This window comes from Pseudophryne corroboree, chromosome 3 (genome assembly GCF_028390025.1).
Source record: "Pseudophryne corroboree isolate aPseCor3 chromosome 3, aPseCor3.hap2, whole genome shotgun sequence".
Classification (NCBI taxonomy): domain Eukaryota; kingdom Metazoa; phylum Chordata; class Amphibia; order Anura; family Myobatrachidae; genus Pseudophryne; species Pseudophryne corroboree.
Window position 1 is genome coordinate 394,079,188 of NC_086446.1, and position 72,089 is coordinate 394,151,276.

The window sequence follows — 72,089 nt, forward strand, 5'->3', positions numbered from 1 at the left end:
GAGGCAGTCTCCAAACCAAAAGTATGAAAACGATAAAACTTTGTGAAAGTATGAACTGACGACCAGGTCGCTGCTCTGCACAGTTGCTCAACAGATGCACCACCGCGAACAGCCCAAGAGGCTCCAACAGCTCTAGTCGAATGAGCCCTAATTGAGTCAGGAACCGAAACATGAGAAGACAGGTAAGCCTGTTTTATGGCCGAAGTTATCCAACGGGCCACAGTATTTTTGGAGGCCGGCCAACCTCGTTTTGGAGCATCAATCAAAACCAGTAAGTTATCCGTGCGACGGAATGACTCTGTGCGAGACAAATAGATACGTAAGGCTCGAACCACATCCAGGAGAGCCAAATGAGAGTCCTCCCCAGGAGAAGATGTCGGAGTAAAGGCAGGAAGTACAATGTCCTGATTTAAATGGAATGCTGAAACAACCTTTGGAAGGAAAGAAGGTTTAGTCCGTAGAACCACCCGGTTCTCATGAAACACTAACAAGGGGGGTCTGCAAGAAAAGGCCGCCAACTCAGACACTCGTCTAGCTGAGGCAATAGCCAACAGAAAAACAACTTTCTGTGTCAGATAACGGAGTTCAACTGATTCTAAAGGTTCAAATGGAGAGGTCTGAAGAGCCGTAAGGACCAAGTTTAAATCCCAGGGAGGAACCGGAGGGACAAAAGGTGGTTGAATCCGAAGTACTCCCTGCAGGAATGTTTGAACCTCTGGAATATTTGCTAGTTTCTTCTGAAAAAGAACCGATAAAGCTGAAACCTGACCCTTTAGTGAAGAAAGCTTTAGGCCCTTGTCGAGACCCTCCTGAAGGAAAGAGTAGGCGAGGTAGTCTAAACAAATGCGGAGTCAGTCTCCGTTTTTCGCACCATGCAATGTAAATACGCCATATTCTATGGTAAATGCCTGAGGTCACCGGTTTCCTAGCTCGAATCATCATCTGGACAACCGATCGAGAAAGACCTTTTTCCTTCAAAATCTTGGATTCAAGAGCCAAGCCGTCAAAGCCATCCGATGTAAATCTGGGTGGCGACAAGGTCCTTGAAGAAGCAGATCTGGTCGCAGAGGTAGACGAAAGGGATCTCTGACTACCATACTGCGCAGAAGAGTGTACCACTGTCGACGCGGCCAATCTGGAGTCACTAGAATCACTGCGAGACCCTCTCGCCGAATGCGTTGGAGTAGACGCGGGATCAGTGGGATTGGCGGAAACACATATCCCAGTTGAAACTGCCATGGGGCAGTAAGAGCATCGATCAGGATTGCCTGTGGATCCTGAGTCCTTGCGCCGTAGTGAGGAAGTTTCGCGTTGAGGCGAGACGCCATCAGGTCTATGTCTGGCATTCCCCATCGATCCACTAGAGAGAGAAACACTTCCTGATGAAGTTCCCATTCTCCCGGATGAATCGTGTGACGACTCAAAAAGTCTGCTTCCCAGTTTTCGACTCCTGGAATGTGGATCGCGGAGATCACCGGAACCCAGCGTTCCGCCCACGCGAGGATCTGAGCGACCTCTCTCATTGCGGACCAGCTGCGAGTTCCTCCCTGTTTGTTGATGTAAGCCACTGCGGTGGCATTGTCGGACTGCACACGAACTGGTTGACCCTGCACCATGGTTTGAATGCGAAGGAGTGCATACCGAATCGCCCTTAGTTCCAGAATGTTGATTTGCAATTTTGACTCTTGGTTGCTCCAGCGTCCCTGGAAGTGATGAGTCTGGAACACTGCCCCCCAACCACTGAGGCTTGCGTCCGTGGTGACCATCATCCAAGACCAGATTGTGAACGGTGCACCCTTTTTCAAATTGTGACTGTGAAGCCACCAGTGAAGAGACTGACGAGTCTTTATCGACAAGCGGATCAACTGCAATTCGAGACGTGGTTCCGTCCGAGTCCAACAGTTGAGAATCTGCGTTTGAAGAAGACGGGCATGAAATCTGGCATATGGAACTGCCTCGAAGGAGGATACCATTTTGCCCAACACCTGCATACATCTGAGGACCGACACTACTGGTAAGTGTAACAGGGTTCGGATTTTCGACTGCAGATCCTGAATCTTGTCCGCAGGAAGAAACACCTTCTGGCTGTTGGTGTCGAATAAAAGTCCCAGAAAAATCATCTTCTGAGAAGGGAGTAGAGATGACTTTGGAAAGTTGATTATCCACCCGAACGACTGTAGAGTCTCCATCGTTAGCTGCAGGTTCTGAGTGAGAATCTACGCTGACGGTGCCTTGACCAACAGGTCGTCCAAATATGGAGTGATGTTGACCCTTTGGCAACGAAGAACTGCGACTACATGGCCTAAGACCTTTGTAAAAACCCGGGGAGCCGTAGAAAGACCAAAGGGAAGAGCTTGAAACTGAAAATGCTCCGGCCCGACTGCAAATCTCAGCAGAGACTGATGTCCTATCCAAATCGGGACATGTAAGTAGGCGTCTTTTATGTCTATTGAAGCCAAATATTCCCCTGGCTCCATAGCGGCGATAATTGAGCGAATGGATTCCATCTTGAATTTTTGGGTTGAGAGATACGGGTTGAGAGCCTTCAGATTCAGAATGGGCCGAAACGAACCATCCGGCTTGTCCACAAGAAAAAGACCTGAGTAAAAACCCCGCCCCCTTTGATGAGAGGGAACCGGAATGATTACTCCATTTTGTAAGAGGGTTGTGATTGCCTGAAGAAGAGCTTGCCGTCTGGAGGGATCGTCTGGGAGAGGTGTTATGAATAGTCGGGTTGGGACCGTCTCTTCGAAATCCAACATATATCCTCTGGAAATGACCCCCATTACCCACCGATCCGGTTTCGATAGGAGCCACACTTCCCTGAACTGAAGTAACCGGGCCCCAACCTTCATTGATCCCTCCAGGGGACCTGAGACGTCATGCCTCAGGTTTGTCGGCAGGCTTACTGGCCGGTCTGCGAATAGCCTGAGATCCTCTTCCTCTGAAAGAGCCCCTTCTTGGGAATCTGGAGGAAGCACGAAAGGATTGGAAGCTACCTCTGCCCTGCGTACGAAAGGACCGAAACCTTGTAGGTTTTGGTTTGTGAGGTGCAGATGGAAGGAAAGGGCTCTTTCCTCCAGTAGTATCTGAAATAATCTTCTTTAACTCTGATCCAAAAAGGAACTCACCTTCAAAAGGCACAGCCGTCAATGTTTGCTTTGAGTCAGAATCAGCATTCCAAACTCTAAGCCACAAAGAGCGTCTTGCGGATACTGTCAAGGCTGAAACCCGGGTCTGTAGCGCAACCGAATCCAACAAGGCTTCACCCACATAAGTGAGCGCCTCCGAAATCTGTTCCGCTACGTGAATGGCTTCCGACGGATCATCCGACTGCATTCCCGATACCACCTGTGCAAGCCATTCATCCACGGCCTTAAGTACCCAGGCACTCGCCAGTACTGGACGGAGAGAAACACCTGATAAAGAAAACATAGACTTTAGTAATGCTTCAATCTTTCTATCGGTAGCGTCTTTTAAGGTCAGACTGTACCGACGGAATAACCGTAGCTTTTGCTAGATGTGAAATAGGAGCATCTACCTTAGGGGCCGTCTCCCAAAATTTCGTATCTTCCTCTGTAAAAGGATATAGAAATCTTAACTTTTTAGGCGCCTGAAAACGAGAATCCGGTTTAAGCCAGGGTTCTTTTAAAATATCCGCAAAGTGAGAATAAGAAGGGAAGGCCGTAACCTGTCTCTTTTGTCGTTTGAAGAAGGGGGAAGGAGTTTCCTCTACCACCGTGTCCTGAATATTAAGAGTCTGACGAATGGCTTCTATTAACAATCTAACACCTGAACTAGTAGAAGGTTCCTCATCTTCCCAAGCCGAAACTTCATCCCATTCAGGATCTACCTCCCCCTCCTCCAACGGAGATGCCAGGGTGTCCGCCTCCTCACCTGGAAACGCTATAGCGGGTAACGGCTGCGATCGCTTAGTAGCAGTCGAACTGCTGGCAGCATTTACAAACTTATTCAAAGATTGAGTTAAATCAGTGAGGCACTTTCCCATATTTTGGGCCCATAAAGGCTCCACCTGAGTCCGAGCAGATTCAGTCTCCCTAGATTGACGCAAATCTGAAATGGCGTCCACCATGTTTTTAACCCATGGGGGCATCGGCTGATCTGCGGAACCTCCCTGCTGATCTGTCACTGATGCACCAGAGCATGAAGCACATAAGGTACCTGCGTCAGAACTACCTTTAGCCAGCTTTGAGCCACACTGAGAGCAGGAAAAATAAACTACCGAGGCCGTTTTTCCCTTTGTAGGTCTGTCCGGTTTACTAGTCACTTTTTCCATTCTGAAGTTATACACTAAAATAAAAGCACCCTAAACTTTCTGACTAATGAGCTGTGTTAACAATCTACATTAAGGATAGAGTGGGACCTGAATCCAGGACAACTGAGTGCAAGTCAGAGGCTCTCCTTATTAGGTTAATCCCTAGGTGGATTCCAATATGCCTGTAATCCCCCCCTTGATCAGCCCCCTCTATACTTGCGGTTATGCTGTCAAAATTCTCCCCCTGGCAGGCTCCGTGTGTGAAGCGCACAGCGTCCCCCTGTCTCCGTGAAGCAGAAGATGGCGGCAGGCAGATTGGCGCGGGCAGAGCAGGGCGGGAAGCCGTCCCTGCACTGCTGACGTAACCCCGCGCTGAAACCGGAAGTTCGGGCCGCCGCGCGCCGCTACCCACAGCGTCCGCGGCGGCTTCTAGCTGGTCCCGGGAGGTCAGAAGACTCTCCCGGACCAGTCTGCTATCTGTCCCCACAACCCTCCAGGTCTCTCACTGCGGGTGTAGGGGAGAAATCTCCGGCGCCGCTCCCGCTGGCGGCCGGGGAGGGGGGGTGGGGGGGTGTTATGAAATAAATAGGGACAGCCCAATACTGTCGGTGACAGATTGTGGCTGTCCGGTACCTTTCTTCTGTCGCTCTTTAGTGTACAAAGGCCCCAGTGACCCAGGTATGGTGGCCTTTCTAGACAGCATCCTCGAGTGGAATATTAGGCCACTCCATCAATACCTGTCACCCGTAAACAGGGACTAGGCATCCTGTAAATAACAAAAAAAAATAAAAAAAATAGGAGAAATAAAAACGGTGTCTGTACTCCACAGGCACAAAATAAAAACTGAATATGGCTGAGCAGGAAGGAGATGGGAGGGGTTAGAGGGGGGAGGAGTCAGCTTTAGATAGATTCTGTGCCAAACTCCACTACCACACACCTCTAACCCACAAGTAACGGCGCAGCGTCCCCCAGATGGAGGACAGAGAAATAGACTTCCTCAGCAGAGACGATCTCTATCCAGGAGATGGGGGTCTTCATCAAGAAGTTTTCGCAGAAGTGACAAGTCTTTGGGGAATTCCTCAATTAGACATGATGGCGTCTCGCCTCAAAAAGAAACTTCAAGGATATTGTTCCAGGTCAAGGGACACTAGCAGTGGACGCCCTCGTGATACCATGGATGTTTCAGTCGGTCTATGTGTTCCCTCCACTTTCACTCTTTCCGAAGGTGATAAGCATAAGAAGAACAAAGGTTCAGGCGTTCCTCTTTGTTCCTGTCTAGCCAAGGAGGGCTTGGTATCCAGATCTTCAAGACTTACTCATAGAAGATCCCTGGCCTCTTCCTCTACGAGAGGACCTGTTACAGCAAGGACCGGGCGTGTATCAAGACTTACCGCTGCTGCGTTTGACGGCATGGCGGTTGAACGCCATATCCTAGCCCGAAAGGGTATTTCCGGTGAAGACATTCCCACATTGCTTCAGGCTAGGAAAGGAGTAACGGCGAAGCTTTACCACCGTATTTGGAGGAAGTATGTGTCTTGGTGTGAATCCAAGTAGGCTCCTACGGAAGAATTTCAGCTGGGTCATTTTCTCCATTTTTTGCAAGCAAAGGTGGATGCAGGTCTAAAGTTAGGCTCCATTAAAGTGCAGATTTCGGCCTTATCAATTTTCTTTCAAAAAGAATTAGCCGCGTTTCCAGAAGTTCAGACTTTCGTTAAAGGAGGGCTGCACATCCAACCTCCATTTGTGCCCCCAGTGGCACCATGGGACCTTAACGTGGTGTTGCAGTTTCTTATGTCACACTGGTTGGAACCTTTACGAGAGGTTGAGTTAACATTTCTCACTTGGAAAGTTGTCATGCTATTGGCCTTGGCGTCTGCAAGGCGGGTGTTGGAATTGGCGGCTTTGTCTCACAAGAGCCCCTATTTGATCTTCCAGATGGATAGAATTGAGAACTCGGCAACAATTTCTGCCAAAAGTGGTTTCCGCGTTTCACAGGAACCAGCCTATTGTGGTACCTGTGGCTACTTAAGCCTTGGCTGATTCTAAGTCTCTCAATGTAGTCAGAGCTTTGAATATTTGTGTCGCCAGAACGGCTCGGATTGGAGAAACAGAGGCTCTGTTTATCCTATATGCTCCCAACAAAATTGGGGCCCCTGCTTCTAAGCAGACTGTTACACACTGGATCTGTGATACGATTCGGCATGCTCTTTCTACGGCTGGATTGCCGTTACCGAAGTCGGTGAAGGCCTATTCTACCAGGAAGGTGGGCTCTTCTTGGGCGGATGCCCGAGGAGTCTCGGCGGTTCAACTTTGCCGAGCAGCTACTTGGTCGGGTTCAAACACTTTTGCTAAGTTCTACAAGTTTGATACCTGGCTGATGAGGACCTCATGTTTGCTCAATCGGTGCTGCAGAGTCGTCCGCACTCTCCCGCCCGGTCTGGAGCTTTGTTATAAACCCCATGGTCCTTTTGGAGTCCCCAGCATCCTCTAGGACGTATGAGAAAATAGGATTTTAATACCTACCGGTAAATCCTTTTCTATTAGTCTGTAGAGGATGCTGGGCGCCCGTCCCAGTGCGTACTGTATCTGCAGTTATTGGTTATACTCATGTGGTGTTTCTTTTCAGTCAGTCTGTTGCTGACGTTATTCCTGCCATGGCAGGCAGTATGTTATTATTGGTCGTGTTTACACACAGGTTGTGTTACATTTTCGGTCAGCATATTGCTGTATATTTTTTCATGCCGTCGGCTGGTGTTCTATTGAATGCCACGTTCTGCGGCATGTTCGAGGTGTGAGCTGGTATGACACTCACCGTGTTTAAACATTAAATTCTTTCCTCGAAATGTCCGTCTCCCTGGGCACAGTTCTCTAACTGAAGTCTGGAGGAGGGGCATAGAGGGAGGAGCCAGTTCACACCCATTCAAAGTCTTTGTGTGCCCATGTCTCCTGCGGATCCTGTCTATACCCCATGGTCCTTTTGGAGTCCCCAGCATCCTCTACGGACTAAGACAAAAGGATTTACCGGTAGGTATTTAAATCCTATTTATTAACCCATGGAGGTCTGGATTTGGAGTCACACTCAAAATTAAAGTGGAAAAACACACTACAGGCTGATCCAACTTTGATGTAATGTCCTTAAAACAAGTCAAAATGAGGCTCAGTAGTGTGTGTGGCCTCCACGTGCCTGTATGACCTCCCTACAACGCCTGGGCATGCTCCTGATGAGGTGGCGGATGGTCTCCTGAGGGATCTCCTCCCAGACCTGGACTAAAGCATCCGCCAACTCCTGGACAGTCTGTGGTGCAACGTGGCGTTGGTGGATGGAGCGAGACATGATGTCCCAGATGTGCTCAATTGGATTCAGGTCTGGGGAATGGGCGGGCCAGTCCATAGCATCAATGCCTTCGTCTTGCAGGAACTGCTGACACACTCCAGCCACATGAGGTCTAGCATTGTCTTGCATTAGGAGGAACCCAGGGCCAACCGCACCAGCATATGGTCTCACAAGGGGTCTGAGGATTTCATCTCGGTACCTAATGGCAGTCAGGCTACCTCTGGTGAGCACATGGAGGGCTGTGCGGCCCCCCAAAGAAATGCCACCCCACACCATTACTGACCCACTGCCAAACCGGTCATGCTGGAGGATGTTGCAGGCAGCAGAATGTTCTCCTTGGCGTCTCCAGACTCTGTCACGTCTGTCACATGTGCTCAGTGAGAACCTGCTTTCATCTGTGAAGAGCACAGGGCGCCAGTGGCGAATTTGACAATCTTGGTGTTCTCTGGCAAATGCCAAACGTCCTGCACGGTGCTGGGCTGTAAGCACAACCCCCACCTGTGGACATCGTGCCCTCATACCACCCTCATGGAGTCTGTTTCTGACCATTTGAGTAGACACATGCACATTTGTGGCTTGCTGGAGGTCAGTTTGCAGGGCTCTGGCAGTGCTCCTCCTGTTCCTCCTTGCACAAAGGCGGAGGTAGCGGACCTGCTGCTGTGTTGTTGCCCTCCTACGGCCTCCTCCACGTCTCCTGATGTACTGGCCTGTCTCCTGGTAGCGCCTCCATGCTCTGGACACTACGCTGACAGACACAGCAAACCTTCTTGCCACAGCTCGCACTGATGTGTCATCCTGGATGAGCTGCACTACCTGAGCCACTTGTGTGGGTTGTAGACTCCATCTCATGCTACCACTAGAGTGAAAGCACCGCCAGCTTTCAAAAGTGACCAAAACATCAGCCAGAAAGCATAGGAGCTGAGAAGTGGTCTGTGGTCACCACCTGCAGAACAACTCCTGTCTTGCTAATTGCCTATAATTTCCACCTGTTGTCTATTCCATTTGCACAACAGCATGTGAAATTGATTGTCAATCAGTGTTGCTTCCTAAGTTGACAGTTTGATTTCACAGACGTGTGATTGACTTGGAGTTACATTGTGTTGTTTAAGTGTTCCCTTTATTTTTTTGAGCAGTGATATATATATATATATTTTATTTATTATGTCCTGACATATATTTATACACATATAAATAATTCTTTTTTTTTTTTTTTTATTAGACGCACACACAAACACCCATGACATCAACTCAGACTTCAAAACTAGCAGCATTTTATTTTCCATGAAACAAATTATTTTCACATCTACATAAATATAAACTTTTTATACAGAAAAATAAAATCAAAATATAGTGTCAGAAACAATTTTTCATATACATACATTGCACCAGAGGGGGATTTCACCTTACTATGTATACACCATATATGAACTTCTCAGATCATTAGAATCAGTGATTACACATGAACATTTGGAGGTATAATAAAACAGTGCAAGCAGAATAATTGTGCTGTAACCCATACCAGCCAGGGAATAGCAGTCATTGCTCGGAAAACATTATACAGACAAAAGGCAGTATATATCTGGGTGCTATGGGTTACAGTACATTATTACCCTCTGCACCAGGTTATTAAAGTATCCCAGGAATGAAGAGATTTGTTTGTCTACCTGTATATGGGTACACTATTTCAACAATCTGTTTAAAAAAAATAAAATACAAAAAAAAAAGGAAGTGTTCCATTCCAGCATTTCATGTAACATATCAGAATCTACACATGCAGCATAGATTACACTAATTGAATCTGGTAAAGTGATTAGAGGGATTTGAGATGCAGTCTGCTTTAAATCACCCAACCAGGCCTGGTGATGAGTTCCTACACCTTTTCCACAGACACAAACTGTAATAAAAAAAACAGTTTAGAGGGAAAAAAATAAATAAAAAATAGTGGTTGTAACAGCTGGGGCAAAGCTTCCAAATTCAGTAACAGAGTCCAAGATCGCCGGAAGGTCTCGGACGTTTTTTTAAAGGGGCAGTTACAAGGCAAAATCATGCCTTGTACATGATTGCCCCTTTAATAAAATGTCCGAGATCGCCCGGCATCCCGCACATCCGGCGGTCTCGGACTCCATTACATCCTGCCCCTGATATCAGGAATACAAGGTTTAAATTACATTATTTTATAGCAGTGCCGGCTCCACTCACTTGTGTTCAGCTCTACGGAGCATTGTGCCAATTAAAAAAAAAAAAAAATCTACAACAATAAAATTTTACACTTAGATTTAGGGTTCAGAAGTTTTACACTAACACCTCCCCCATCAACAATACTTTTAACACAACTGCTACACAACAGTAGTGTTTAAGGGCTCTACTGTTTAGCAAACAGAGCACAACCAGACGTCTACTATACAAGACAAGGGGTTTCTACACCGCACTTGTAAAACTGTAAACAATCAACCCAAACCTTCTGCATAGAAAACCTTGTAACACCTTGTATGTCAGCATTGTTTTGCATTTCAGCATTCCGATATAAAGTCTATTGCTGTATACACACAGTGCGATATTTCTTTGATTTTGACTATATAGTGCATTTCGCACCGTGTGTATAGTCCTTGCGATGCCGATGCGCGGTCACACGGGAACGGCATCACAAGGAAAAATAGACTGTGTAGGCAGGTCAACATTGACTATACGGCGTCGAATAGTCAATGTCGTGCTGTACGGCGCATCATGCCGTGTGTACACAGCCTAAAGATGATATCATCTTATAATAAACAGCTAATATTACAATAACAAATACAGACTATATTGAATCAGTTATATAGCTACTTTTCTGTAAAACATTCATGATTACATCTGACCACACATATGTACACTAAAAGATGTACATACATTATTTACTTTAAATTGTGATTTCCTCCCTGGTTTGGGAGATCCCGGAAGTCACATACATGACCAAGAAATATAATATGCGCCTGGTCCATGAACATGTTCTTTAGTAGTAGGTGTGTCAGTAAACAGTATATGGGATTCATTAAACTTTGGATATACATGTATATTTCTTTGGTCAAGTTTATTTATAATTGTTATAACATTGGCATTTAGAGAAAAAAAAAAAGTATTACTAGTCTCTCCTTGGATCACAGTGTATTAATAGTGACGTGTTTAAAAAGTCACAAGTGGATTCTAAATATATATTTGTATTGTATAGAGATCTCTATAAGACAAGTTTAGAGCACAGAAACCCTCGAGGTCATTCAGATCTGATCGCTGCTGTGCGTTTTCGTGCGCATGCACCGCAATGCGCAGGCGCGTCGGACAGCTACAACGGGCATCTGCGGTCAGTGACGGGATGGTGTGAAGGATCCATTCACACGGGCATTCACAAGGTTATTGAGGTGGCAACTGACCATTTTCAGGGAGTGTCCGGAAAAACGCAGGCGGGCTGAAGCGTTTTCAGGGAGGGTGTCTGACATCAGCTCTGGCCCCAATCAGCAGGATTCAATCGCACTGGAAGAGTAAGTCCTGGGCTGCAGAGAGACTGCACAAGCAGCTCAGCTACACATGCAATCGCACAGCTAAATGACACTCCCCCTGTAGACGGTGACCATCTGATCGCAGGACAGCAAAAAACGCAGCCCAGCAATCAGATCTGAATTAGGCCCCTTGTCCTGCACTATGATCCCCAATCATAGTGGATCAGTTGTCTGTAGATGAAATTGTGCCCGTTGGCATCATCCTCTGAATATTTATTACCGCTAAGAATATTCATACATAAGTATGGCTACATTTGATATTTCCAGAGGCCAGTGCACATGTAATGGGGAGGTTTATGCTCATATAGACTTATCTATGGAAACCTAATGACTGAACACACCAACTCCCAATTCATCTAAATGATCTGTGCTGTAGAAGATAATGTAAATACAGACCTTTATTTACACATCAAAGCAAAACATTGTCACCAGAACTACTTTACTAATTACACAAGACCAATGTGTCATTTTCATAAGATGCGCCTATATTGATAGACAATATGCCTGCCCAGAGGGGTAGTGACTTTTAAGTGCAACATTTACAGTACAGTATCAGTGTATATAATGGCAGTATTGTGAACTGTGAAAATATTCTCCAATCGTTATTTATATATTCAAAAATACATATTATACGCTTTCATATAAATAGTCAATTGTAGAAGCTATTAAACATGTCATTGTCCTGATAAGATTTCAGGAGGACTTCTAATTGTGCTTGGTACCCCAGAAAAAGGAGTTCCCCTCAATGCTGTGGTACTTCTTGAATCTAGGTGACCCAACTCTCACCGTTAAGTAGATTTCAGGAGACAAAAGAATGTGTTGAACAAGCAATTATGTAGTACAGTCATTCAGTTCTTACAGTGAAATGTACAAATGGGACTTAAGGTTTTCCGTTGCCTCAAAAAGCATCCTTAATGTTCTTAAGCTGCCGCACAGCAAGGTCTACAGGGAGGTTGAACTTTAGATTGCTGAGTCGACTAAGAATATTCAGGGCACTTTCAAAGCCGCTGCTTGCCATATAACTCCAGGGCTGATAATGTGATTGAATTAACACCCCTGACTTGCAGATGAGGTTAAGCCAGGAGACTAGACGTTGTTCATTCAATGCCATGCAGACTAACGCCTTGAACTCAGAGTCTGCACCACGCTTGAAAGGGTCATGTTCTGTTAAAACGGTATTAATGGCGGAGAGGAGGCTCTGCTTTGGGGTTACTTTACGGCCCCCTGAGACAGGAAGGGAGAAGGATTGCGAGAGCTTACGGGCAGGAGACTCTACAAAGGCTTTTCCATTTTTCTCATTGTAGTACTTGACAAACAGTTCCCAGGGATGCATAGAAGGAGGCGAGGTGGTGAAAACTGGGATGAGGCAGGCAATGGGTGCTAGAACCAAACTCATTCCTTGAGATGTAGCATAGAGGCCATGTGACAAGAGATCTCTTATAGCAACAGCCAGCTCTCTCCTGACAGCCACAGTCAGGTCATCTTTTCCTCCCAATACAATCTCCTGCATATTGGCATAGCTGATCACGTGATCTGCAGGCTGCTGCCGCAGTGCCAGCTGTCTCACCTTCTCCACAGTGGTCTCCAATTTTTTAATCAGTGGAGTGAAGTCTCTGTTGCTTTCATCCTGCTTCCAGAGGTTTTGTGGCATATTACCTACACCACAACCAAACTGGCTCGCAGCAAAAATCTGCAGGACAGCCAGGGCCCGACGTAACAAATGCAGCCCAGTCTCCCGCATCTGCTTTGCCTGCTCTGGATTCACTGTTTAGAGAGAATAGAGAGTATTTACATGGGAAAATCCTCTGTTCAAGCTAACTCAAATTACTGAAATCTATGAAAAGGGGTTACATAACTTGGGACTGGCAAATACGTGTATGTAAAAGCTGTATTTGGAATAATGCTCAATAACTTGAGCCTTCAAATATGAACATGTTGCGTGACAACTATTCCATGTGTTGGTCTATAAAGCAAAATATGAAATGTTCTTACTGATAAATCTCTTAATGCTCCAGCAATATCCTCCTGGTCTATACTAGCTCAACTGTGCATGACTTTAGTCATTAGCTCTGCTGGAAACATGATGTATTCTTATATAGGATCTCCTCATCTTCAGCTCTCTATCTGTACAAAGGTGCATTGGTGAGCGTGAAACTACTTTTGTCTCTGCAAACTCTATAAAAGGAGTTCTGGAGCACTAATATTTTAGGCATTTCTACATGCTCAATTTACATCAATACAATAAGACCAATCAAAGGGCTTACCATTAGTCCTTGCACTTGGGCCAGACTTTGGGTCATAACCTGCAGCTCCTCCGCTTAGACTCTCCACTGGGCTGCCAATTTCATCTACAGGAAAGAATAAGTAAACAACACCATAAGTAGGGTTCTAAGCAAATTTAGAAATAAGAGCATAAAGAGGAATTGCATGTTTCAGCTGGTAGTCAGCTGAGAAAGTGTACAGTAGACTGAAAATAAGTGTTTAAAGATACAGTTTAGGTTTTTAGAATGGCATGTGCCCTAGTTTTGGAGGTATCATGCTCAGAGGTGTTATGACTAATAGCCAAAATGCTCGATGGTAGTCAGGTAACAACTATAACCAGCCATCTGCCTTTTCTGCAAGTAATGACTGAGATCTTGCTGTCCATCTCCAGTGATCCATAAAGCATCACAAATGCTGTGTTTTACATCAGCTCCTTATTTGCTGTTGAAATAGTGATAATAATTTGCCATGGGTCATAGTTCTATTTCCATTTAGTGCAACAGTGAAACACTGTGTGACATTAGCTTCAGCTGTACATGCAGGTACAGACACACTTTCTAATTCCATCACTATAAATGCACTAAGCAGTAGCATTTCTGTTATTTCTCTATCGTCCTAGTGGATGCTGGGGTTCCTGAAAGGACCATGGGGAATAGCGGCTCCGCAGGAGACAGGGCACAAAAGTAAAGCTTTCCGATCAGGTGGTGTGCACTGGCTCCTCCCCCTATGACCCTCCTCCAAGCCAGTTAGATTTTTGTGCCCGGCCGAGAAGGGTGCAATCTAGGTGGCTCTCCTAAAGAGCTGCTTAGAAAAGTTTAGCTTAGGTTTTTTATTTTACAGTGAGTCCTGCTGGCAACAGGATCACTGCAACGAGGGACTTAGGGGAGAAGAAGTGAACTCACCTGCGTGCAGGATGGATTGGCTTCTTGGCTACTGGACATCAGCTCCAGAGGGACGATCACAGGTACAGCCTGGATGGTCACCGGAGCCTTGCCGCCGGCCCCCTTGCAGATGCTGAAGTAAGAAGAGGTCCAGAATCGGCGGCAGAAGACTCCTCAGTCTTCTAAAGGTAGCGCACAGCACTGCAGCTGTGCGCCATTTTCCTCTCAGCACACTTCACACGGCAGTCACTGAGGGTGCAGGGCGCTGGGAGCGGGGCGCCTTGGGAGGCAAATGAATACCTATTTTGGCTAAAAATACCTCACATATAGCCTCCGGAGGCTATATGGAGATATTTAACCCCTGCCAGAATCCGTTAAGAGCGGGAGACGAGGCCGCCGAAAAAGGGGCGGGGCCTATCTCCTCAGCACACAGCGCCATTTTCCCTCACAGAAAGGCTGGAGGGAAGGCTCCCAGGCTCTCCCCTGCACTGCACTACAGAAACAGGGTTAAAACAGAGAGGGGGGGCACTAATTTGGCGTTAGAAATATATAAAAAAGATGCTATAAGGGAAAACACTTATATAAGGTTGTCCCTATATAATTATAGCGTTTTTGGTGTGTGCTGGCAAACTCTCCCTCTGTCTCTCCAAAGGGCTAGTGGGTCCTGTCCTCTATCAGAGCATTCCCTGTGTGTGTGCTGTGTGTCGGTACGTGTGTGTCGACATGTAGGAGGACGATGTTGGTGAGGAGGCGGAGCAATTGCCTGTAATGGTGATGTCACTCTCTAGGGAGTCGACACCGGAATGGATGGCTTATTTAGGGAATTACGTGATAATGTCAACACGCTGCAAGGTCGGTTGACGACATGAGACGGCCGACAAACAATTAGTACCGGTCCAGACGTCTCAAAAACACCGTCAGGGGTTTTAAAACGCCCGTTTACTTTAGTCGGTCGACACAGACACAGACAGGGACACTGAATCCAGTGTCGACGGTGAATAAACAAACGTATTCCTTATTAGGGCCACACGTTAAAGGCAATGAAGGAGGTGTTACATATTTCTGATACTACAAGTACCACAAAAGAGGGTATTATGTGGGATGTGAAAAAACTACCATAGTTTTTCCTGAATCAGATAAATTAAATAAAGTGTGTGATGATGCGTGGGTTCCCCCCGATAGAAAATTATGGGCGGTATACCCTTTCCCGCCAGAAGTTAGGGCGCGTTGGGAAACACCCCTTAGGGTGGATAAGGCGCTCACACGCTTATCAAAACAAGTGGCGGTACCGTCTATAGATAGGGCCGTCCTCAAGGTCCAGCTGACAGGAGGTTGGAAAATATCATAAAAAGTATATACACACATACTGGTGTTATACTGCGACCAGCGATCGCCTCAGCCTGGATGTGCAGAGCTGGGGTGGCTTGGTCGGATTCCCTGACTAAAAATATTGATACCCTTGACAGGGACAGTATTTTATTGACTATAGAGCATTTAAAGGATGCATTTCTATATATGCGAGATGCACAGAGGGATATTTGCACTCTGGCATCAAGAGTAAATGCGATGTCCATAACTGCCAGAAGATGTTATGGACACGACAGTGGTCAGGTGATGCAGATTCCAAACGGCACAAAGGTGTATTGCCGTATAAAGGAAGAGGAGTTATTTGGGGTCGGTCCATCGGACCTGGTGGCCACGGCAACTGCTGGAAAATCCACCGTTTTTACCCTAAGTCACATCTCTGCAGAAAAAGACACCGTCTTTTCAGCCTCAGTCCTTTCGTCCCTATAAGATCATATCTGCCCAGGGATAGAGGAAAGGGAAGAAGACTGCAGCAGGCAGCCCATTCCCAGGAACAGAAGCGTTCCACCGCTTCTGACAAGTTCTCAGCATGGCGCTGAGACCGTACAGGACCCCTGGATCCTACAAGTAGTATCCCAGGGGTACAGATTGGAATGTCGAGAAGTTTCCCCTTCGCAGGCTCCTGAAGTCTGCTTTACCAAGGTCTCCCTCCGACAAGGAGGCAGTATGGGAAAAAATTCACAAGCTGTATTCCCAGCAGGTGATAATTAAATTACCCCTCCTACTACAAGAAAAGGGGTATTATTCCACACTATATTGTGGTACTGAAGCCAGAAGGCTAGGTGAGACTTATTCTAAAAAAAAAAAAATTTTTTTTGAACACTTACAAAGGTTCAAATCAAGATGGAGTCGCTCAGAGCAGTGATAACGAACCAGGAAGAAGGGGACTATATAGTGTCCCGGGACATCAGGGATCCTTACCTCTATGTCCCAAATTTGCCCTTCTCACTAAGGGTACCTCAGGTTCGTGGTGCAGAACTGTCACTATCAGTTTCAGACGCTGCCGTTTGGATTGTCCACGGCACCCCGGGTCTTTACCAAGGTAATGGCCGAAATGATGATTCTTCTTCGAAGAAAAGGCGTCTTAATTATCCCTTACTTGGACGATCTCCTGATAAGGGCATAGTCCAGGGAACAGTTGGGAGGTCGGAGTAGCACTATCTAGGATACTGCTACAACAGCACGGGTGGATTCTAAATATTCCAAAATCGCAGCTGATCCCGACGACACGTCTGCTGTGCCTAGGGATGATTCTGGACACAGTCCAGAAAAAGGTGTTTCTCCCGGAAGAGAAAGCCAGGGAGTTATCCGAGCTAGTCAGGAACCTCCTAAAAACAGTGCATCATTGCACAAGGGTCCTGGTAAAAATGGTGGCTTCCTACGAAGCAATTCCATTCGGCAGATTTCACGCAAGAACTTTTCAGTGGGATCTGCTGGACAAATGGTCCGGATCGCATCTTCAGATGCATCAGCGGATAACCCTATATCCAAGGACAAGGGTGTCTCTCCTGTGGTGGTTATAGAGTGCTCATCTTCTAGAGGGCCGCAGATTCGGCATTCAGGATTGGATGCTGGTGACCACGGAGCCCAGCCCGAGAGGCTGGGGAGCAGTCACACAAGGAAAAAATTTCCAGGGAGTGTGATCAAGTCTGGAGACTTTTCTCCACATAAATATACTGGAGCTAAGGGTAAATTTATAATGCTCTAAGCTTAGCAAGACCTCTGCTTCAAGGTCAGCCGGTATTGATCCAGTGGGAAAAACATCACGGCAGTCGCCCACGTAAACAGACAGGGCGACACAAGAAGCAGGAGGGCAATGGCAAAAACTGCAAGGACTTTTCGCTGGGCGGAAATTCATGTGATAGCACTGTCAGCAGTGTTTCATCCCGGGAATGGAAACTGGGAAGCAGACTTCCTCAGCAGGCACGACCTCCACCCGGGAGAGTGGAAACTTCATCGGGAAGTTTTTTCCACATGATTGTAAACCGTTGGGAAATACCAAAGGTGGACATGATGGCGTCCCGTCTGAACAAAAAACGGGACAGGTATTGCGCCAGGTCAAGAGACCCTCAGGCAATAGCTGTGGACGTTCTGGTAACACCGTGGGTGTACCAGTCGGTGTATGTGTTCCCTCCTCTGCTTCTCATACCTAAGGTGCTGAGAATTATAAGACGTAGAGGAGTAAGAACTATACTCATGGCTCCGGATTGGCCAAGAAGGACTTGGTACCCGGAACTTCAAGAGATGCTTACAGAGGTCTTATGGCCTCTGCCGCTAAGAAGGGACTTGCTTCAGCAAGTACCATGTCTGTTCCAAGACTTACCGCAGCTGCGTTTGTCGGCATGGCGGTGGAAAGCCGGATCCTAAGGGAAAAAGGCATTCCGGAAGAGGTCATTCCTACCCTGGTCAAAGCCAGAAAGGAGGTGACCGCACAACATTATCACCACATGTGGCGAAAATATGTTGCGTGGTGTGAGGCCAGGAAGGCCCCACAAAGAAATTTCAACTCGGTCGTTTCCTGCATTTCCTGCAAACAGGAGTGTCTATGGGCCTCAAATTGGGGTCCATTAAGGTTAAAATTTCGGCCCTGTCGATTTTCTTCCAGAAAGAATTGGCTTCAGTTCCTGAAGTCCAGAAGTTTGTCAAGGGAGTATTGCATATACAACCCCCTTTTGTGCCTCCAGTGGCACTGTGGGATCTCAACGTAGTTCTGGGATTCCTCAAATCACATTGGTTTAAAACCAGTCAAATCTGTGGATTTGAAGCATCTCACATGAAAAGTGACCATGCTCTTGGCCCTGGCCTGGACCAGGCGAGTGTCAAATTGGTGGTTTTTTCTCAAAAAAGCCCATATCTGTTTGTCCATTCGGACAGGGCAGAGCTGCGGACTCGTCCCCAGTTCTCTCCCTAAGGTGGTGTCAGTGTTTCACCTGAACCAGCTTATTGTGGTGCCTTGCACCTACTAGGGACTTGGAGGACTCCAAGTTGCTAGATGTTGTCAGGGCCCTGAAAATATGTTCCAGGACGGCTGGAGTCAGGAAAACTGACTTGCTGTTATCCTGTATGCACCCAACAAACTGGGTGCTCTTGCTTCTAAGCAGACTATTGCTAGTTGGATGTGTAATACAATTCAGCTTGCACATTCTGTGGCAGGCCTGCCACAGCCAAAATATGTAAATGCCCATTCCACAAGGAAGGTGGGCTCATCTTGGGCGGCTGCCCGAGGGGTCTCGGCTTTACAACTTTGCCGAGCAGCTACTTGGTCAGGGGCAAACACGTTTGCTAAATTCTACAAATTTGATACCCTGGCTAAGGAGGACCTGGAGTTCTCTCATTCGGTGCTGCAGAGTCATCCGCACTCTCCCGCCCGTTTGGGAGCTTTGGTATAATCCCCATGGTCCTTTCAGGAACCCCAGCATCCACTAGGACGATAGAGAAAATAAGAATTTACTTACCGATAATTCTATTTCTCGGAGTCCGTAGTGGATGCTGGGCGCCCATCCCAAGTGCGGATTATCTGCAATACTTGTACATAGTTACAAAAATCGGGTTATTATTGTTGTGAGCCATCTTTTCAGAGGCTCCGCTGTTATCATACTGTTAACTGGGTTTAGATCACAAGTTGTACGGTGTGATTGGTGTGGCTGGTATGAGTCTTACCCGGGATTCAAAATTCCTCCCTTATTGTGTACGCTCGTCCGGGCACAGTACCTAACTGGCTTGGAGGAGGGTCATAGGGGGAGGAGCCAGTGCACACCACCTGATCGGAAAGCTTTACTTTTGTGCCCTGTCTCCTGCGGAGCCGCTATTCCCCATGGTCCTTTCAGGAACCCCAGCATCCACTACGGACTCCGAGAAATAGAATTATCGGTAAGTAAATTCTTATTTTCTTCATACTGTGATTGCTCTCCCGTGTTATACTATAGCCAGTCATTTGCAGGAGAGAAGACAAACTGTCATTCTACTTGTGTGAATAAACCTAAAAGCACCAGATATCTTTTAAAGTTGAACCTGATTAAATATAATGCAACACCTTAAATAAATGCACACTTTAACACAAATATGGTCAGCTCTGTAGTGCTACACATCAAAGTACCACACAGAGATATATCAAACATGACTGCTCCTACAAGGCCATATACATGACTAACTCTTATGCTGTACTAGGTATAGGCTTACAAGTGCATTTTAAATGTAATACTCCCCACATCTGATGTCACAAACAAACAGTATGACATCAAAATCACTGCTATTAGATACACCATTAGCAAAATAAAGGGGGGGCGGGGGGAGAGAGAGAGAGACACTCATCCAACACACACACACACACACACACACACAAAATCTCTCTCTCTCTCTGGTAAATTAACCTAAGATGGGAGTTCTGTTTAAGATAACCCATAGCAACCAATCAGATTTCAGGTATTATATTCTAGAAGGTGCTAGATAAATGAGAAGTAGAATTTGATTGGTATGCTATGGGCAACATCCCATCTTAAATAGAACTCCCATCTTAGTAAATGTACCCCTTTCTCTCTTTAAACAGCACATTCAGGAAAACAGCCAATTATTATTCCATGGCCAACAAGTACGAGTTTTGTAATGTTCATGTGGCACAGAATTTATGATGCCCATTGTCATGACTAGTGGAACAGATCTTGCAATGGCTGTGCGGTGGGGTGAGGCAGAGCCTTTCCTGTCATACGTTTGTGCCAGAGTTTTGACTAAATAAAGTATATGAAAAATACAAAGAACTTGTTTGAAATATTTTCTTTGTATTATTCTAATCATTTTTATAGCCAAAACTCTGGAGTAAGAAGTTTATGGCAGCTATATTTTCAGTCCTCGACATTTCATACCACACCCATCTGGTCATTTCTATTTGTACATTCATACTGCAGCTCCACTAGAACAAATTCAGGAATTAATTAGATAAATAAAGATTACCTAAGAATTTAAGAACATTACAAAAGAGTTTATTATGGGTTTTATGGAGATTTTATGGAGATTTTAAAGGTAACTGCTTTTTGTAAGGTATGTATGTTTTTTCCTCTGTTAAGTACTATTCTGCAACTACATGTTTCATCAGGACCTGGCTCAAAGGGCCAGCTTTAGGCTTAAAGTTTTGCAAATGCCAGCATGACAAGTTGTCATGGTTGGTCAAGGCATGCTAATACTTGTAGTTCCACAATAGTATTTAACCTAATTTTCACTTTATGATTACCCTGGCTCACTCTGCAAGCCTGATTCCCCTCAGCATTTCAGCCTCATCCTCATCCTCATCAGGCTAGCACTGGTTTCACATTATGAGATGGGATGAAACTCTGTGTGGGCATGATGGTGCTAGTGGAAATATAGGGGGTCATTCTGACCCGATCGCACGCTGCAGTTTATTGCAGCGGTGCAATCGGGTCAGTACTGCGCCGCAGTGCGCCGGCGCATACCAGACGGCCGAAGGCCGTCGTTGCCTAGTGCTCGCCTCTGCCTGATTGACAGGCAGAGGCGGTCACTGGGTGGGAGGGGGCTGGACGGCGGCGTTAAGCCGCCATTTAGGGGGCGCGGTCCAGCCAACACAGGCGCGGCCGGACCATTGTCGTCACACGCAGCCGCTGCGACCCGGGCAGCAAAGCGGTTCTCCCGGCCAGCCGCAGAAGCTGTGCTGGCCGGGAGGTACCCCTGAAGTGCAAAAGCATCGCCGTTGTGTAATACCTTTGCACTTCTGCAGGGGGGGGGGGGGGGAGCAGCACCGACACGCAGGGCGGACTAGCCCCGTGCTGGGCGTCCCCGTGCATGTCTGAGTGCCTGATCGTAGCTGTGCGAAATTTAGCACAGCTAAGATCAACTCGGAATGACCCCCACAGTCTTACTAAAATCAGTGTTGTTTTCCAATTTTATAGGGGGTAGGGCAGACTTCATAGCTATAGCACTAGTGCTGATTAATCCTTTAGGAGGGAACATTTAACGCTTTCACTGCTTAGAGTTTTCTCACCCTTGTGCCGAGGTAATTTTTTCACATTTGCACTCGTCACATTCTAACATCTATAGCAAATGTTGGGGGGGGGGGGGGGGGGGTTCAGAAGACTTGTATTTTCAGATAAAACTATTTGTCTTATTCCTCATTTTAAACACATCCAGTGACCAAAATGGACAAAAATAATAAATATTGTTTTTAGTAAAACTTCAAGAAAGGGAACCAAGAGCAAACATGATTTTTTCGTCTTATATGCACAATAAAGAAATCTTGTATCACCAATAAACCACCTTTACAAAAAGAGTAAAAAGCAGGACGCTATGTGTCAATGTTGCCCCCCCCAAAAAAAAAAAAAAAAAAAAAACAACAACAAAAAAACTGCACTATCATTGAAAATGCATTTTTTTCACACATTTTGGCTGATGGTTTAAATGCTTTCTATGTGTAGGAACAATATGGTAGCCCAACAAGGCATACTATTTTAAAAACTAGACAACCTACCACATTTTTATTTGGCAAAAAGATGGAGGAGATATGAACTTTAGATCAACCCCCGTCTGTGGAAAATTTTATTGTGTGTACCGTTTCAGTTATTGTCTGGTGATCACTACAAAGGGGGCACACTGTTTGAGGAGACTGCTCTCTTTCAAGACATGGTTCCCCCATGTGTGTGCGGGACAGTATGGGGGAGCTGGGGCAGAATATGTCCTTCCCCCATCATGGAAAACTGATTTTTTTCTGTGGTGGTAGGCAATACTGTCTTGTGATCACCAGACAATGAGGGGTATTCAATTAAATGCCGTTAATTCGACACGGTATTCAATTACGGGCATTTTCGCTCTGTTTTTAAACCATTTTCGCCCATGCCGCTTTAATGTATTTTTTTGTCGAATCGGCATGGGCGAATATTGCGTTAAGAATGGGCGAACACACCAATGAATTCGCCAAGACACGTGTATCAGCAGCAAATTCGCCGAGACATGTGGTTTTCGCCAGTGCTGGATTTTTTGACCAGTCGAAAAAATGGCACAGGCATTGAATAGGTCAAATGTAAATTCGACCTGGTCGAAAAAAACTGCACTAATTGAATACCCCTAATAGCTGTTAAGGGGGCAATATAAATTGAAAGAGGGGAATCTTATTTTCTGTAGTGCTGGGTAATATTGTCTGGCGATTACCAGACAATGGCAAATAGTTGGCCACATAATTTGAAAGAACTGACTCCCCTCTTTTAAAAAATATGTGCAGACAATGTTGCCAGTTTCATTTTAAAGGTGAAAGGGCGTCTTTTCATAGCACAGCTTAACAATGTCCTGTGAACACAGGTACTAAGGGAACCCTTCATTTGAAAGATTTGGAACCCTTTCTAAAAATAAGATTTTACTCACCGGTAAATCTATCTCGTAGTCCGTAGTGGATGCTGGGGACTCCGTAAGGACCATGGGGAATAGACCATGGGGAATAGACGGGCTCCGCAGGAGACTGGCACTCTATAAGAAAGATTTAGTACTATCTGGTGTGCACTGGCTCCTCCCTCTATGCCCCTCCTCCAGACCTCAGTTAGGATACTGTGCCCGGAAGAGCCGACACAATAAGGAAGGATTTTGAATCCCGGGTAAGACTCATACCAGCCACACCAATCACACCGTATAACTCGTGATATTATACCCAGTTAACAGTATGAAATATAACTGAGCCTCTCAACAGATGGCTCAACAATAACCCTTTAGTTAGGCAATAACTATATACAAGTATTGCAGACAATCCGCACTTGGGATGGGCGCCCAGCATCCACTACGGACTACGAGAAATAGATTTACCGGTGAGTAAAATCTTATTTTCTCTGACGTCCTAGTGGATGCTGGGGACTCCGTAAGGACCATGGGGATTATACCAAAGCTCCCAAACGGGCGGGAGAGTGCGGATGACTCTGCAGCACCGAATGAGAGAACTCAAGGTCCTCCTCAGCCAGGGTATCAAATTTGTAGAATTTAGCAAACGTGTTCGCCCCTGACCAAGTTGCAGCTCGGCAAAGTTGTAAAGCCGAGACCCCTCGGGCAGCCGCCCAAGATGAGCCCACCTTCCTCGTGGAATGGGCTTTTACTGATTTAGGATGCGGCAATCCAGCCGCAGAATGCGCCAGCTGAATTGTGCTACAAATCCAGCGAGCAATAGTCTGCTTAGAAGCAGGAGCACCTATTTTGTTGGGTGCATACAGGATAAAAAGCGAGTCAGTTTTCCTGACTCCAGCCGTCCTGGAAACATAAATTTTCAAGGCCCCTGACTACGTCCAGTAACTTGGAATCCTCCAAGTCCCTAGTAGCCGCAGGCACCACAATAGGTTGGTTCAAGTGAAAAGCGGATACCACCTTAGGGAGAAACTGGGGACGAGTCCTCAATTCTGCCCTATCCATATGGAAAATCAGATAAGGGCTTTTACATGACAAAGCCGCCAATTCTGACACACGCCTGGCCGAAGCCAAGGCCAATAACATGACCACTTTCCACGTGAGATATTTCAGATCCACAGTTTTAAGTGATTCAAACCAATGTGATTTTAGGAAACTCAACACCACATTGAGATCCCAAGGTGCCACAGGAGGCACAAAAGGGGGCTGAATATGAAGCACTCCCTTTACAAAAGTCTGAACTTCAGGCAGTGAAGCCAGTTCTTTCTGGAAGAAAATCGACAGAGCCGAAATCTGGACCTTAATGGAACCCAATTTTAGGCCCATAGTCACTCCCGACTGTAGGAAGTGCAGAAAACGACCCAGCTGAAATTCCTCTGTAGGGGCCTTCCTGGCCTCACACCACGCAACATATTTTCGCCAAATGCGGTGATAATGGTTTGCGGTTACTTCTTTCCTGGTTTTAACAGCGTAGGAATGACCTCCTCCGGAATGCCCTTTTCCTTTAGGATCCAGAATTCAACCGCCATGCCGTCAAACGCAGCCGCGGTAAGTCTTGGAACAGACAGGGCCCCTGCTGTAGCAGATCCTGTCTGAGCGGTAGAGGCCATGGGTCCTCTGATAACATTTCTTGAAGTTCTGGGTACCAAGCTCTTCTTGGCCAATCCGGAACCACGAGTATCGTTCTTACTCCTCGCCTTCTTATTATTCTCAGTACCTTTGGTATGAGAGGCAGAGGAGGGAACACATAAACCGACTGGTACACCCACGGTGTCACTAGAGCGTCCACAGCTATCGCCTGAGGGTCCCTTGACCTGGCGCAATATCTCTTTAGCTTTTTGTTGAGGCGGGACGCCATCATGTCCACCTGTGGCCTTTCCCAACGGTTTATCAACAGTAGGAAGACTTCTGGATGAAGTCCCCACTCTCCCGGGTGTAGGTCGTGTCTGCTGAGGAAGTCTGCTTCCCAGTTGTCCACTCCCGGAATGAACACTGCTGACAGTGCTAGTACGTGATTTTCTGCCCATCGGAGAATCCTTGTGGCTTCTGCCATCGCCATCCTGCTTCTTGTGCCGCCCTGTCGGTTTACATGGGCGACTGCCGTGATGTTGTCTGATTGGATCAGAACCGGCTGGTTTTGAAGCAGGGGCCTTGCCTGACTTAGGGCATTGTAAATGGCCCTCAGTTCCAGAATATTTATGTGTAGGGACGACTCCTGACTTGACCAAAGTCCCTGGAAATTTCTTCCCTGTGCGACTGCGCCCCAGCCTCGAAGGCTGGCATCCGTGGTCACCAGGACCCAGTCCTGTATGCCGAATCTGCGGCCCTCTTGAAGATGAGCACTCTGCAGCCACCACAGTAGAGATACCCTGGTCCTTGGAGACAGGGTTATCAGCCGATGCATCTGAAGATGCGATCCCGACCACTTGTCCAAGAGGTCCCACTAAAAGGTTCTTGTATGGAACCTGCCGAATGGAATTTTGCTTCGTAAGAAGCTACCATTTTTCCCAGGACTCGTGTGCAGTGATGCACCGATACCTGTTTTGGTTTCATGAGGTCTCTGACTAGAGAGGACAGCTCCTTGGCTTTCTCCTGCGGGAGAAACACTTTTTTCTGTTCTGTGTCCAGAACCATCCCCAGGAACAGTAGGCGTGTGGTAGGAACCAGCTGTGACTTTGGAATGTATAGAATCCATCCGTGCTGTTGTAGCACTTCCCGAGATAGTGCTACTCCGACCAACAACTGCTCCTTGGACCTCGCCTTTATAAGGAGATCGTCCAAGTACGGGATAATTAAAACTCCCTTTTTTCGAAGGAGTATCATCATTTCTGCCATTACCTTGGTAAAGACCCTCGGTGCCGTGGACAGTCCAAACGGCAGTGTTTGGAATTGGTAATGGCAATCCTGTACCACAAATCTGAGGTACTCCTGGTGAGGATGGTAAATGGGGACATGTAGGTAAGCATCCTTGATGTCCAGGGATACCATGTAATCCCCCTCCTCCAGGCTTGCAATAACCGCCCTGAGCGATTCCATCTTGAACTTGAATTTTTTTATGTATGTGTTCAAGGATTTCAAATTTAAAACGGGTCTCACCGAACCGTCCGGTTTCGGTACCACAAACAGTGTGGAATAGTAACCCCGTCCTTGTTGAAGTACGGGCACCTTGACTATCACCTGCTGGAAATACAGCTTGTGAATTGCCTCTAGCACAGCCTCCCTGCCTGAGGGAGTTGTCGGCAAGGCAGATTTGAGGAAACGGCGGGGGGGAGACGCCTCGAATTCCAGCTTGTACCCCTGAGATACTACTTGAAGGATTCAGGGATCCACCTGTGAGCGAGCCCACTGATCGCTGAAATTTTTGAGGCGGCCCCCCACCGTACCTGGCTACGCCTGTGGAGCCCCCGCGTCATGCGGTGGACTCAGAGGAAGCGGGGGAAGAATTTTGATTCTGGGAAGTGGCTGACTGGTGCAGCTTTTTCCCTCTTCCCTCGTCTCTGTGCAGAAAGGAAGCGCCTTTGACCCGCTTGCTTTTCTGAAGCCGAAAGGACTGTACCTGATCATACAGTGCTTTTCTTAGGCTGTGAGGAAACCTGAGGTAAAAAAATTTCTTCCCAGCTGTTGCTGTGGATACGAGGTCCCAGAGACCATCCCCAAACAATTCCTCACCCTTATAAGGCTCTATGTGCCTTTTAAAGTCAGCATCACCTGTCCAGTGTCGGGTCTCTAATACCCTCCTGACAGAATGGACATTGCATTAATTCTGGATGCCAGCCGGCAAAATATCCCTCTGTGCATCCCTCATATATAAGACGACGTCTTATGTTCGCAAAATAGTATCCCTGTTTGACAGGGTTACAGACCACGCTGCAGCAGCACTATCTGCAGGTCTCAGTCTAGTACCTGAGTGTGTAAATACAGACTTCAGGCTAGCCTCCTGCTATTTATCAGCAGGTACCTTCAAAGTGGCCGTATCCTAAGACGCCAGTGCCACCTTTTTTGACAAACGTGTGAGCGCCTTATCCACCCTAGGGGATATCTCCCAGCGTAACTTATCCTCTGGCGGGAAAGGGTACGCCATCAGTAACTTTTTAGAAATTACCAGTTTCTTATCGGGGGAACCCACGCTTTTTCACACTTCATTCACTCATTTGATGGGGGAACAAAACACTGCCTGCTTTTTCTCCCCACACATTAACCCAAGTACCACTAAAAAAGGGTTTTATGTCAGAAATGTGTAACACATTTTTTATTGCCGGGATCATGTAACGGATGTTCCTAGTGGATTGTGTATATGTCTCAACCTCGTCGACACTGGAGTCAGACTCCGTGTCGACATCTGTGTCTGCCATCTGAGGGAGCGGGCGTTTTTGAGCCCCTGATGGCCTTTGAGACGCCTGGGCAGGTGCGGGCTGAGAAGCCGGCTGTCCCATAGCTGTTACGTCATCCAGCCTTTTATGTAAGGAGTTGACACTGTCGGTTAATACCTTCCACCTATCCATCCACTCTGGTGTCGGCCCACAGGGGGCGACATCCCATTTATCGGCATCTGCTCCGCCTCCACATAAGCCTCCTCATCAAACATGTCGACACAGCCGTACCGACATACCGCACACACACAGGGAATGCTCTGACTGAGGACAGGACCCCACACAGCCCTTTGGGGAGACAGAGAGAGAGTATGCCAGCACACACCAGAGCGCTATATAATGTAGGGATAAACACTATCACTGAGTGAATTTTCCCCAATAGCTGCTTGTATAAACAATATTGCGCCTAAATTTAGTGCCCCCCCTCTCTTTTTAACCCTTTGAGCCTGAAAACTACAGGGGAGAGCCTGGGGAGCTGTCTTCCAGCTACACTGTGAAGAGAAAATGGCGCCAGTGTGCCGAGGGAGATAGCTCCGCCCCTTTTTCGCTGACTTTTCTCCCGCTTTTTTATGGATTCTGGCAGGGGTAATTATCACATATATAGCCTCTGGGGCTATATATTGTGATTATTTTGCCAGCCAAGGTGTTTTTATTGCTGCTCAGGGCGCCCCCCCCAGCGCCCTGCACCCTCAGTGACCGGAGTGTGAAGTGTGTATGAGGAGCAATGGCGCACAGCTGCAGTGCTGTGCGCTACCTTGGTGAAGACTGAAGTCTTCTGCCGCCGATTTTCCGGACCATCTTCATGCTTCTGGCTCTGTAAGGGGGACGGCGGCGCGGCTCCGGGAACGAACACCAAGGACGGGTCCTGCGGTCGATCCCTCTGGAGCTAATGGTGTCCAGTAGCCTAAGAAGCCCAAGCTAGCTGCAAGCAGGTAGGTTCGCTTCCTCTCCCCTTAGTCCCTCGTTGCAGTGAGCCTGTTGCCAGCAGGTGTCACTGTAAAATAAAAAACCTAACATATACTTTCTTTCTAGGAGCTCAGGAGAGCCCCTAGTGTGCATCCAGCTCGGCCGGGCACAGAAATCTAACTGAGGTCTGGAGGAGGGGCATAGAGGGAGGAGCCAGTGCACACCAGATAGTACTAAATCTTTCTTATAGAGTGCCCAGTCTCCTGCGGAGCCCGTCTATTCCCCATGGTCCTTACGGAGTCCCCAGCATCCACTAGGACGTCAGAGAAATGGGTGCCCCTGATTTCATGGATGCCAATTTGGAGGAGGAGAGGGACTTTCCCCATCCCTAGACTCATGATTTTTCTGTAGTGCGGGGGATTCTTCCTGGTGATCACACTGATAACCATGCAAAAATCTCTATGGGAGCTCATGGGACTCCTCTGTTTCAAACAAGAGTGCTCCCATCTCTCTAGGTGCCAGGGCTGGGGAGATATAGGTACACTATTTCAAGCCACTCCCCCATCTCTGGCAATACTAAAGCAAAAAAAAACAAACAAAAAAACAAAAGTGATGTGACTACTTTAGGACTGGTCCCAGTAATCCTCTAGACTCCCCACTGGTAATTAACTCTGGTGGGCAGTAAGTAACCCCCGCGTACAAGTGGGACTCCTTATCTGCAATTTTAAGAAATATGCAGATGACAAACCCCATTCGTCGTTAAGTAACAAAACTGCATTCTTTACTCCAGCCTCATATAAACACAGTGTATATAGTGTGTTTTGAAATGCAGTTTTACACCCATAGGTGTAAGCTATAAGGCACATTGCTTTCAAGTGAAGTGTTTATTCTTCCGAAGATGTAAAATAATATAACACCCAAATTGACCTTGAATAAATTTTATGAACATCTCCAGGTCCCTGATCTGGGTTTTCAGTTGATCCACCAGCTGTTCTTTCACTCGGGCTGGGTTAACAATCTGAGCAATAGCAGCATCCACTCTTTGACGCAGCTCTTCAGGAGACAAGCAGCCAATGTCCTCATTTAAATTGACATCCAGTTTCTTAATCAATTCATCTATGATCACCTGGCAAAGGTAGAAGACTTAATGAATATACTATATGGATGTGATAGTTCAGCAATGCCCACTTCCCCCTTCCCAGTCTTGCTCCCTTTCCTCCAGCCACCCCAATTCGCACAAGCTCTATGCCGCTATGGATCAGATATCTTGAATGCTACAAGCTTTTCTGTAGGTTTGTTTTCTAGACCCTCACCTATAACCTATGAAAACACAAATAAATCTATTCCACCATCAACATGAATATTTTTGTTAATAAACTATTCTCCTATTCACATTTACAAAATAGGGGCAGATTTAATAGTTTTGCCCTGGGCTATTCAATTAGTGCCACAACCCAGTGCGTTAAGCCTTGGGGGGGGGGGAAGAGTACTTAACACAGATTATTCCTCAGTGAGGTGTTAAACCTGGACCTTTAGCCGTGTGGGTAAACACTGTGGCTAACAACTGAATTTGCACAATACTGTCTTTCTGTACCCTACAACTTTTACCAAACACGTTGCTTTTTTGGTTTTGCCTTCTTTTTGACTTTTCTATGTTTTATGAACAGGCAGCTTTTTGTTGCAATGGGATAAAACACAAAGCTAATCTCATTACAACTGCATCCAATGTCGAGAACATACAGAGCAAAAGCAGGCTATTTCATAAAACACATTAGAATTTTTAAAGCAAATATTTTTGTTTTGTTGTTTTTTTTGTTTAGTAATGCAGCATGGATATTTAAAGTTCTTCAACCACATATACAGTACCTTTAATTTGCACAAGTTGTTAGAAAGTAAAATGGTTGCATCTCCGGTACTCCCCGCTGCTTCCGGTGAGAGGCATTCTGGTTTGGCATACACCGGAACTAAAATGGGTAGGATGGGGAACATAGTCTTCCCCCAGCACAATTATGCTGATCTCTGTGTGTGAGTAGAGACCAGCTGCAGCAGGGTGGACTGTTTGCCCTGTGCCAACAGGTGAGATAGTGGAGTTATACCAGGAGGGTGGGGTTTAAAATGGTAGTGGGGTAATCTTTTGGCACTAGGGTGAGGTAGGGGCTGCCCCATAATAAAAATGACCCATACTGACAGGTGGGAGGCGGGACTGAACTGGAGGCCTACCGATAGGTGCGGGGCGTGCCACTGGGATCTATTACCACTAGAGGGGTGGGGGTTGGTAACGCTGGGGATCTTTTGCCACTATGGGGGCTGTTTCTGATGGGAAATAATTTTATAATGGGGTCTATGGACACAAGGGGACGGCGGGTATATATATAGATTTTTTTTTTAAATCAAATATTTATGTTATTAAAAAAAACTTTACTAGATTTAAAAAAAACAAGTCAATTTCTCCATTAAGCGGTTAAGGAATATTTGCTTACTCGCTGCCTCTCCATGAGGATAGATTGGGGCAGCGAATCGTAATTGCCTTCTTGGTATGCAAATGTCTCCAAGTCATCCAGCTGTGTCTTCAGCTGCACAATGAGCTCTCGCTGCTTCTTCCGCTGGGCCTCAATACGCTCCCTTTTTTCCCATTCACTCTGAAACAAGAGTTTTGTTTAGACTTCTAGTGCTGCAACATCAACATAGCATAGTTTTGACACAAAAATAAAAACACCAGCTACAGCATTTTGTACAAGCCTTTAATATATACAGTACATGCGTCTTACCAAATTTATATCATATACCAAAAATATATTATTGTACCTAAATAAAAAGACTAATGTTATCACAGGTTACTGAAGAAGAAACAAAAAAGAACAAGAATGACACTTACCAATTCCTGCACAGGTGAGCGTTAAAAAGAAAGGGAAAAATGAACTGTCGTTATTTGGCGTAAGTAGCATTTAGAAGTAGAACTGGTTTTGCATGGTGATAAGAGGGATCCAGGTGTGTCGTTTGTTTAAACAAATCAGTCACAGTAGCTGCGTTTTTGTGCCAGGATCATGCTCGTACAATTACAGCGCAAGGCTTCCCTACAACTCACCAGATATATGGAGAATGGACATTTCCTCAATATGAGACCAGATTTCTATACAATAAGAAAGCAGTACCTTTCACAACAGAGCATTTATTAGAAAGTACAGTAAGTACACACACTATAAACAGAATAGGACCTGACAAATAGGACATTCTTATTCAAAAACTTGGCTGTAAGGGCATACAAAATAGAATATTTGCCATTCAAAGTAGTGCAAAAATGTTTACAATTCTGAGGGAAAAATTCAATCAGCTGCGAAAAAATTTCATGGAGGGAGAAACAGGGTTTTTTTATCGCAATATTTTTAGGTGAAATAGGAGATTTATGGTAGACTTACCATTGTTAAATATCTTTCTGCGAGGTACATTGGTTCCACAGGGAAACATCGGGGTGTAGAGATGGATCTTGATTCAGGCACCAACAGGCTAAAGCTTTCGACTGTCCCAGGATGCACTGGTTCCTCCTCTATAACCCCGCCACCAGGCACTGTGAGCTCAGTTTCGTTAACCAGTCCAATGCAGGAGCAGGTAAAAGAGAAGGTAGATGTTAGTCACATAGAACCACGTTCTCATGACAGGAGAAGGGACTAACGGATAATGCCATACAAACCCATAGAAGCTAGGTGCGTCAGGGTGGGCGCCCTGTGGAACCAATGTACCTCGCAGAAAGATTTAACAATGGTAAGTCTACCATAAATGTCCTTTTCTGCAGAGGGGTACATTGGTTTCCACAGGGAAACATCGGGGATGTCCTAAAGCAGTTCCTCATGGAAGGGGACGCGCCGTGGCAGGTATGAGAACCCGGCATCCAAAGGAAGCATCCTGGGAGGTGGTAGAATCGAAGGCACAGAACCTAATGAACGTGTTCACTGAGGACCAAGTAGCCGCCTTGCACAACTGTTAAGCAGACGCACCTCGGCGGGCCGCCCAAGAAGGTCCAACAGACTGAGTAGAATGGGTTTTAATAGTAGCAGGAGCTGGGAGTCCAGCCTGTGCATAGGCTTGTGCAATCACCATTCTAATCCATCTGGCCAAGGTTTGCTTATTTGCAGGCCAGCCACGTTTGTGAAAACCAAAAAGTACAAAAAGGGTATCCGACCTCCTGATAGAGGCAGTCCTCTCCACGTATATACGGAGAGCCCGTACCACATCCAAAGACCGCTCTGACGAAAGTCAGAACCACAATCTCTGGTTAAGGTGGAAAGATGACACCACCTTAGGTAAATAACCCGGGCGAGTTCTAAGAACTGCCCGGTCACGGTGAAATATCAGGAAGAGTGGACGACAGGACAAAGTGCCTAGGTCTGACTCCCTCCTAGCAGAGGCGATAGCCAGTAGGAACAGGACCTTGACCGTAAGCCATTTAAGGTCCACTGACTCAAGAGGTTCAAATGGAGACTCTTGCAAGGATTCAGGACAACAGAAAGATCCCATGGAGCCACAGAAGGGACATATGGAGGCTGAATCCGTAACACCCTGAGTGAAAGTATGAACGTCAGGAATACACGCATTTTTTCTCTGGCATCACACCAACAAGGCAGAAATATGAACCTTGAGGGAGGCCAGACGAAGGCCTAAGTCCAGGTCTTATTGCAGAAATGCCAGAAGTCTGGAAGTTCTGAATGTGTATGCATCGTAATTCTTATCAGCACACCAGGTGAAGTAAGAATGCAAGACCCTATAATAAATCCGCGCAGATGCCGGTTTGCGGGCCTTCAACATAGTTTGGATAATTGCCTCGGAGAATCCTTTTGCCCTCAGAAGTGATGGTTCAAGAGCCACGCTGTCAAAGCCAGTCTGGCCAGGTTCAGGTACACACAATTCTTGAACGAGGAGGTCTGGGCGTTGAGGAAGTAGAAGAGGACGCTCTATCGATAGACCCTGCAGGTCTGAGAACCAATGCCTTCTGGGCTACGCTGGAGCGAATAGAAGTAGTATTCCTCCTTCTTGTTTGAACTTCTGCAGTACCCTGGGCAGAAGTGACACTGGAGGGAACACGTAGGGAAGCCAAAAGTTCCATGGAATTGCTAGTGCGGCCATGAACGCTGCTTGAGGATCCCCCTGGTCCTTGATCTGAAGACCAAAACTTTGTGATTGTGTCGAGACGCCATCAGGTCTACATCTGGTGGGCCCACTTGTCCACTAGGAGTTGAAAGACTTCCTGATGAAGACTCCACTCTCCGGCGTGCACGTCCTGACGACTGAGGAAATTTGATTCCCAGTTGAGGACTTCCGGAATGAACACTACCGATATTGCTGGCAGATGGCGTTCCGCCCAACGAAGGATTTTTGATACTTCCAGCATTGCCATGAAGCTTCGACTGCCTCCTCCCTGATGGTTTATGTATGCCACCGTGGTGGCGCTGTCTGACCGTACTTAACAGACTTGTTCTGTAACAGAGGCGGGGCGAGAGACGAAGCATTGAACACCGCCCGCAATTCCAGAATGTTTATCGGGAGGAGTGATTCCTCCTTGGTCCACCGACCCTGGAAGGAGTGTTGCTCCAACACCGCGCCCCAAACCCTCAGACTGGCATCCGTCATCAGTAGGACCTAGTTGCGGATCCAGAAGGGACGGCCCCTGCTTAACGGCTAGTCCTGTAGCCACAAGGTCAGCGACAAACGAACCTCCGGAGTTAAGGAGATCGTGTGAGACCTGATCCGATGAGGCAGGCCGTCCCACTGGGAAAGGATTAACCTCTGCAGAGGGTGGGAATGAAATTGAGCGTACTCCACCATGTCGAAAGCCGACACCATGAGGCCTAGTAATTGCATCGCCGAGTGTATCGACACTCTTGACCAAGAGAGGAAGTATCTGATCCTGTCCTGAAGTTTCAGGACCTTCTCTGGAGAAAGAAACAGCCGTCGACTGTGTGTGTGTCCAGAGGTACCCCCAGGTGCACCATGCTCCGAGCAGGGACCAGCGAGGACTTCTTCCAGTTGATTAGCCTCCCGTGGGCTTGTAGGAAGTTTACCGTCAGTTGTAGATGACTGAGGAGGACATTGTGCGAGTCCTCCAGAATCAGCAAGTCATCCAGATATGGAAGGATCCTGACTCCCTGGTGACGGAGATGAGCCGTCATCACGGCCATAACCTTGGTGAAGATCCGAGGGGCCGTTGCCAGTCCAAACGGCAGAGCCTGGAATTGATAGTGGAGGTTGCCAATAGCAAACCGCAGATATTGCTGATGCGATATGGCAAAATGAATATGCAGGTAAGCATCTTGTATATCCAGGAATACCATATAGTGATTTGAGGTTGAGTATAGGCCGGAAAGACACATTCGGTTTCGGGACTAGAAACAGGGTTGAGTAGTATCCCCTGCCTCGCTGGGACAGAGGTACCGGCACTATCACTCCTGTATCCAGGAGGGAACGCACAACCAGTTGTAGAGCTTGCGCCTTCAACGGATCCGAAGGGATAACCGTTGTGCAGAACTGGCGAGAGGGGACGTCTCTTGAAACAAACTGCGTACCTGTGAGAGACAACTTCTCGCACCCATGCGTCTGAAGTGGTCTTTAACCAGACCTCGGTGAATCGCAGAAGTTGGCCTCCCACCCTGGGGTCCCCCAGAGGGAGGCCCGCCCCATCATGCAGCAGGCTTGTCGTGTTTAGAAGCAGTCTGACGGGTAGACCAGGATTGTTTTGCTTTGGGCTTGGATGTTTTGGGAGCACGAGATTGTCTCAGGAATGCCTGACCTTTTGCTTTCCCTTGAGGCCGAAAAGGAGCGAAAAGTGGTACCTTTTGCCTTCTGTGCAGAAGGATTAGTATTCGGGAGAAATCCAGGTGGTCATTCCAAGTTGATCGCAGCAGGAAATTTTTTAGCAGTTGGGCAAAACCATGTGCACTGCAGGGGGGGCAGATATAACATTTGCAGAGAGAGTTAGATTTGGGTGGGTTATTTTGTTTCTGTGCAGGGTAAATACTGGCAGTTTTATTTTTACACTGCAAATTAGATTGCAGATTGAACACACCCCACCCAAATCTAACTCTCTCTGCATATGTTAAATCTGCCTCCCCTGCAGTGCACATGGTTTTGCCCAATTGCTAACAGAATTCCTGCTGCGATCAACTTGGAATTACCCCCCCAGTCTTAGCAGCCGCTAAGTCAGTCACAATCTTATGGAGATCTTCCCCAAATAGGATGTCTCCCTTAAAAGGGAGTACTTCCAAGGTCTTTTTGGAGTCCAGGTCCTCCTTCCACGACCTCAACCACAGAATACGGTGAGCCAGGATGGACGTAGTCAATGCCTTGGCCATCAACACACCTGCCTCAGAGGACGCCTCCTGAATGTAATAGGCGGCGGTGGTAATATGAGACAGGCATTGTCCGGCAATGTCAGATATATCTTGAGGCAGCTTTTCCTCTAATGCCAGAACCCATGCTTCAATTCCTTTTGCAGCCCAGAAGGCTGCTTTAGTGGGTCTATGTGCAGCACCTGTAAGGGAGTAAATAGACTTCAGGCACACGCTTATCTGTCGGTTCCTTCAGTGAGGTGACAGTGGTGACAGGCAGAGTAGATGACACCACAAGACGGGTGACATGGGAATCCACCGGTGGTGAATTTTCCCACTTGTTACACAACTCAGAAGGGAGAGGATAACAAACTACCATCTTTTTAGACAGGAAGAATTTCTTTCCTGGAGAAGACCAGGGTTCTTGACGTATGTCTACTAAATGGTCAGAATGCGGTAATAATATTTTAGTTACCTTCTGATGTTTAAACTTATCAGGTTTCTTAGAAACAGTAGTGGGATCAACATCATCATCTATTTGTAGGATCTGCTTAATAGCAACCACTAGGTCAGGGACATCAACCTGAGTTGTAGATTCCTCGTCAGAAGCAGCTGTATCAGTGTATGACGGGTCAGTAGTATACTCCCCATCTTCATCAGAAGAATCTTCCGAAAGATTAGTGGATTGTGAGGAGGAAGTGGCCCGCTTAGATGACCCCTTGACGCGAGAGTGAGTTGGGGTAGGTTTATGTCTAACCAAAGATTGATTCAATTGTTGCAACTGGGTAGACAAATTATCCGCCCAAGGCGGATTTACCATAGGGACAATATGTGGCTGCAATGGCACAGGTGGTCTCATAGGGGGCGTAAGGCGTGTCACAAGCGTATTGAGCATAGTTGAGAACGCCGCCCAAGGTGGCTCCTGATTGGTTACAGTAGCTGCGGACTGACTGGGAGATGTATGGCACATATTACAAAGACCATCATACAAAGCATCCCCCTCAGGTAAATCCTTGGCGCATGCGCTGCATGATACAAGAGCGTCTGTGGATTTCCCGCCCTTTGTGTTAGACATTTTAGTGAATGTAACCGCAGAGCATATGAGTATGATACAGCCAGACAGAGTACACTACCTGCGAATACAACACCAGCGTCTAAAATCCGGTACTATGTGACTGCGTACACAATACACAACACCAGTGAATCAATCCGGTAGTATGTGACTGAGTACACAATAGAATACACTTGATAGTAAATATTGTGCAGCACTATATATGAGACCCTGATGCATCTAGTCCCTCAGGGTACAGAATACAGTGATAGATAAAGCTGGGATACACTGAAAGTGAAATCCACACAGCAGATACGGCACACACAGTCACTGTGACAATGCAGATCTTTTATAATATATAAATAACATTTTAGTAGGACAATAAAACTGCACTGGACTAGTATATATATATATATATATATATATATATATATATATATATATATATATATATATATATATATATATATATATGTGTGTGTGTATGTGTGTATGTGTATGTGTATATATATATATATATATATATATATATATATATATATATATATATATATATATATATATAAAAAATATACACACAATGTCTGGCACTCCAATAAGCAATTTATACTGCGCCCGGTGCCCTCGCAGCCACAATGAAGACAAATATGCAAATATATCTATATATGCAATGATATCAGGCGGCACTCACAGCATTGTAGATACTGGTGAATAAACGGTCAGACTCCGTATGAATGTGTCAACGTTTCAATTTCATTAAAAATAATGAGAATTATCCTGACGACAATTTTTAATGAAATTGAAACGTTGACACATTCATACGGAGTCTGACCGTTTATTCACCAGTATGTACAATGCTGTGAGTGCCGCCTGATATCATTGTATATATATATATATATATATATATATATATATATATATATATATATATATATATATATATATATATATATATATATATATAAACAATGTAAAGGGCGGCACTCCAATGGATTTTGAAAAATAAACAGCTCACCAAGCCAGCTTCATTTCTTTCAACGTTTCAGGTGTCTTTATTTACACCTTTCGTCAGGATCCTGACGAAAGGTGTAAATAAAGACACCTGAAACGTTGAAAGAAATGAAGCTGGCTTGGTGAGCTGTTTATTTTTCAAAATCCATTGGAGTGCCGCCCTTTACATTGTTTTGTTTCTGTTTGCTGGGCCTTGTAGTGCCACGGGAAGGCACCCTGGTATTCATTATCTGCTGTAGGAGTGCCGGTCGCATCTGGTGTTATATATATATATATATATATATAAAACAATGCACGGCCCAAGGCCAGATGTATATATCAGAATACTCGTACAATATATTCTGGCACAGGTACACTTGTTCTTAACTAACGCTGTCTTAACATTGACATGTAGAATACTTAAGTGTCTGTAAAATCACGGTGCTGATGTCCAGGTGGATTTACAGAGGAGACCTTGCCCTGCAGTCCCGGAGACCAGTCACAGCTATTCATAGAAGATGGCACCCAGTGTCTCAGTCAGGGAGTGAGGGAGAGTGTGAAGCAGCTCTAGGGCGGTAACACCGGCAGTAGATGGCGCCCTTTCTGTAGCAGCCATGCGAACCAGGAGAGCGTCTGCGACCGTGTGCCTAGAGCCGGAGCGTCTCTGCCGCAAGTACCCGGAACAGAGCCAGCGAGAGTATGCAACGCCGCTGGGGAGGTGACGGAGCCACAGCACAGATTGTCACTCTGACATGTAAGTGCTGCGGCCCTTGAAGCCTTCTAAAAGCTTTTTCAGGGCTGCCCAGTGCTTCTGCAGGCACCAACTCGAAACTGAGCTCACAGTGCCTGGAGGCGGGGTTATAGAGGAGGCCCCAATGCATCCTGGGACAGTCTAAAGCTTTAGCCTGTTGGTGCCTGGATCAAGATCCATACACCCCGATGTTTCCCTGTGGAAACCAATGTACCCCGCTGCAGAAAAAACACTTAATGAGTACCGGCTTTTGGGGTTAATTGGATAGTCCCACGGGGAATCAATTAACCACAGTATATTACAGCATTGATAGTCCCCTTTTTCTGCCAAAACCCAGAAAAAAGGGGTTATCACTGCCCTTAATTTAAGAAAAGGAAAACAGCTGATATATAGCAGATTTCTCCTGCGACTTTTATTTGCGCATTGCACTGCAGCGCTGTGCCTGCGACGTGAAATCAATTTATTAACCTATGATAAGCTAACCGTACGCCAGTTTGAAGAAAACGCATAATGACATATCAGGATGGTGTTCTTTAGATTTACCCTGTGATTCGGAGTGTAAAGTCTCTGGCAGTTCTGTGCATATGTAAGCTGTCTGCTCACGTGCAGAGAACAGCAGTGATTTCAGATGATTTCTCCTCTGAGATTCTACTTTACAGCATGTGTGGCCTATATAGACTGCGCATGAACAGAACGGGGAAAAAATAGCAAGAGAATGTTGCATTCAGCATTACACAGAATGCTTGATTTTTCCTCTCGGTGGGAGGGTGGGGGCAGAAATCCAACAAAACTAGTGCGGCTTATGTTGGAGAGAGCCCGTTCTCGCGCCTTGACAAAGCAGCTTCCTGTATTGAATAGCGCCGGGACCTCCTTCCTGGCGCTATTAACTTCGCAATTAATTGAATCGACCCTTATGTGGTCAGAGAACTATTATCTTCTCAGTCTGTTAACAGATCACAGTGAAGCCAGAAAATAACTGTTTGCTCAAAATTATGCACCAAACAACAAAATCTTGTCCAGTCTGTGAACCTACCACACCTGCAAGATTGGCCTGTGTCTGATCACAGCTAACCTCTAATTTTGTCTTCATCTACACAGGAATTTCTAGAGTTTCTCGCTCTACTTGTTTAGGTGTAATATGTTATTTATACCACTTTCAGACAGAAATGTCTGAAAATCCCAGCTTTTACCTGGTATTTCAGTGCTGAGGCACTTTGCTGGTCCCTGCCGGACCTCCCCTTTCACACATACAAGAATTTCTACCAGTAATATGCGGATCAACATGGGTATTTCGTCTGTGTGAATGGGTCAACCCAGGTCTCCGACCCTGGTAAATTCCTGGGTCAAAGTCTCGGGAATTCACAACCCGGGTTAACCCTTTCACACAGAAAAAGGACCCGTGTTTATCTGCAAATCACCGGGTAGAACATTGCCTGCGCATATCGACCTATCTTTTATATAGCAGCGCCGATTTGGACAGGGGCGCTACTGTGCCCGCACCGCAGCCATCATACATGAGGGAGAAGCGGTATAACGCACATAACATGCGCTGATACTTCTTTTTCTCCATATCGCCAGTTCATACATTTACCCCATTGTGAAGTACACCTGAAACATTAAACAAGTTCCTATGTTAAGAATTAATCCAGAGATAATTGAAGGTGTTTCAATACATCTATACCAGTAATGGCATGACCTATAGGGTACACTGAAGAGCTCTCTATTGTGTGACATTCTGCATCTATACCATTTCTTTTCTCGAGCTATAATTTTTCCTGTTTTGTCTAAGCCTTGGGTGTTATGGCAAGCAATTCCCATTATCTGGTGCTCTGCACCCTATGTAAAACCTCTACTTTTATTTGTACGTCTTTGGTTGTGAAGTTTTAGGGGACTAAGTTTCTATTTGGACTGCAGATATCACTTTCTAAGGAAGATGCATCAAGCCTTGGAGAGAGACAAAGGGGGTCATTCCGAGTTGATCGCTCGCTAGCAGTTTTTAGCAGCCTTGCAAACGCTATGCCGCCGCCCATTGGGGAGTGTATTTTAGCTTAGCAGAAGTGCGAACGCTTGTGCAGCCGAGCTCTGCAAAAACAGTTTGTGCAGTTTCTGAGTAGCTCTGAAAGTACTCAGCGCTTGCGATTACTTCAGCCTATTCGTGTCCGGATTTGACGTCATACACCTGCCCAGCCACGCATGCGGTTTTTCAGACACGCCTGCGGTTTTGCAAACACTCCCTGAAAACGGTCAGTTGACACCCAGAAACGCTACCTTCCTGTCAATTTTCTTGCGGCCGTCAGTGCGAAGGAAAACTTTGCTAGAACCTGAGCACAACCACAAAGAGCTTTGTACCCGTACATCGCGCGTGCGCATTGCGGGCCATACGCATGCGCATAAATGCAGTTTTTTCACCTGATCGCTGGGCTGCGAAAATCGTCATCAAGCGATCAACTCTGAATGACCCCCAAAGTAACCAACTAGTTTGTAAACTGGCATTTCTTAAGGTGCATATACACGGTGCTATTCTGCCTGAAGGACGATTTTCACTTTGCTATTTCCCTTGAGCCCAGAGCCACCGATATTGACTATACACACGGCCCAATTTTGGCTACGTACAATTCTTACTATATACAATTTTGACTATACTAGAAACTAGATTGTACACTTTCTAATCAAAATTGACCTGCCTGCAGAGTCTATTTTTTCTTGCTATATCAACCCCGCGGGAGTGTGCATCGTCATCGCAAGCTGTATACATGGTGTGATATGTACTATGTTTTCTACAGATATGGACTATATAGTCCATATCGGTAGTTCAAATTGCACTGTATGCACCTATAGATTGTGCTAGATCAATGACAAAAGCTGATTATTTTGGGTAACTTCTCCAATCAGCTTCTGCCAGTGAACTAGCACAGTCTTTGAAATGATAAGCTGGTTAGTTGCTTTGGGCAACCAATCCACTTTATCTCTCTCCAAAGCTCTATAAATTTCTCCCAGTATGCTGGATTGCACTATATTCCATCCAAACATTATTTCCATAGATTAAGTGCAGAGACAGAAAGAGTGAAGTAAGGTGTAATAAAGTAATACAATTAGATAGCCTGGAAATGCTGCATGCAAAAGGAAAAAAGGTGATCTTGTAATAGGAGTCCTATACTCCAATAAGTAATACTTTCAGTCAGTTTCACCTTTAAGCTCCAATAGTACCAATCTGTCAGACACGTTAACTCTAGTTACCATTTGCTTCCCCTCTACAATCAGAAACTAGGTATAGTATATCCATAGTCCAACTTCTGCCTCTCAGTCACATACCAGGTATGCATCCATTGATAGCCCCACTGTCACTCTTTTTTCAGTTATATACAGGTGTGCACCCACAGATAACTCTCTGCCATCCCTTTCATGTCCAACATCAGATATGCACCCATAGATAGAAACTGCCACCCTCTCAGCTATGTACAGGTGTGCACATATATGTAGCCCCTTTATCCTTTGCCACCCCCTCTCAGTTACGTACAGGTGTGCACCAACAGACACCCCCCCCCTCCTCAGTTACATACAGGTATGCACCCAGACAGCCCCCCCCTGTCACGTACAGGTGTGCACCCACAGACACCCCCCCCCCCCCTCAGTCACATACAGGTGTGCATCCACAGACACCCCCCCCCCCCCCCTCAGTTACATACAGGTGTGGACCCACAGACCCCTCCCTCTCAGTCACGTGCAGATGTGCACCCACAGACCCCCCCCTCAGTCATGTATAGGTGTGCACTCATAGATATCCCCCACTACGCCGCCACCCTCTCTTAGTTACGTACAGTGTGCACCCGTAGATACCCTTCACCCTCTCTCAGTTATGTACAGATGTACACCCAAAGACAACCGCCCCCCTGTCAGTTACGTACAGGTGTGCACCCACAGATACCCCCCTGCCACCCTCTCTCAGTTAATCACAGGTGTGCACCTATAGATACCCCACCTGCCACCCTCTTTGTTATGTACGGGTGTGCACTCATAGATCCTCCCCCACACCACCCACTCTCAGTTACGTACAGGTGTGCACCCACAGATCCCCCCCCCCGCCACCACCTCTCACTTACGTGCGTACAGGTGTGCACCCACAGAAACCCCCTCCCTCTCACTTACGTACAGTGTGCACCCACAGATCTCCCCCCCTCTCTGTTATGTACAGTGTGCCCCTATAGATAGACCCCCCCCTCTCAGTTATGGACAGCTGTGCACCCACAGATCCCCCCCCCGCCACCACCTCTCACTTACGTGCGTACAGGTGTGCACCCACAGAAACCCCCTCCCTCTCACTTACGTACAGTGTGCACCCACAGATCCCCCCCCCTCTCTGTTATGTACAGTGTGCCCCTATAGATAGACCCCCCCTCTCAGTTATGGACAGCTGTGCACCCACAGATACCCCCCCTCAGTTAGGTACAGGTGTGCACCCACAGATACCCCCGCCACCCCCTCTGAGTTACGTACAGATGTGCACCCATAGATAACCTCCCCCCCCTTTCCATCCTCTCTCAGTTATGTACAGGTGTGCACCCCATAGATCCCCCCCCCCTGCCACCCTCTCTGTTATGTACAGGTGTGCACCCATAGATACCCCCCTCCGCCACCCTCTCTCAGTTAAGCACAGGTGTGCACCTATAGATACCCCACCTGCCACCCTCTCTGTTATGTACAGGTGTGCACTCATAGATCCTCCCCCACGCCACCCACTCTCAGTTACGTACAGGTGTGCACCCACAGATCCCCCCCCCCACCACCACCTCTCAGTTACGTACAGGTGTGCACCCACAGAACCCCCCGCCACCACCTCTCACTTACGTACGGGTGTGCGGCCACAGATCCCCCTCCTCTCACTTACGTACAGGTGTGCACCCACAGAAACCCCCACTCACTTACATAGTGTGTACCCACAGATCTCCCCCACCCCCCCTCTCTCAGTTATGGACAGCTGTGCACTCACTGATACCCCTCTGCCACCCTCTCTCAACTACGTACAGGTGTGCACCCACAAGTAGCCCACCTGCCACCCATTTCCATGTCAGACACTAGATGTACATCTATAGCCGCCTCTTCCTCTAATACCTCGGGCACTGCAGTGAGACACCAGCCTCCATGCCTGCACCTATACACTCACCGTGTCATCCAGCACCTGCTGATCGGTCAGTCCGCGGGGCCCTTGCACATGAGGGCAGCCCTTGAAGGCGAAGTCCTCCAGCTCGGCCAGCAGCCTCTCCTTCTCTGGGCCCTCTGCCCGCACGATCTGCTTCAGGCGGAACTGCACCTGGGCGAAGTGCGAGGTGAGGGCGAGCAGGGATGAGTTCAGCAGCTCTTGCTCATCCTCCAGCCTCTGCAGCTTCTCCACCATCTCTACCGAAGCCGTGCCGGAGCGCAGGCGGCCTGACACTACCCCTTCCGACTTAATGCCATGCTCCGGCACCGAGGCCCGCTCGTCTGCTTCTTCTGCCACTGCCCCGACGGGAGCCCAGCGCTCCCGGGTGAAGGGCTCCCCATCAGACATCGACATCTCATCGGTGGACATGGCTACCTGTCACCGGCTGTCGCCTACGCCGCCATATTGGGGGTGGCAGGAATGCTGCTGCTGACGTCAGCTGTAGCACACAGCGCTGACTGATGTCTGTTCCCATGGATACCGACCACGCGTAACTGCTTCCGCCTTCGCTGTAATCGAGTCGTCTAGTCACGGCCAGGCCGCCACGTAATAAATACAGGCAGGGAGGAGTTCGTCGCTGTTGGTGTGCGTGCTATGGACTGGAAGGATTCAGAGATGGACGCAGGGCAGCAGATAAAAGGTCCCTTAGGCCACTTGGATCTAGCATCAACCGATCGTCTATCCTTCCTGGATGCAGCCGCAAGGAGAAAAGCGTCCAGTGCACTACATAGACCAGATGGCTGCGGTCGCTGTGTATGGGAACCCATGGTTGCGTCCATCTCTGAATCAGCCCATTTGTGTGTTTTATCAGGCAGACGCATTCGAACTCAGGGGCGTAACTATATGGGCCCCATTGCAACATTTTTAAGGGGCCCCCCAACTCAGGTCTCCAGAGAGAGATAGTGGCAGCAGAGACCGAGAGAGTGGCAGTAGGGACACTAGAGTGAGCGTAGGGACAGCGATAGGCAGCAGGGGCATAGAAACAGAGATGCAGCAGGGACTAGGTAGAGATAGAGAGGGCACAGGGACTTAGGAGACCCAGAGAGAGGCAATAGGGACATAAGAACAGATAGAGGCACAAGGGTCATAGGGTCTATTTACTAAGCCTTGGATGGAGATAAAGTAGATGGAGATGCAGCCTGTGACATGCCGGGTAGTTACTGATTGGCTGGTACTCTATGTTCATGCACTTTATCTCTATCCAAGGCTTAGTAAATAGACCCCAGAGAGAGGAGCAGAAGAAACAGAGGGGCAGCAGCAGTAGTGCAAGTAGAAACAAATTCTTAATGGTACTGTGTGCAGCAAAATATGGGTGTGGTCATGTGCCACAAGTGGAGTGGCTACTGAAAATGGCATGTCAACATGACACGCCACCCATTTCTCATCACTTTGGGAACATTACTTTCCATTCCAAATGCATCTTACCTATAAGGTGCTTTTTCACAATGGGGAACTTCTGAAGAAATGTATCCTCCCTGGTCAGACAGCATCTTCAGTCAGTATTCACTTTTCATGTAGGTAATCACATGGTCTGGAAGATGCTGGCTTGTGTAGGAATATAACCAAAGTTATTGTCATACAACAGAGGTTCAACAAGACTTATGCCACCTGTCTCACCTTCTACCCCCTGATTCTCCCAGCCACACCATCATCTTCCCCCTGCGTCTCTCAGACACACCATCTTTTTCGCTCCTTCATTTCTCAGCCACACCATCATCTTCCACTGCATCTCTTAGCCACATCATCATCCTACCCCCTGTGTATTTCAGCCACACCATCATCTTCCCCCTGCATTTCTCAGCCATACCGCCATCTCCCCACTACTACTCTCATCCACATCGTCATCTCCTGTCTGTGTCTCTCACCCACACCGTCATCTTCCCCAGTCTGTCAGCCACAATGTCATCTCCCGCCTGCGCCTCTCTGCCACACCGTCGTGTTCCGCCTGCATCTCTCAGCCACACCATCATCTCCCGCCTGCATCATCTCAGCAACACCATCACCTCCCCCCTGCATCTCTCAACTACACCGTCATCTCCCGTCTGCATCTCAGCCGCACGTCATCTACCCCCGCTACTCTCAGCCTGCCCCCTTTAAATCTGTGTCTCTTAGCCTGTTCCTTTTAATTCTGTCTCTCCGTTTTCTCCCTCATTCACTCGGTGTCTCTCTGTATGCCCCCTTCACAGTGTCTCTCAGCCTGCCCCAATTTCTCTGTGTCTCTCAGCCTGTCACCCCCTTCTCCCTGTGTATCTCAGCCTGCTCCCCTTCACTCTGTGCCTCTCAGCCTGCACCCCCCCCCCCCCCCCCCCTCTCCGGTTCACTGGCAGCCACAGTGTCACTCACCACTGCCTTCTGTCTGCACAGGGACCACAAGAAAAACACAGCCGCTGCAAAGTGTGCGGGAGGAGAGCGGGCGGCGGTACGTCAGTACGGCGAACACGCTGTGGGCTGGGGACGCACCCACTACCTCAGGGGGGGGGGGGGGATTGGAGGGGAGAGCCACGGGCCAACTTGACTGGGTGCAGGGGGAGCTGCAGGTCCTGGAAGCATCTCGGGCCCCATGGCAGGTTCACCCCCTGCACCCTCGTTAATTATGCCAGTGTTCGAGCGTCTTTGTATGAAGATGGACATAATTAGGCTTGCCATATCTCTTTAAACTGGTACACTTATGAATTACACAGCTGCTTAAGTTAAAACCAGGTGAAATGCAGGTTTGAAGTTAGCCAGCTACAGAACCTGTGTAATTCATGAGTGTCCTAGTTTAAAGTGATAATATGGTAACCTAAGCCTAGACAAAATGGGGTGAATGTATTTTACCCGTACGATACGTGCGGGTATAATGCTTCCTTTGCCTGTTTACCGAGACGAAGCAGGAAGCTACATCGATAAGATGTATTATCACCTTGTCTGTCAAAGCTGGGGTGGGAAAATTCCCCCCTCCGGCGATCGCTGCTAGAGTACACAGCGCAACAGAGAAGGAGAAACGACTCTTGTTTGGGCGCACTCTTTTAAATATCAGTCAAAAATGATAACAGAAATCAGAATAAAAACATGACTTTTATTAATTCTTCACATAAAATGAGGTTGGTATCCAACAACTGCAAAGCTCTAAAAAAACAGGATGTGTTCTGATTCGTCTATATATATATATATATATAGTGATTCCAGATAGGAGAGTAGACACCGATAGTACAGTTCGATCTGCCTTAGATCAGTACAAAGCAAGTTTGTATTAATAAAACCCACTAGGGACATATTTTGTGATTTCACCCATTACTAAAAATTGTCCATTTTTGGTCTTTAAATCTATTGTTAGTTTGCAAATGTGACCAACGCTCTACTTATACAAATATTATGGGGGTGGCAGCAGTACGTGTGTGAGGCTAAACCCAAAAGCCTCCAGAAGGTTACTAAATGATGTTTAACAAAGTTACACAACTGCGCCTGCGTGCAAAAGAAAATGTTGGGAATGCTATGTTGAAAGAAAAAATCACGAGAGGATATGTAGTACAATTGGTAGGTTAACGTTTATTAGTATAAGTAGTGTAAAGTCAAGATTTGCTTATTGCAAATATGTGGGGAAAAAATAGGTTGGAGGAAAAAATAAAAAATGGAAAAATGAAAATGAAAATAAAAATGAAAAATAAAGATATTAGAAAAATAATAAATAAAAAATATCAGGTCAAGCTGCGTTGCTGCGCCTGAAAATGTGGAAATTATTTGAAAAAAGTAAGTCCCAAATGTGTGGTGTGGATAGAGTGTGGCGTCCCACCTCTTTTCCACCTTAATGTAGTTCTGTACTATATAGTGACACAGTGGAGATTGAAATTTCTGGAATGACAGGGGAATTCTGGATTCCAAAGTCCGTCACAGTAGTTTAAAAGTTCTCCTCTTTCAGAGGCAGGTTCTGGTCCGGATATGGTGTGGTTTATTACGGGGTACCCCAAGGTGGATAGAGGTGGGACAAGGTAATCAGGGAAAATGTAACTGTAAAAACCCCGGACTCCCCGCTTATCTCCTCTTGTTTGGAACAGCGAGAGACGTCCGTAGCCACAGACGTCTATCGTCTGTCAAACCGGAGGGACGCGGTCATGCCTCTGGGGGGAAGGTATCACTGGCTTCGGGACCCACAGGGGGACTGTCCGCCGTGAACCTTCCCTCCTACGGACTGGGTTACCTTCTCTCCTGTGCTTGATCCCGACGGCCGCTTCCACTGCTTCCGTCTATCTTCTCTCTGCCTGACGATCGGTGCTCTACTCGCTGGTCTTTCCCCTCTCGGCCGTGCGGCTCAGTTTTCCTCCACAGAGTCTCCTGTGTATTAAGTGTATTCCGTCCAAATATATTTCAAAAAGCTGCTGTGTTCTATAATAGTATTATAAGAGAATGATGGTGCAGTATTTCTTTTGTGTCTCCAACGCGTATCGACCCGTTTGGGTCTTCCTCAGGGAGTCCTTAGTCACCATCTTTTTTGAGGGCTTTTTATGCCCATACTTGATTGTGTCATCCAAGTGGGTGTGTCCATATTTCCTCTGCATGAACTACACAGATACATTGTATCTGCGGAATTGTGACATGTTTTAACAAAATTGCATAAAAGACACTGAGTGCTACATGCAGATATATGGAACATCAGGGAATAGACTAAACATATTGCATTTTTTCAGTGACTTTATGTATAGTAAATTCAGATAATAAAGATTTTTCTCTGACGTCCTAAGTGGATGCTGGGGACTCCGTCAGGACCATGGGGAATAGCGGCTCCGCAGGAGACAGGGCACAAAAGTAAAAGCTTTAGGATCAGGTGGTGTGCACTGGCTCCTCCCCCTATGACCCTCCTCCAAGCCTCAGTTAGGTTTTTGTGCCCGGCCGAGAAGGGTGCAATCTAGGTGGCTCTCCTAAAGAGCTGCTTAGAGTAAAAGTTTTATTAGGTTTTTTATTTTCAGTGAGTCCTGCTGGCAACAGGCTCACTGCAACGAGGGACTTAGGGGAGAAGAAGTGAACTCACCTGCGTGCAGGATGGATTGGCTTCTTAGGCTACTGGACACTAGCTCCAGAGGGACGATCACAGGTACAGCCTGGATGGGTCACCGGAGCCGCGCCGCCGACCCCCTTGCAGATGCTGAAGAGAGAAGAGGTCCAGAAATCGGCGGCTGAAGACTTCTCAGTCTTCATGAGGTAGCGCACAGCACTGCAGCTGTGCGCCATTGCTCTCAGCACACTTCACACCAACGGTCACTGAGGGTGCAGGGCGCTGGGGGGGGCGCCCTGGGCAGCAATGAAAATACCTATACTGGCTAAAAATACATCACATATAGCCTCTGGGGCTATATGGATGTATTTAACCCCTGCCAGGTTGTCAGAAAAACGGGAGAAGAAGCCCACCGAAAAGGGGGCGGGGCCTATTCTCCTCAGCACACAGCGCCATTTTCCCTCACAGAACTGCTGGTGGGAAGGCTCCCAGGCTCTCCCCTGCACTGCACTACAGAAACAGGGTTAAAACAGAGAGGGGGGGGGGCACTTATTTGGCGATATGATTATATATTAAGATGCTATAAGGGGAAAACACTTATATAAAGGTTGTCCCTGTATAATTATAGCGTTTTGGTGTGTGCTGGCAAACTCTCCCTCTGTCTCCCCAAAGGGCTAGTGGGGTCCTGTCCTCTATCAGAGCATTCCCTGTGTGTGTGCTGGGTGTCGGTACGTGTGTGTCGACATGTATGAGGACGATGTTGGTGAGGAGGCGGAGCAATTGCCTGTAATGGTGATGTCACTCTCTAGGGAGTCGACACCGGAATGGATGGCGTATTTAGGGAATTACGTGATAATGTCAACATGCTGCAAGGTCGGTTGATGACATGAGACGGCCGGCAAACAAATTAGTACCTGTCCAGGCGTCTCAAACACCGTCAGGGGCTTTAAAACGCCCATTTACCTCAGTCGGTCGACACAGACACAGACAGGGACACTGACTCCAGTGTCGACGGTGAAGAAACAAACGTATTTTCCTTTAGGGCCACACGTTACATGTTAAGGGCAATGAAGGAGGTGTTACATATTTCTGATACTACAAGTACCACAAAAAAGGGTATTATGTGGGGTGTGAAAAAACTACCTGTAGTTTTTCCTGAATCAGATAAATTAAATGAAGTGTGTGATGATGCGTGGGTTTCCCCCGATAGAAAATTATTGGCGGTATACCCTTTCCCGCCAGAAGTTATGGCGCGTTGGGAAACATCCCTTAGGGTGGATAAGGCGCTCACACGCTTATCAAAACAAGTGGCGTTACCGTCTCCAGATACGGCCGCCCTCAAAGAGCCAACTGATAGGAGGCTGGAAAATATCCTAAACAGTATATACACACATACTGGTGTTATACTGCGACCAGCGATCACCTCAGCCTGGATGGGCAGCGCTGGGGTGGCTTGGTCGGATTCCCTGACTAAAAATATTGATACCCTTGACAGGGACAGTATTTTATTGACTATAGAGCATTTAAAGGATGCATTTCTATATATGCGAGATGCACAGAGGGATATTTGCACTCTGGCATCAAGAGTAAGTGCGATGTCCATATCTGCCAGAAGATGTTTATGGACACGACAGTGGTCAGGTGATGCAGATTCCAAACGGCACATGGAAGTATTGCCGTATAAAGGGGAGGAGTTATTTGGGGTCGGTCCATCGGACCTGGTGGCCACGGCAACAGCTGGAAAATCCACCTTTTTTACCCCAAGTCACGTCTCGGCAGAAAAAGACATCGTCTTTTCAGCCTCAGTCCTTTCGTCCCCATAAGGGCAAGCTGGCAAAAGGCCAGTCATATCTGCCCAGGGATAGAGGAAAGGGAAGAAGACTGCAGCAGGCAGCCCATTCCCAGGAACAGAAGCCCTCCACCGCTTCTGCCAAGTCCTCAGCATGACGCTGGGGCCGTACAAACAGGTGCGGTGGGGGGTCGTCTCAAGAGTTTCAGCACGCAGTGGGCTCACTCGCAAGTGGACCCCTGGATCCTACAAGTAGTATCCCAGGGGTACAGATTGGAAATTCGAGACGTCTCCCCCTCGCAGGTTCCTGAAGTTTGCTTTACCAACGTCTCCCTCCGACAGGGAGGCAGTATTGGAAACAATTCACAAGCTGTATTCCCAGCAGGTGATAATCAAAGTACCCCTCCTACAACAAGGAAAGGGGTATTATTCCACACTATATTGTGGTACTGAAGCCAGATGGCTCGGTGAGACCTATTCTAAATCTGAAATATTTGAACACTTACATACAAAGGTTCAAATCAAGATGGAGTCACTCAGAGCAGTGATAGCGAACCAGGAAGAAGGGGACTATATGGTGTCCCTGGACATCAGGGATGCTTACCTCCATGTCCCAATTTGCCCTTCTCACCAAGGGTACCTCAGGTTCGTGGTACAGAACTGTCACTATCAGTTTCAGACGCTGCCGTTTGGATTGTCCACGGCACCCCGGGTCTTTACCAAGGTAATGGCCGAAATGATGATTCTTCTTCAAAGAAAATGGACGATCGCCTGATAAGGGCAAGGTCCAGAGAACAGTTGGAGGTCGGAGTAGCACTATCTCAAGTAGTTCTACGACAGCACGGGTGGATTCTAAATATTCCAAAATCGCAGCTGTTTCCGACGACACGTCTACTGTTCCTAGGGATGATTCTGGACACAGTCCAGAAAAGGGTGTTTCTCCCGGAGAAGAAAGCCAGGGAGTTATCCGAGCTAGTCAGGAACCTCCTAAAACCAGGAAAAGTGTCAGTGCATCATTGCACAAGGGTCCTGGGAAAAATGGTGGCTTCTTACGAAGCGATTCCATTCGGCAGATTTCACGCAAGAACTTTTCAGTGGGATCTGCTGGAAAAATGGTCCGGATCGCATCTTCAGATGCATCAGCGGATAAACCTGTCTCCAAGGACAAGGGTGTTTCTTCTGCGGTGGCTGCAGAGTGCTCATCTACTAAAGGGCCGCAGATTCGGCATTCAGGACTGGGTCCTGGTAACCACGGATGCCAGCCTGAGAGGCTGGGGAGCAGTCACACAGGGAAAAAATTTCCAGGGAGTGTGATCAAGTCTGGAGACTTCTCTCCACATAAATATACTGGAGCTAAGGACAATTTACAATGCTCTAAGCTTAGCAAGACCTCTGCTTCAAGGTCAGCCGGTATTGATCCAGTGGGACAACATCACGGCAGTCGCCCACGTAAACAGACAGGGCGGCACAAGAAGCAGGAGGGCAATGGCAGAAACTGCAAGGATTCTTCGCTGGGCGGAAAATCATGTGATAGCACTGTCAGCAGTGTTCATTCCGGGAGTGGAAAACTGGGAAGCAAACTTCCTCAGCAGGCACGACCTCCACCCGGGAAAGTGGGGACTTCATCGGGAAGTCTTCCACATGATTGTGAACCGTTGGGAAAGACCAAAGGTGGACATGATGGCGTCCCGCCTGAACAAAAAACTGGACAGGTATTGCGCCAGGTCAAGAGACCCTCAGGCAATAGCTGTGGACGTTCTGGTAACACCGTGGGTGTACCAGTCGGTGTATGTGTTCCCTCCTCTGCTTCTCATACCCAAGGTACTGAGAATTATAAGACGTAGAGGAGTAAGAACTATACTCGTGGCTCCGGATTGGCCAAGAAGGACTTGGTACCCGGAACTTCAAGAAATGCTCACAGAGGACTCATGGCCTCTGCCGCTAAGAAGGGACTTGCTTCAGCAAGTACCATGTCTGGTGCCTCCAGTGGCACTGTGGGATCTCAACGTAGTTCTGGGATTCCTCAAATCACATTGGTTTAAACCGCTCAAATCTGTGGATTTGAAATATCTCACATGGAAAGTGACCATGCTGTTGGCCCTGGCCTTGGCCAGGCGAGTGTCAGAATTGGCGGCTTTGTCTCACAAAAGCCCATATCTGATTGTCCATTCGGACAGGGCAGAGCTGCGGACTCGTCCCCAGTTTCTCCCTAAGGTGGTGTCAGCGTTTCACCTGAACCAGCTTATTGTGGTACCTGCGGCTACTAGGGACTTGGAGGACTCCAAGTTGCTAGATGTTGTCAGGGCCCTGAAAATATAGGTTTCCAGGACGGCTGGAGTCAGGAAAACTGACTTGCTGTTATCCTGTATGCACCCAACAAACTGGGTGCTCTTGCTTCTAAGCAGACGATTGCTAGTTGGATGTGTAGTACAATTCAGCTTGCACATTCTGTGGCAGGCTTGCCACAGCCAAAATATGTAAATGCCCATTCCACAAGGAAGGTGGGCTCATCTTGGGCGGCTGCCCGAGGGGTCTCGGCTTTACAACTTTGCCGAGCTGCTACTTGGTCAGGGGCAAACACGTTGAAAAATTCTACAAATTTGATACCCTGGCTGAGGAGGACCTGGAGTTCTCTCATTCGGTGCTGCAGAGTCATCCGCACTCTCCCGCCCGTTTGGGAGCTTTGGTATAATCCCCATGGTCCTGACGGAGTCCCCAGCATCCACTTAGGACGTCAGAGAAAATAAGAATTTACTTACCGATAATTCTATTTCTCGTAGTCCGTAGTGGATGCTGGGCGCCCATCCCAAGTGCGGATTGTCTGCAATACTTGTACATAGTTATTGTTACAAAAATCGGGTTATTATTGTTGTGAGCCATCTTTTCAGAGGCTCCGCTGTTATCATGCTGTTAACTGGGTTCAGATCACAGGTTGTACAGTGTGATTGGTGTGGCTGGTATGAGTCTTACCCGGGATTCAAAATACTTCCTTATTGTGAACGCTCGTCCGGGCACAGTATCCTAACTGAGGCTTGGAGGAGGGTCATAGGGGGAGGAGCCAGTGCACACCACCTGATCCTAAAGCTTTTACTTTTGTGCCCTGTCTCCTGCGGAGCCGCTATTCCCCATGGTCCTGACGGAGTCCCCAGCATCCACTACGGACTACGAGAAATAGAATTATCGGTAAGTAAATTCTTATTTTTTTCTTTCAACACAGCATTCCCAACATTTTCTTTTGCACGCAGGCGCAGTTGTGTAACTTTGTTAAACATCATTTAAATCTATTGTACCTAACTTATCAATGCCAGTGCTGAATCACAACATCTCTTTACAGGGTATACAGCGCATCAGCTGTATAAACCTCTCACATGCCAGAGTTAGTGAGTGAAAACTCCCCCCCTACAGCAATTCCTGCCACAGGATATCAGCCTAGTGCTGATGTGCTGTGTTTCTCCTCCCAGCCAGCTCCTCTCCTATGCAGCCCTGCAGCCGCAGCACCCACTGCTGTGGCTGTGAATGGGGCAACGACAGCTGCAGCTGTTGAAATCGATTGTTGCAGGTGTCAGAACGGTCAGTCCCACTGACTGTTCATACATGGGCTGGGACATCAGCTTACGTTCTTGTAGCTAGCAGTGCCAATAAAGATGGGCGCATTTGTCACACACCATAATACTTGGGGTGGAAGCGGTAGTCTGGAAGACTGCCTAGTGTGAACCAAATGGCCGTCATTCCTATACTCCATCTGAAGTTTGTGCGTCGGTGCCCTCCTAAGTTACCGCTCCTGACATGGGGCAGAATCTATTTACATAGACCATGCGGGCGGCACTCTTACACATCATCAAAACACTGAAATCTCTCACTTGCCAAAGAAAACAAATCTCTATTTTTGAGCATGCCAGCCCCTGAGCACTATCTGCTTACTCCACGTGGCAGGGGGGTATGTTGCCCACAGGAGGGGAGTGGGGCAGCCTTGCGCCCCCTTTGCCCTGCCCCAGCAGCCACTCGCCAGCACGCTCCCCTGCAGTTTAGCCATTTTGATCATCATCTTTCCTTCCTGCTCTTGGTTGAATGCTGGGTAACTTCCTGGATAGGTCACCGAACACTACATCACCCCCCGGTGAGGAAGATCTGATAGCTGCCTCCTCATGTGCTTTCTTTTTGCAGTATTATTGGCCACAGTGCGGCACCGCTCCCAGCACCAGGTAGTGCCTGACTATCACAGTGGGGAGGCTGAGCTCATGGTTATGGCTAAAACCAAGTTGGGGAAAGGACCTCTGATGTCACCAGGGGGAGGAGCAAGGCCCGAACAGGGTACTCAAAATTTACCCTTGCGGGCTTGCTTCGCTCGCCATGCTTCGCTTGCCACGCTTCGGGCTCAGTGGCTCGATTCGCTCGCCATTGGGTTACTAAAGGGAGTAGTTGGTGGTGTGGATAGTGAAAGTACTGTCCTGCCAGCCTAGCTCCTCCCCCTGATGTCAGAGGTCCTTTAGCCCACTTGGTTCTAGCATCTTCCCTGAGCTCATAGCTGCCTCATGTCTGGTCTCTTCCTGACAGTTCCTGTATTTCCAGCCTTGTGCTGCACATTTGTTGAGTCTTGACTGTAAAAATTATAAGAATAGTAAAAAGATATTTATAAATTATAAATATATTCTTTGTATTATTCTAATTTCTCTAACGTCCTAGTGGATGCTGGGAACTCCGAAAGGACCATGGGGAATAGCGGCTCCGCAGGAGTCTGGGCACAACTAAAAGAAAGCTTTTAGACTACCTGGTGTGCACTGGCTCCTCCCACTATGACCCTCCTCCAAGCCTCAGTTAGATTTTTGTGCCCGGCCGAGCTGGATGCACACTAGGGGCTCTCCTGAGCTCTTAGAAGAAAGTATATTTTAGGTTTTTTATTTTACAGTGAGACCTGCTGGCAACAGGCTCACTGCAACGAGGGACTAAGGGGAGAAGAAGGGAACCTACCTGCTTGCAGCTAGCTTGGGCTTCTTAGGCTACTGGACACCATTAGCTCCAGAGGGACCGACCGCATGGAACTGGCCTTGGTGTTCGGTCCCGGAGCCGCGCCGCCGTCCCCCTTACAGAGCCAGAAGCAAGAAGAAGTCCGGAAAATCGGCGGCATGAAGACTTCTGTCTTCTCCAAGGTAGCGCACAGCACTGCAGCTGTGCGCCATTGCTTCTCATACACACTTCACACTCCGGTCACTGAGGGTGCAGGGCGCTGGGGGGGGGCGCCCTGAGCAGCAATAAAAACACCTTGGCTGGCAAAACAATCACAATATATAGCCCCAGAGGCTATATATGTGATAATTACCCCTGCCAGAATCCTTAAAAAAGCGGGAGAATAGTCCGCGAAAAAGGGGCGGAGCTATCCCCCTCAGCACACTGGCGCCATTTTTCCCTCACAGTTCCGCTGGAAGGAAGCTCCCTGGCTCTCCCCTGCAGTCTACACTACAGAAAAAGGGTAAAAAAGAGAGGGGGGGCACTAAATTTAGGCGCAGTAAATATTATAGCAGCTATAGGGGACATAATTCAGTTAGTTCCTGCAGTATATAGCGCTCTGGTGTGTGCTGGCATACTCTCTCTCTGTCTCCCCAAAGGGCTTCTGTGGGGTCCTGTCCTCTGTTTAGAGCATTCCCGGTGTGTGTGCGGTGTGTCGGTACGGCTGTGTCGACATGTTTGAGGAGGAAAATTATGTGGAGGCGGAGCAGATGCCTGTAGAAGTGATGTCACCCCCTGCGGGGCAGACACCTGAGTGGATGGTTTTATGGAACGCTACCTCAGATGGCAGACCCAGATGTCGACACGGATACTGATACCAGTGTCGACGACGATGAGTCTAATCTAATGTCCACTAAGGCCATTCGCTGCATGATTGAGGCAATGAAAGAGGTGTTACACATTTCAGATTTAAACCCAGGTACCACAAAAAAGGGTATTATGTTTGGGGAGAAAAAACTACCCGTAGTTTTTCCCCCATCTGAAGAATTAAATGAAGTGTGTGAAGAAGCGTGGGCTTTCCCTGATAAAAGATTGATAATCTCAAAAAAATTACTAATGGCGTTCCCTTTCCCGCCAGAGGATAGGGCACGTTGGGAAACACCTCCTAGGGTGGATAAAGCGCTCACACGTTTGTCTAAAAAGGTGGCACTTCCGTCTCCGGATACGGCCGCCCTGAAGGAGCCTGCGGATAGAAAACAGGAGGCGATCCTGAAGTCTATATATATACACACACAGGCATTATACTTAGGCCAGCTATTGCGTCAGCATGGATGTGCAGTGCTGCCGCTGCGTGGTCAGATTCCCTGTCAGAAAATATTGACACCCTTGACAGGGACACTATTCTGCTAACCATAGAGCATATAAAAGACTCAGTCTTATACATGAGAGATGCACAGAGGGAGATCTGCCGGCTGGCATCTAAAATAAGTGCATTGTCCATTTCTGCTAGGAGAGGCTTATGGACCCGGCAGTGGACAGGGGATGCAGATTCCAAAAGGCACATGGAAGTTTTGCCTTATAAGGGTGAGGAGTTATTCGGGGATGGTCTCTCGGACCTCGTTTCCACAGCGACAGCTGGGAAGTCAGCATTTTTACCCCATGTTCCCTCACAGCCTAAAAAAGCGCCGTTTTATCAGGTACAGTCCTTTCGGACCCAGAAAAACAGGCGAGGAAAAGGCGGGTCCTTTCTGTCCAGAGGCAGAGGTAGGGGAAAAAGGCTGCAACAAACAGCTAGTTCCCAGGAGCAAAAGTCCTCCCCCGCTTCTTCCAAGTCCGCCGCATGACGGTGGGGCTCCACAGGCGGAGCCAGGTACGGTGGGGGGCCGCCTCCAAAATTTCAGCGATCAGTGGGCTCGCTCACAGGTGGATCCCTGGATCTTTCAAGTAGTATCTCAGGGGTACAAGCTGGAATTCGAGGCGTCTCCCCCCCGCCGTTTCCTCAAATCAGCCTTGCCAGCAACTCCCTCGGACAGGGAGGCTGTGCTAGAGGCAATTCACAAGCTGTATTCCCAGCGCGTGATAGTCAAGGTGCCCCTACTTCAACAAGGACGGGGTTACTATTCCACACTGTTTGTGGTACCGAAACCGGATGGTTCGGTGAGACCCATTTTAAATTTGAAATCCTTGAACACATATATAAAAAAATTCAAGTTCAAGATGGAATCGCTCAGGGCGGTTATTGCAAGTCTAGACGAGGGGGATTACATGGTATCCCTGGACATCAAGGATGCTTACCTGCATGTCCCCATTTACCATCCTCACCAGGAGTACCTCAGATTTGCGGTACAGAATTGCCATTACCAATTCCAGACGCTGCCGTTTGGTCTGTCCATGGCACCGAGGGTGTTTACTAAGGTAATGGCGGAAATGATGATACTCCTTCGAAAAAAGGGAGTTTTAATTATCCCATACTTGGACGATCTCCTAATAAAGGCGAGATCCAAGGAGCAGTTGTTGGTAGGAGTAGCACTATCTCAGGAGGTGCTACACCAGCACGGTTGGATTCTAAATATTCCAAAGTCACAGCTGGTTCCGACGACACGTCTACTGTTCCTGGGAATGATTCTGGACACAGTCCAGAAAAAAGTGTTTCTCCCAGAGGAAAAAGCCATGGAGCTGTCGTCTCTAGTCAGAAACCTCCTGAAACCAAAACAGGTGTCGGTGCATCACTGCACGCGAGTCCTGGAAAAGATGGTGGCTTCTTACGAAGCAATTCCTTTCGGCAGGTTCCATGCCAGAATCTTTCAGTGGGACCTGTTGGACCAATGGTCCGGATCGCATCTTCAGATGCATCGGCTAATAACCCTGTCTCCAAGAACCAGGGTGTCTCTGCTGTGGTGGCTGCAGAGTGCTCATCTTCTAGAGGGCCGCAGATTCGGCATACAGGACTGGGTCCTGGTGACCACGGATGCCAGCCTTCGAGGCTGGGGGGCAGTCACACAGGGAAGAAACTTCCAAGGACTATGGTCGAGTCAGGAGACTTCCCTACACATAAATATTCTAGAACTGAGGGCCATTTACAATGCCCTAAGTCAGGCAAAACCCCTGCTTCTACACCAGCCGGTACTGATCCAGTCAGACAACATCACGGCGGTCGCCCATGTAAACCGACAGGGCGGCACAAGAAGCAGGATGGCAATGGCAGAAGCCACAAGGATTCTCCGATGGGCGGAAAATCATGTGCTAGCACTGTCAGCAGTGTTCATTCCGGGAGTGGACAACTGGGAAGCAGACTTCCTCAGCAGGCACGACCTCCACCCGGGAGAGTGGGGACTTCATCCAGAAGTCTTTCAAATGATTGTAAACCAGTGGGAAAACCACAGGTGGACATGATGGCGTCCCGCCTAAACAAAAAACTAGAGAGATATTGCGCCAGGTCAAGGGACCCTCAGGCGATAGCGGTGGACGCTCTAGTGACACCGTGGGTGTACCAGTCGGTTTATGTGTTCCCTCCTTTGCCTCTCATACCAAAGGTACTGAGAATAATAAGAAAACGAGGAGTAAGGACAATACTCGTGGTTCCGGATTGGCCAAGAAGAGCGTGGTACCCGGAACTTCAAGAGATGATCTCAGAGGACCCATGGCCTCTGCCGCTCAGACAGGACCTGCTGCAGCAGGAGCCCTGTCTGTTCCAAGACTTACCGCGGCTGCGTTTGACGGCGTGGCGGTTGAACACCGGATCCTAAAGGAAAAGGGCATTCCGGAGGATGTCATTCCTACGCTGATTAAAGCCAGGAAAGATGTAACTGTAAAGCATTAGCACCGCATATGGCGGAAATATGTTGCTTGGTGTGAGGCCAATAAGGCCCCAACAGAGGAATTTCAGCTGGGTCGATTTCTGCACTTCCTACAGGCAGGAGTGACTATGGGCCTAAAATTAGGCTCCATTAAGGTGCAGATATCGGCTCTGTCGATTTTCTTCCAAAAAGAACTAGCTTCACTACCTGAAGTTCAGACATTTGTAAAAGGAGTGCTGCATATTCAGCCCCCTTTTGTGCCTCCAGTGGCACCCTGGGATCTCAACGTGGTGTTGAATTTCCTAAATTCACATTGGTTTGAGCCACTAAAGACCGTGGATCTAAAATATCTCACGTGGAAAGTGGTCATGTTATTGGCCTTGGCTTCGGCCAGGCGTGTATCAGAATTGGCGGCTTTGTCATTTAAAAGCCCTTATCTGATTTTCCATATAGATAGGGCAGAATTGAGGACTCGTCCCCAGTTTCTCCCTAAGGTGGTATCAGCTTTTCACTTGAACCAACCTATTGTAGTGCCTGCGGCTACTAGCGACTTGGAGGATTCCAAGTTGCTGGACGTAGTCAGGGCCTTGAAAATTTATGTTTCCAGGACGGCTGGAGTCAGGAAAACTGACTCGCTATTTATCCTGTATGCACCCAACAAACTGGGTGCTCCTGCTTCTAAGCAGACTATTGCTCGCTGGATTTGTAGCACAATTCAGCTGGCGCATTCTGCGGCTGGACTGCCGCATCCTAAATCAGTTAAAGCCCATTCTACAAGGAAGGTGGGCTCATCTTGGGCGGCTGCCCGAGGGGTCTCGGCTTTACAACTTTGCCGAGCTGCTACTTGGTCAGGGGCAAACACGTTTGCAAAATTCTACAAATTTGATACCCTGGCTGAGGAGGACCTTGAGTTCTCTCATTCGGTGCTGCAGAGTCATCCGCACTCTCCCGCCCGTTAGGGAGCTTTGGTATAATCCCCATGGTCCTTTCGGAGTTCCCAGCATCCACTAGGACGTTAGAGAAAATAAGATTTTACTCACCGGTAAATCTATTTCTCGTAGTCCGTAGTGGATGCTGGGCGCCCGTCCCAAGTGCGGATTGTCTGCAATAATTGTACATAGTTATTGTTCACTAACGGGTTATTGTTATGAGCCATCTGTTGAGAGGCTCAGTTATGTTTCATACTGTTAACTGGATATGGTATCACGTGTTATACGGTGTGATTGGTGTGGCTGGTATGAGTCTTACCCGGGATTCAAAATCCTTCCTTATTGTGTCAGCTCTTCCGGGCACAGTATCCTAACTGAGGCTTGGAGGAGGGTCATAGTGGGAGGAGCCAGTGCACACCAGGTAGTCTAAAAGCTTTCTTTTAGTTGTGCCCAGACTCCTGCGGAGCCGCTATTCCCCATGGTCCTTTCGGAGTTCCCAGCATCCACTACGGACTACGAGAAATAGATTTACCGGTGAGTAAAATCTTATTATTTTTTATAGTCAAAACTCTGAAGTGTACTGGAGAGTGACAGATGAGGCTCTGCCACCCCTGACTGCATGTCACTGCACTCAAGGACTAATTCAGGAAGGATCACTACTGCAATCCCCTGTGCAGTTACGTGATTATCAGGATACTGCACAGGCCCCATTCTGCGCAGAAGTAGAGCGGGTTCTGTGTGATCGCATGCAGCCCTCCGTAAGCCTCTGACTGAATATTCGAGGGGCGGGGAAGAGCAGCGTTGCCGGAAATGGAGGCGCATTGCCCCCATTTTCCAAAGTGGCGAGGCCAAAGCCTGCATATAAAGACTCAGATTTCTTGACCTTGCAAGGCCCCCTGCGACAGCCAGCCTGCGTACCCAGTCGCAATGTTGATCCTAGGCTGCAACATAGCACTGGTCATAGCACTGGGTCGCAAATGAAGCAAGGAGGGGTCTGATACCTGCATTTGTATATTCAGTGGACACATCTGCAAAGCTGCCTGCATGAAGATTTTAGGAGGACAAAATTACTCAGTAATTGAATGACTGAGGCAACACTTATTTTTATGGCACTGTAAATGGTATCCACATAGGGGCGCTTTAAGAGAGGAGGAGGTCCATGTGCTACCTCCTCCGTTCGGGCCCCCTCCTCTCTGCGGGCAGCGATGGAGAGTCTGAGCTCTACAGGGCTCAGACTCAACTGTGCATGCGTAGATCACCGGGAAAATAGTGTGGCGGCCATTTTCCCAGTGATTTCTCTACTGCGCAAGTGCAGAACACCGTTAAACTGGCCGCTGCGCCACTTTCACTGTGATTCCACAGCACTGCTGATGTTGGTGCGGAACTCCCAGAGGGGTAAGTATTAAACAAATGGGTGCAGTGTGTGCGGAGTGGGCCCCTCCTGGACTTAGGGGCCCGTGTGCACCGCACACACTGCTCCCATTATAGATACGCCAGTGTATCCACATCATAAATAAATTGTGTCAGTGTGAGTCTGTTAATGCCAGTCTGTCTATGTCAATGTCTTTATGTATTAGTGTCAGTCTGTGTCAATTTCACTTACATAGATTCTCCAGTATAGAGCTCAGTTGTAATCAGTCCTGATTTTTAGAGGAAGTCATAAAGTCAGTTTAGTTGCAACTTACCAAACATAAGATTTCTCTGACGTCCTAGTGGATGCTGGGGACTCCGTCAGGACCAGGGGGAATAGCGGCTCCGCAGGAGACAGGGCACAAAAGTAAAAGCTTTAGGATCAGGTGGTGTGCACTGGCTCCTCCCCCTATGACCCTCCTCCAAGCCTCAGTTAGATTTTTGTGCCAGGCCGAGAAGGGTGCAATCTAGGTGGCTCTCCTAAAGAGCTGCTTAGAGTAAAAGTTTTGTTAGGTTTTTTATTTTCAGTGAGTCCTGCTGGCAACAGGCTCACTGCATCGAGGGACTTAGGGGAGAGAAGTGAACTCACCTGCGTGCAGGATGGATTGGCTTCTTAGGCTACTGGACACCATTAGCTCCAGAGGGAGTCGGAACACAGGTCTCACCCTGGGGTTCGTCCCGGAGCCGCGCCGCCGACCCCCTTGCAGATGCCGAAAAGTGAAGAGGTCCAGAAACCGGCGGCAGAAGACTTTTCAGTCTTCATAAGGTAGCGCACAGCACTGCAGCTGTGCGCCATTGTTGTCAGCACACTTCATAGCAACGGTCACTGAGGGTGCAGGGCGCTGGGGGGGGCGCCCTGGGCAGCAATGATAGTACCTTATTCTGGCTAAAAATACATCACATATAGCCCCTGGGGGCTATATGGATGTATTTAACCCCTGCCAGGTCTCAGAAAAACGGGAGAAGAAGCCCGCCGAAAAGGGGGCGGGGCCTATTCTCCTCAGCACACAGCGCCATTTTCCCTCACAGAAATGCTGGTGGGAAGGCTCCCAGGCTCTCCCCTGCACTGCACTACAGAAACAGGGTTAAAACAGAGAGGGGGGGGGCACTTATTTGGCGATATGACTATATATATTAAAATGCTATAAGGGAAAAACACTTATATAAAGGTTGTCCCTGTATAATTATAGCGTTTTTGGTGTGTGCTGGCAAACTCTCCCTCTGTCTCCCCAAAGGGCTAGTGGGGTCCTGTCCTCTATCAGAGCATTCCCTGTGTGTGTGCTGTGTGTCGGTACGTGTGTGTCGACATGTATGAGGACGATGTTGGTGAGGAGGCGGAGCAATTGCCTGTAATGGTGATGTCACTCTCTAGGGAGTCGACACCGGAATGGATGGCTTATTTAAGGAATTACGTGATAATGTCAACACGCTGCAAGGTCGGTTGACGACATGAGACGGCCGGCAAACCAATTAGTACCTGTCCAGGCGTCTCAAACACCGTCAGGGGCGTTAAAACGTCCTTTTACCTCAGTCGGTCGACACAGACACAGACACGGACACTGACTCCAGTGTCAACGGTGAAGAAACAAACGTATTTTCCTTTAGGGCCACACGTTACTTGTTAAGGGCAATGAAGGAGGTGTTACATATTTCTGATACTACAAGTACCACAAAAAAGGGTATTATGTGGAGTGTGAAAAAACTACCTGTAGTTTTTCCTGAATCAGATAAATTAAATGAAGTGTGTGATGATGCGTGGGTTTCCCCCGATAGAAAATTATTGGCGGTATACCCTTTCCCGCCAGAAGTTAGGGCGCGTTGGGAAACACCCCTTAGGGTGGATAAGGCGCTCACACGCTTATCAAAACATGTGGCGGTACCGTCTCCAGATAGGGCCACCCTCAAGGAGCCAGCTGATAGGAGGCTGGAAAATATCCTAAAAAGTATATACACACATACTGGTGTTATACAGCGACCAGCGATCGCCTCAGCCTGGATGTGCAGCGCTGGGGTGGTTTGGTCGGATTCCCTGACTGAAAATATTGATACCCTTGACAGGGACAGTATTTTATTGACTATAGAGCATTTAAAGGATGCATTTCTATATATGCGAGATGCACAGAGGGATATTTGCACTCTGGCATCAAGAGTAAGTGCGATGTCCATATCTGCCAGAAGTTGTTTATGGACACGACAGTGGTCAGGTGATGCAGATTCCAAACGGCACATGGAAGTATTGCCGTATAAAGGAGAAAAAGACAACGTCTTTTCAGCCTCAGTCCTTTCGTCCCCATAAGGGCAAGCGGGCAAAAGGCCAGTCATATCTGCCATGGGATAGAGGAAAGGGAAGAAGACTGCAGCAGGCAGCCCATTCCCAGAAACAGAAGCCCTCCACCGCTTCTGCCAAGTCCTCAGCATGACGCTGGGGCCGTACAAGCGGACTCAGGTGCGGTGGGGGGGGGTCGTCTCAAGAGTTTCAGCACGCAGTGGGCTCACTCGCAAGTGGACCCCTGGATCCTACAAGTAGTATCCCAGGGGTACAGATTGGAAATTCGAGACGTCTCCCCCTCGCAGGTTCCTGAAGTCTGCTTTACCAACGTCTCCCTCCGACAGGGAGGCAGTAGTGGAAACAATTCACAAGCTGTATTCCCAGCAGGTGATAATCAAAGTACCCCTCCTACAACAAGGAAAGGGGTATTATTCCACACTATATTGTGGTACTGAAGCCAGACGGCTCGGTGAGACCTATTCTAAATCTGAAATAGTTGAACACTTACATACAAAGGTTCAAATCAAGATGGAGTCACTCAGAGCAGTGATAGCGAACCAGGAAGAAGGGGACTATATGGTGTCCGGGGACATCAGGGATGCTTACCTCCATGTCCCAATTTGCCCTTTTCACCAAGGGTACCTCAGGTTCGTGGTACAGAACTGTCACTATCAGTTTCAGACGCTGCCGGTTGGATTGTCCACGGCACCCCGGGTCCTTACCAAGGTAATGGCCGAAATGATGATTCTTCTTCAAAGAAAATGGACGATCTCCTGATAGGGGCAAGGTCCAGAGAACAGTTGGAGGTCGGAGTAGCACTATCTCAAGTAGTTCTACGACAGCACGGGTGGATTCTAAATATTCCAAAACCGCAGCTGTTTCCGACGACACGTCTGCTGTTCCTAGGGATGATTCTGGACACAGTCCAGAAAAAGGTGTTTCTCCCGGAGAAGAAAGCCAGGGAGCTATCCGAGCTAGTCAGGAACCTCCTAAAACCAGGAAAAGTGTCAGTGCATCATTGCACAAGGGTCCTGGGAAAAATGGTGGCTTCTTACGAAGCGATTCCATTTGGTAGATTTCACGCAAGAACTTTTCAGTGGGATCTGCTGGAAAAATGGTCCGGATCGCATCTTCAGATGCATCAGCGGATAACCCTGTCTCCAAGGACAAGGGTGTTTCTTCTGCGGTGGCTGCAGAGTGCTCATCTACTAAAGGGCCGCAGATTCGGCATTCAGGACTGGGTCCTGGTGACCACGGATGCCAGCCTGAGAGGCTGGGGAGCAGTCACACAGGGGAAAAATTTCCAGGGAGTGTGATCAAGTCTGGAGACTTCTCTCCACATAAATATACTGGAGCTAAGGGCAATTTACAATGTTCTAAGCTTAGCAAGACCTCTGCTTCAAGGTCAGCCGGTATTGATCCAGTGGGACAACATCACGGCAGTCGCCCACGTAAACAGACAGGGCGGCACAAGAAGCAGGAGGGCAATGGCAGAAACTGCAAGGATTCTTCGCTGGGCGAAAAATCATGTGATAACACTGTCAGCAGTGTTCATTCCGGGAGTGGACAACTGGGAAGCAGACTTCCTCAGCAGGCACGACCTCCACCCGGGAGAGTGGGGACTTCATCGGGAAGTATTCCACATGATTGTGAACCGTTGGGAAAGACCAAAGGTGGACATGATGGCGTCCCGCCTGAACAAAAAACTGGACAGGTATTGCGCCAGGTCAAGAGACCCTCAAGCAATATCTGTGGACGTTCTGGTAACACCGTGGGTGTACCAGTTGGTGTATGTGTTCCCTCCTCTGCTTCTCATAACCAAGGTACTGAGAATTATAAGACGTAGAGGAGTAAGAACTATACTCGTGGCTCCGGATTGGCCAAGAAGGACGTGGCACCCGGAACTTCAAGAAATGCTCACAGAGGACTCATGGCCTCTGCCGCTAAGAAGGGACTTGCTTCAGCAAGTACCAGGTCTGTTCCAAGACTTACCGCGGCTGCATTTGACGGCATGGCGGTGGAACGCCAGATCCTAAGGGAAAAAGGCATTCCGGAAGAGGTCATTCCTACCCTGGTCAAAGCCAGGAAGGAGGTGACCGCAAAACATTATCACCACATGTGGCGAAAATATGTTGCGTGGTGTGAGGCCAGGAAGGCCCCACGAAGAAATTTCAACTCGGTCGATTCCTGCATTTCCTGCAAACAGGAGTGTCTATGGGCCTCAAATTGGGGTCCATTAAGGTTCAAATTTCGGCCCTGTCAATTTTCTTCCAGAAAGAATTGGCTTCAGTTCCTGAAGTCCAGAAGTTTGTCAAGGGAGTATTGCATATACAACCCCCTTTTTGTGCCTCCAGTGGCACTGTGGGATCTCAACGTAGTTCTGGGATTCCTCAAATCACATTTTAAACCGCTCAAATCTGTGGATTTGAAATATCTCACATGAAAAGTGACCATGCTGTTGGCCCTGGCCTCGGCCAGGCGAGTGTCAGAATTGGCGGCTTTGTCTCACAAAAGCCATATCTGATTGTCCATTCGGACAGGGCAGAGCTGCGGACTCGTCCCCAGTTTCTTCCTAAGGTGGTGTCAGCGTTTCACCTGAACCAGCTTATTGTGGTACCTGCGGCTACTAGGGACTTGGAGGACTCCAAGTTGCTAGATGTTGTCAGGGCCCTGAAAATATAGGTTTCCAGGACGGCTGGAGTCAGGAAAACTGACTCGCTGTTATCCTGTATGCACCCAACAAACTGGGTGCTCTTGCTTCTAAACAGACGATTGCTCGTTGGATTTGTAGCACATTTCAACTTGCACATTCTGTGGCAGGCCTGCCACAGCCTAAATCTGTCAAGGCCCATTCCACAAGGAAGGTGGGCTCATCCTGGGCGGCTGCCCGAGGGGTCTCGGCATTACAACTCTGCCGAGCAGCTACGTGGTCGGGGGAGAACACGTTTGTAAAATTCTACAAATTTGATACCCTGGCTAAAGAGGACCTGGAGTTCTCTCATTCGGTGCTGCAGAGTCATCCGCACTCTCCCGCCCGTTTGGGAGCTTTGGTATAATCCCCATGGTCCTGACGGAGTCCCCAGCATCCACTAGGACGTCAGAGAAAATAAGATTTTACTTACCGATAAATCTATTTCTCGTAGTCCGTAGTGGATGCTGGGCGCCCATCCCAAGTGCGGATTGTCTGCAATACTTGTACATAGTTATTGTTACAAAAATCGGGTTATTATTGTTGTGAGCCATCTTTTCAGAGGCTCCGCTGTTATCATGCTGTTAACTGGGTTCAGATCACAGGTTGTACAGTGTGATTGGTGTGGCTGGTATGAGTCTTACCCGGGATTCAAAATCCTTCCTTATTGTGTACGCTCGTCCGGGCACAGTATCCTAACTGAGGCTTGGAGGAGGGTCATAGGGGGAGGAGCCAGTGCACACCACCTGATCCTAAAGCTTTTACTTTTGTGCCCTGTCTCCTGCGGAGCCGCTATTCCCCCTGGTCCTGACGGAGTCCCCAGCATCCACTACGGACTACGAGAAATAGATTTATCGGTAAGTAAAATCTTATTTTTCTTTTCTTTTTCTTCACTGATTCCAACATACAGTACATGATAAAGAAGCCTATTTAAATTCTATTTCATTGTTTAAGGCAGTGGTTCCCAAACTTGGGGGGTCATTCAGATCTGATCGCTGCTGTGCGTTTTCACACAGCGGGTGATCAGATCCGAACTGCGCATACGTATGCACTGCAATGCCCAGGCGCGACGGACGATTGCATCAGGGATCGCCAGTCAGCGACGGGATTGGTGGAAGGATCCATTAGCACGGGTGTTCGCAAAGAGAATGACAGGAAGAGGCCGATCGTGGGTGGCAACTGACTGTTTTCAGTGAGTGTCAGGAAAAACGCAGGCAGGATCAAGCGTTTTCAGGGAGGGTGTCTACACTCCCCCTGTAGGCGGCGACTATCTGATCGCAGGACAGCAAAAATCGCTGCCTAGCGATCAGATCTGAATGACCCCCTTGGTCCTCAAGGTACCCTAACTATCCAGGTGTTAAGGCTATCCATTGTTGAGCACAAATGATTAAATCAAATTGCCGGATGTACTAATTAAGTCACCTATGCTCAAGCATGAATATCTTTAAAACCTGGACTGCTTACAGTGTCCAGCCGTCCGGTTGAGCTATTTAAGCTCCGTATATATCCGTCTGGGCATCCAATCAAAGGAGGTATTCTCATTCAAAAAAATACAGCGTCAATGTTCTATTCTAAAGCCCTCAATTATCTTTAACAAATAAAGGGTGGTGGCTCATTAGATTCTCATTACACTTATAGCTTGGAGCGAGACATCGAGGCCAGTGAACAGAGTTGTAACGTCACCAGAATAGTGAGACAGAATAAGGTGTGTGGTACAGAGGTTATTTAAGTTGAAAATGTATTAAAAATGAACATATAAACTAATGAAATGCCATTTGTACGCCTTATGGAAATTGGCAATACCACAGTTAACTGTTAACTCTTACTAATCAGAGCTGTAATGGTACCATTGATGTTAGAGTTATAATGCTTGCTGAGAGGAAAAGAGATATTCCAGAAAAGATACCTCTTTAAAAAGGCTAGTTTCAATGACAGTGGTCTTGTGACTGCCCAGGCAGAGAATTCTAAAGGTGTCTCCCAAATTGTGAGGTTGCTGTCAAAGTACAATAGTGATTTACATTTTTCACACAGAATACCTCTTGAAATCTCAAATCCGTAAATGTAATTAATTAGAGATTCGTGTCAGGATAGAATATGGAGGGTTTACAGGCAACAGCTTTTATGAATGGAGACAATCACTATTGAAACATGGTAGTTACTGTAGCGAGTAAGTATTCTGGCCAAAACAATATCAAGATTGAAACATAGTAGAAGACATAGGGGATAATTCCAAGTTGATCGCAGCAGGAAATTTTTTAGCAGTTGGGCAAAACCATGGGGGTCATTCCGAGTTGTTCGCTCAGTAAATTTCTTCGCATCGCAGCGATTTTCCGCTTAGTGCGCATGCGCAATGTTCGCACTGCGACTGCGCCAAGTAAATTTGCTATGCAGTTAGGAATTTTACTCACGGTTTTTTCTTCGTTCTGGTGATCGTACTGTGATTGACAGGAAGTGGGTGTTTCTGGGCGGAAGCTGGCCGTTTTATGGGTGTGTGTGAAAAAACGCTACCGTTTCTGGGGAAAACGCGGGAGTGGCTGGAGAAACGGAGGAGTGTCTGGCCGAACGCTGGGTGTGTTTGTGACGTCAAACCAGGAACGACAAGCACTGAACTGATCGCAGATGCCGAGTAAGTTTCGAGTTACTCAGAAACTGCACAGAGATGTCTTATCGCAACATTGCAAATCTTTCGTTCGCAATTTTAAGAAGCTAAGATTCACTCCCAGTAGGCGGCGGCTTAGCGTGTGCAAAGCTGCTAAAAGCAGCTTGCGAGCGAACAACTCGGAATGACCCCCCATGTGCACTGCAGGGGAGGCAGATATAACATTTGCAGAGAGAGTTAGATTTGGGTGGGTTATTTTATTTCTGTGCAGGGTAAATACTGGCTGCTTTATTTTTACACTGCAAATTAGATTGCAGATTGAACACACCCCACCCAAATCTAACTCTCTCTGCACATGTTATATCTGCCTCCCCTGCAGTGCACATGGTTTTGCCCAATTGCTAACAGAATTCCTGCTGCGATCAACTCAGAATTACCCCCATAGGGGGTCATTCCGAGTTGTTCGCTCGCAAGCTGCTTTTAGCAGCTTTGCACACGCTAAGCCGCCGCCTACTGGGAGTGTATCTTAGCTTATCAAAATTGCGAACGAAAGATTAGCAGAATTGCGAATAGACACTTCTTAGCAGTTTCTGAGTAGCTGCAGACTTACTCGGCATCTGCGATCAGTTCAGTCAGTTTCGTTCCTGGTTTGACGTCACAAACACACCATTCGTTCGCTCAGACACTCCTCCGTTTCTCCAGCCACTCCCGCGTTTTTCCCAGAAACGGTAGCGTTTTTTCACACACTCCCATAAAACGGCCTGTTTCCGCCCAGAAACACCCACTTCCTGTCAATCACACTACGATCACCAGAACGAAGAAAAAACCTTGTAATGCCGTGAGTAAAATTCCTAACTGCATAACAAATTTACTTTGCGCAGTCGCACTGCGGACATTGCGCATGCGCATTAGCGACTAATCGCTCCGTTGCGAGAAAAAAATAACGAGCGAACAACTCGGAATGACCCCCATAGTAATATGCTGTGACCATAGTGCTGCATGTTTAATATTGTGATACAATAGCTAAAAAGCCGCCAATAGTTAACATAATACAGTAAAAAAAACTGCGTGTTAAAAATAAAAATAGAAATCAAATGAAGTTAAAGTAAAAGTGTGAATGTCAAAGTAATATGTCGTGGGTATCTCTAAAGAAAAAAGGAGGGATTATATCCTATTCACATCCATCCTGTATGCCAGGGGTGGGGAACCTCCGGCCCGCGGGCCGTATACGGCCCGCGAAGCCGTTTGGTCCGGCCCACCAGCTTGTATCAGTGAGACACGCTGCCGCTCAGTCCGGCGGCAGCGTGTCTCAGCTGTCAGGATAGAGAGGAGAGTGCGGCTGTCGGGTGGGAGCGGCGGCGTGTAGTACTTCAAACCAGCCGCCGGTCCGTGAGCCAATCAGAGCTCGCGGACCGGCAGCCAATCAGGAGCCGCGGCTGCCGGTCCGCGAGCTCTGATTGGCTCTCGAACCGGCGGCTGGTTTGAAGTACTACACGCCGCCGCTCCCACCTGACAGCCGCGCTCTCCTCCGTGTCCCACGGTAAGCAGCACGGAGGGGAGGGGGGAGGGCATCTGTATACCTGGAACTGTGGGGGCATCTGTATACCTGGCACTGTGGGGGCATCTGTATAACTGGCACTGTGAGGGGCATTTGTATACCTGGCACTGTGGGGGCATCTGTATACCTGGCACTGTGGGGACATCTGTATACCTGGCACTGTGAGGGGCATTTGTATTCCTGGCACTGTGGGGGCATATGTATACCTGGCACTGTGGGGGGCATTTGTATACCTGGCACTGTGGGGGGCATTTGTATACCTGGCACTGTGGGGGCATCTGTATAACTGGCACTGTGGGGGCATCTGTATACCTGGCACTGTGGGGGCATCTGTATACCTGGCACTGTGGGGGCATCTGTATACCTGGCACTGTGAGGGGCATTTGTATACCTGGCACTGTGAGGGGCATTTGTATACCTGGCACTGTGGGGGCATCTGTATACCTGGCACTGTGGGGACATCTGTATACCTGGCACTGTGAGGGGCATTTGTATACCTTACACTGTGGGGGCATTTGTATACCTGGCACTGTGGGGGCAATTGTGGATCTGGCACCGCACTATTGGGGGCATATGTGTATCACGTCCCATTTTAACTGCCCACACCCATTTTTTTGGCACACACAGTACCTCTAAGGGGCAGACCTACTGGGGGGCAGGGTAATTTTTTAAGTTGAGAATTTTTGTATGGCCCCCGAAGGATTTTATAAATATCCAAATGGCCCTCGGTAGAAAAAAGGTTCCCCATCCCTGCTGTATGCTATATGATTAATTATCACAGTATGACAGTAAATAGAAAAAGATCACACAGAGTCATGGACAGGAAAAAAACTAAAAGGATAACCTACACACTGACCAAATAATGATTGGTCAATATATTGATTAACCAAAAAGTTTTTTATTGGCACCCTATTAAAAATATAAGGAGTTAATAACTAGCATATAAAGGTTGCTAGAAATATGAATAAGTGTAAGTGTAGATGTAGTGAAGAGAAGTGTTGAAACGTCAGAGAATATTAAAGGTGCTAGAATAAAAACACCACAGGAGTGGGAAATAATTTTTAATAACATTGACAAACTCAAATAAATATATTCCAGATAATCTAAAAGCGATGGGGTGTAGTTGTAAAAAATAACACAAGCGCATGTGTGTGTCATGGTCGTTTTCGGGGGGTGTATCTGATGTCATCTGCAAACGCTGTGTTCAAAAACATTGCGCCCGGTGCGACTGCATTCTCATTGATTTGAGTATGCTGGTGTCAGCCGCAACTGTCAATGGTGTCCTTTTTTTTGCGTATGCATTGCGAATCTGCTAATGCCTATGCAGATTTGCAAATGCATCGGTGGGCGTCTTTTATCCTTTTCTGGGCGGCTTTTCACATGCAAATTTTAGCAATAGCAGATTTGTGAACATCGCTATCTCAGCCTTAATAACAATCCGTAATGAATCAGGCCCTGAGTTTGGTAACCTCTGGTTTAAAGGATTTTTGTTCTTATTTGTGTGATTTATGGCCCTCATTCCGAGTT

General features: G+C 47.6%; 1 protein-coding gene across 1 annotated transcript; it reads right to left on the reverse strand.

Annotated features, from left to right (window-relative positions):
• Nucleotides 1-8,864: 8,864 nt before the first annotated feature.
• On the reverse strand, nt 8,865-44,233 carry RUNDC1 (RUN domain containing 1). The gene is made up of 5 exons (XM_063960089.1): nt 43,574-44,233; nt 30,785-30,943; nt 29,232-29,430; nt 13,405-13,488; nt 8,865-12,904 (listed from the first exon to the last, which is right to left on the reverse strand). The coding sequence occupies exons 1-5, from the start codon at nt 43,976-43,978 to the stop codon at nt 12,039-12,041; spliced, it is 1,713 nt and encodes a 570-aa protein (XP_063816159.1). The 5' UTR covers nt 43,979-44,233; the 3' UTR covers nt 8,865-12,038.
• Nucleotides 44,234-72,089: the final 27,856 nt, after the last annotated feature.

Excerpts from the sequence above, each read along its gene's own strand:
- RUNDC1 (XM_063960089.1), bottom strand. The coding sequence starts at position 43,978 with ATGTCCACCGATGAGATGTCGATGTCTGATGGGGAGCCCTTCACCCGG. Across the intron at positions 29,431-30,784 it reads TCCTCATGGAGAGGCAGCGA|GTGATCATAGATGAATTGAT; the intron begins GTAAGCAAATAT and ends TACCTTTGCCAG. Across the intron at positions 12,905-13,404 it reads CCCAAGTGCAAGGACTAATG|TGAATCCAGAGCAGGCAAAG; the intron begins GTAAGCCCTTTG and ends CTCTCTAAACAG.